Source organism: Amphibalanus amphitrite, unplaced genomic scaffold (genome assembly GCF_019059575.1).
Source record: "Amphibalanus amphitrite isolate SeventyFive unplaced genomic scaffold, NRLGWU_Aamphi_draft 001534F_arrow, whole genome shotgun sequence".
Lineage (NCBI taxonomy): Eukaryota > Metazoa > Arthropoda > Thecostraca > Balanomorpha > Balanidae > Amphibalanus > Amphibalanus amphitrite.
In genome coordinates, this window is record NW_024883027.1 from 85,402 (window position 1) to 151,205 (window position 65,804).

General features: G+C 49.5%; 2 protein-coding genes, 1 long non-coding RNA gene and 1 other non-coding gene across 6 annotated transcripts; 2 read left to right on the plus strand and 2 right to left on the minus strand.

Annotated features, from left to right (window-relative positions):
* Positions 1-2,617: 2,617 nt before the first annotated feature.
* Positions 2,618-10,407, plus strand: LOC122373680. Of its 3 annotated transcripts, none has more exons than XR_006255091.1 (4): positions 2,618-6,330; positions 6,522-7,144; positions 7,635-8,806; positions 9,146-10,407. It is a non-coding gene; the product is annotated as an uncharacterized LOC122373680 (long non-coding RNA). The 3 variants fall into 3 exon arrangements; XR_006255092.1 differs by having other exon boundaries at positions 6,522-7,833; positions 8,138-8,806; positions 9,146-10,400; XR_006255090.1 differs by having other exon boundaries at positions 6,522-8,806; positions 9,146-10,399.
* Positions 10,408-23,721: 13,314 nt separating this feature from the next.
* Positions 23,722-49,983, plus strand: LOC122373682. The gene is made up of 6 exons (XM_043351986.1): positions 23,722-23,793; positions 45,196-45,330; positions 45,770-45,883; positions 46,275-46,415; positions 48,725-48,809; positions 49,928-49,983. Exons 1-6 carry the CDS (start codon positions 23,722-23,724, stop codon positions 49,981-49,983), a joined length of 603 nt encoding a protein of 200 aa, XP_043207921.1.
* On the minus strand, positions 46,088-46,160 carry Trnav-cac. The gene has a single exon. It is a non-coding gene; the product is annotated as a tRNA-Val (tRNA).
* Positions 49,984-52,397: 2,414 nt separating the features above from the next.
* On the minus strand, positions 52,398-55,144 carry LOC122373681 (beta-glucuronidase-like). The gene has a single exon (XM_043351985.1). The coding sequence runs from the start codon at positions 54,706-54,708 to the stop codon at positions 52,639-52,641; it is 2,070 nt and encodes a 689-aa protein (XP_043207920.1). The 5' UTR covers positions 54,709-55,144; the 3' UTR covers positions 52,398-52,638.
* Between the last annotated feature and the right edge of the window lie 10,660 nt (positions 55,145-65,804).

Sequence of the window (65,804 nt, forward strand, 5' to 3'; positions counted from 1 at the left end):
CGCAACATGCTTCACTGGCCGTCAGCAAAGAGAGTCCAGCTCGCTGTGGTAACGGTAAGGCACCAGGCTGCCAACCGTACCGGCAATCTCTCCAATTGGTAGATTGTCCGCCATTAACATCAACGAGACTCTTCGAGACTGGGCGCCGGGACGACGTGGTACGGAATGGGCACCATGCTGTCCGCCGTACCGGCAATCTCTCCAATCGGTAGATTGTCCGCCATCAACATCAACGAGACTCTTCGAGACTAGACCTGGGCCCCCGACGTGGTACGGAATGGGCACCATGCTGTCCGCCGTACCGGCAATCGGTAGATTGTCCGCCATCAACATCAACGAGATTATTCGAGACATGGGCCGTCGACGTGGTACGGAATGGGCACCATGCTGTCCGCCGTACCGGCAATCTCTCCAATCGGTAGATTGTCCGCCATCAACATCAACGAGACTCTTCGAGACCGGACCTGGGCCCCAAGGCGACGTGGTACGGAATGGGCACCATGCTGTCCGCCGTACCGGCAATCGGTAGATTGTCCGCCATCGACATCAGCGAGATTATTCGAGACATGGGCCGTCGACGTGGTACGGAATGGGCACCATGCTGTCCGCCGTACCGGCAATCTCTCCAATTGGTAGATTGTCCGCCATCAACACCAACGAGATTCTTCGAGACTTCGAGACCTTCGAGACCAAGGGCTTGCTAAAAATCCCAGCATATCTACTTTGGTACGGTGTGGGCACCTGGCTGTCCGCCGTACCGGCAATCTCCCCGATTGCCCGCCCTTGCTGCATAGTAAATCCCTGTTGCTGGGGAGTGTGGTGGCGTGCACACACCACACATTGCAAAGAAGATCTGCCCGTGGTTGCTTAGTCTTGCGCCTGTGCTTGTACGGCTCCACAGCTGGGCATCATCGCCGTGGTTGTGGACCGAGCTCCCACGCTAACCACGAAGGCAGGCTGGCTGGGTCGTTCGTGCGGCGACATGCGTCACCTCTTGATTCAAATAACAAATTTAAAGGGACCCTCTCACCTCTAAAAGTTAAAAGTTAAAGTCTCACCTCTAACCTAAAAGTTAACGAATTGGCATGAAAGAGATGTATCTTGGTTCAGAAAGAACAAACATGAATATCCACCAAATTTCACTTAAAATATTGCTCGTTTTTTTTTGGGGGGGGGGCCATAAGCAGACTGGTTATTGATTCATCTTTTTTGGATCGATTCAATCATTGATTCATTTGTTTTTTGTTTGATTCAATCACTGTTCGATTCCTTCCAAAAATTTGGTGAATCGATTCCTTTTGATTGAGAGAATAAAAAAGGAATGATTCACGTTTGATTCAGCCAAAAAGTTATTGAACGATTCTTTTTTGATTCGATTTAAAAATAAAGATAAATATCAGGGATAGTATTGTATTTGTTGTGTTCTTTTTGTTGGTATGCAACTATCAGCACATGGCAGTAGTGTTAACATTTGTTGATGAACTATGTTCGCTTCATTTTTTTTAAGGTTCATGAATCGTTAATTTGTTTGATTCAATCAACCCTGATTCCCAATGCGTTTGATTCAATCATGGCTTGTGAATCAAACCATCCGGACGGTGAATCAAACCTTTTTGATTCAACAAATTTTGTTTGATTCAATCCAATCGATTCAATCACGGTGAATCAAACACCAGTCTGGACATAAGACTTTAACTTTTTTCCCTTTCCGGGGCCTTACCTGTTCCTATGACGTCATTTGGAAGCAATAATGTGGTATCTTGAAAGCGCGGGAAATGTCACGCGCAATTTAGTATCTATAAAACCATGGCAAAAATTGTCTTACCAAAGTTTAAGTAAATCGGTGATGTCAACATTAAGAGGGGGCATCCAAATGCATTAGCCCCTCTGAATCCAAAGTGCTGCAACTTTGAATCTAAATATTTTCGATCTAAGGCATTTCTCGATGTTGCGAGTGTCGAAACCGGTGATTTCCAGCCAAGGACCCCAATTTGGGTATCTCAACTCAAAACTAATGTTAACGTGAGAGGGTCCCTTTAAAGGGACCCTCCCACCTTAACATTAGATTTGAGTTGAGATAGCCAAAATGGGGTCCCTGGCTCACAATTACCAGTTTCGGCACTCACAACATCGAGAAATGCCTCAAATCGGAAATATTGAATTTCAAAATTGCAGCAGTTTGATTCCGAGGGGCTAATGCATAGGAATACCCCTCTGAATGTGTGACGTCATCGCAGATATCTAACGAATTTTAAATGTTTGACTAAAACGTTTTGTAGCACGTGGTGGTATATGTTGCTTTGAGCTGCCGAACTATTGCTTCCAAATAAAGTCGCTAGGAACAGCGGAGATCCCAAAAAGTAAAAACAAAAGTAAAAGTCCAATATCTTGAAAACCGGTGAATATTTTTCGGTGAAATTTGGTAGATATTCGTTTTCGCTCTTTCTGAACCGAGCGACATCACTTTCATGCCAATTCATAAACTTTTTTGAAGGTGGGAGGGTCCCTTTAATCGTATTTGTGTTAATTAACGTATTCTGTCAAATACCGGCGTCCTACTTTGGTGCCGTCCATTCTTAAAATCATCAGTTCACTTGCAGACGATGATTAGAAGCTTTGCTTCCAATGAAATGCACGAAGCAATGACTGCATAATGCATTCTTTGTTTTAAAAACAAAACTGTGCAATAAAAATTGCACAAAACTTGTTCGATATCTAATCTACCTTTGGTGGCTTCAGCTTACCTGACAGTTCATTTATGTATCCACATTGCTAGGAAGCATATCATCCGTCTAATCCAAACATAAACTATTCTCGTTGTTGAAACTGGTGACGCACAAGCTGACGTAACGTTAGTGGAGACTTCATCTCAAAAAACAGCCTGCATGGGCTAAAATCCCGGGGGGCGCGTATGGCTCGTATCATTTGCGAGGCACGCGACGGGAGCCTTGAGGAGCTTTCCATGCTAGAGCGCCTCTAAACCCAGGTCTCACTTGGAGATCGATCTCACTCGGAGATCATGAGTCTGTTGTAGAGTGGCGTCATTTTACGTCCAGTCCACCGAACCAGTGTGCACAATTGCTGGCGGTGGATACCAGACTCCCCCCACGGGTCGTCATGTGCGAGGCAAGGTCGGGGATAAGATATCACGGCAGCAATTGAAGATAAAATTGAGTTTATTCATGTAAATGCTATTAGGCTGCTACATTTGCACAATGAGTGAGTGCAAAGCTTCTCTTTAATTGATATTTATCATTATCCAAGCAGACTATTGCCTGATACGTCTGAGTCTACATTCACTTCATCCAGGAAAATGCTTCAAAATCGCGTTTTTCGTCGGTAAATAGCATTGCAACCTTGCGTCAGTTGACACAAGCTTTCACTGCCGCATCCGGAATCTCAGTGCATAGGTGTCTATGCATCATGAGCTTAGGTATTGTTTCCTTTTTCGTTAGATCATGCTTCAACTTATAGCGCTTAATCGTTCATGCCAAACAAAGTTTGCGGACTTGTGATATATTTCCTTCAACAAATGTCCGTCAAATGAGGCTACAAATGAGCTGCTTTCTTCTGCCAATTATGTTACTATAGCACGTTGCTAATGGAAGGTGGTTATGAATAAGACTATTTGCAGTTGTGCCTCATCATCACTTATTTGCCAAATGCAATTTCAATTGCTGCTGTTATCCCCGGCTATAGTGTCTACGGTGGCGAGCTTTCTCCGCGGACCTTCAACTTCAAGACCTTCTACTTCAAGACCTTCAATTTCTAGACAACTAAAGGGATATTCTCGTCATACTGTACTCTCGATGACCTGCATGTCGGGCGTGCCATGTCCTGAGGAGCGTTGTTTTCAATACCCTCAGTGCACATACTGCACCAGACTATATTTACGGACGTTGACTGTTTGCTTTAGGCACTGTTTCAAGCATTGTACGATGGCCGAAAACAATAGTATTTGGTAACGTTTTCAAGTGCCATTTGGAGTATCCGAAACTACGACGCAATGTTAGTCGGAAATAACGTATCTAGTTAATCATGTTATCGCATGATGTTCTTGTTCATTGGCAAACATTATTTCAGCAGTCGATACGTCCTCCAAACTTCAGTAACCGTTACTATATAGTCCCCGTTCGTCACAAACAACCGTTGACATTTCGTCAACCTCAAATTCGAATATATTAACCGTTTACACGCACGAGAATATCCCTTTATCCAAACTAGCAAGTGTGTCTACTGTTTTCTTACTAGGCAAACAAAAGTTTGTCACAGCATGTGCGCAGTTCACTTTACCTATGTGCATTCATACTAAAAGCCATTCGTCCACAAGCAAGTTATTTGCGCAATTGACGTAAGCTTTCATGAAGGCCAAACCAATGCTGATTCGTCAATGCTGATTGTCAGCTTGAAAGTAAAGATGAGCAAAGTGGTTCAACTGAATCTTATGGTTGCAGTAGGGCATATTAGAAGTAAGTAAGTGACAAGTATGTGTCAGCAATTGCTTATGCTTCTTAACCCTAGATACTTTTGATTCAATCCTTTTGGTGATGACGTAATGTGGCAGAAAACAGTAGACACGCTTCATCTTATCGGAAACCCTGAATGATTGGTATTTGTGAGCATGTGTGCCTGTGAGTGTGTAAGGGTGGATGTGGGTGTGTGGGTATGTATGTGCGTATGTGAGGGTGTGCGTGTCATCTTACAAGTAATTTAGTGAATGAGTGCATAGGTACTAGTTTTCAAGTAAATACGTGCATGAGTGCATGTAGTCAGTGGTGTATGGAACTCGCATTGTGCCTGCCTGCTGCCAACGAAATATGCAAGCCCACACAGAGAAAACAGTTTTGTTGTGCGAAACTTCATGCTGCTGGCAGGGTTTACATGCAAGTCACATATTGCAGGTCTACCATAAGCAGAGCAATGTGACATCTGATAAGTAACTCACAGCAACACATACTCTGCATGTCCAGGGAAAGTGAGTTGTGCTCGGAACACATTGGCCAGACAGTTTTGTCCTATCAAATTCAGAATTGTTTTATCCTCCTCACAGTTGTCATTAACACTTCATGAGCACACATTATTGCTAGATCTGAATGCCAGCTGCCTATTGCACTGCTGGCACGTAGTTGGAGACAAAGGTGCCGCCAGTTTTCCACCTCGCTGCTGATACAATGCAATACTGCTACAAAATGTCCGTGTTCTGTGTTTTTAGTGTTGTATGTTTGTATATGTGTCTTGCGTCGTATGCGCATTACCTACATAAGTTTTAAGTGTTCCCGCGAAAGTAGGTACTGAATTAGCTCAAGCCAGGATTGCGTTGCGGAGATATTTGTAGCCCATACAATGTTTTATGGCGTCATTTACGACACTTTCTGTTTTTTCTTGTCATTGTATGCACGTGAGTTGTGCCGCATGTTGCGCTTGCAAATCATGTTCTCAATGCCATTTTCTTTTGATACAATTGGTCACCACTACACATCACTCGCATACACTCGCCCAAGCAAGTCGGATATCAATCACTGTCCAGAAGTGCATGATGCATTCAACCACGCATAGAACACTGGCACACCAAGAACATGAACTCACGCAAAAACGAGAGGACTATTACACGACTTCGCATTGGACACACCGCTATCACACACAACTACATCATCACAAGAAGCCCGAGACCGAAATGCAACACCTGCAACACTTTCATCACTGTCAAACATCTGCTACTCACATGCCCACAATACCAACACCACAGGACAAACATACAAACATACTGCAGAGACGCCAACATCCCACTAACACTCACAACACTGCTCGGGGACTTACACCCCGAGCTAACAACACTACTCATCCACTAAAGACACAACACTGGGCTGATAAATGACCTGTAAATCTCCTCCCCTAGAGCCAAGGACAAAAAAGCCAAAAAAAAAAGCCAAAAAAGAAGCCAAAAAGAAAAAAACAACATTCAAAACAATAAGAATCAAAATAAAAGACCCCAGAATGGCAAAATGGCAAAAAAAAAAACAAAAAACGAAAAAAAAAAACAATAGAAGGGGCAATCCGGCTAACCGGGAGGAGATAGCTAGGAACCCTGACCCACCTCTCAGCCCACCCTTACGAGCCAAGAAGACGACGGACACTTCAAGACAATGGACGGACCAACAACGAAGACGGACGACAGAACCGGGCCCAAATACAGAACGCTGTGGTGGCCCGTAAGCCACAAATACCATACCATACCATACCAGTGCATCATGCAGCAGAAGAAGCTTCATTGAACACACTCGTCATCATGAACGGCATCTTAGGAGCTTCATGAGTTTGGATCTGTGACCAGTAAGTGGAATGGGAGCATAATGGTACACGCTACCCAACCAGATTTTGTTATAAACAAAAACATTACGTTTATTACCGTTTGGAGGTGATTTGTTTTATTTGGTCATTGTGTCAATGTCATGTTTGATCATATAGGTAACGAAAAGCGTACCTATTCAAAACGTTTATTCCTTGTCATGATGTGCCTGCAGGTTGTTTTCGCAGTATCCAATAGCAACCGTGTATGACCAGGCGCCGCTTGGACGCCTTGTCCAGCCACGTCTTCCGGGACTGTGTGATGACTGCCTCTGCAATCTCAAGTGCCAGTTTCTGCCTCCGGCCTATTTCTTTATCAAAGGATGTTGGTAACTGAACGACCAGCTCTGCTCCAAGATTCCAAATCGTTTTACGGTATTTTATCCCTACAAAACGTTAATATTTGCTGGACGCGTTGATGCCCGAATAGGATGACCTTTATTCCTAGATACAGGCATTCAACGTTGAATCAATTACGCTTCTAGCCTTCTGTTTATTGGCTTTACATACTTTTTATTAATATTTATCATGTGTCTAGCCTGCAATTCATTTTACTCACCACCATCGGACGTCACAACTATAAGCTTATAACTACTATATACAACTATAAGCTATAAGCAGCTATTCGCTGACTTGACATATGATATTTTCGCGACGACTCGTTTCGCCCTTCCGCCATGTTAACTAATCATCCGTTACATCTTTATGTCAACAGGTATAGTACAAGTCATCCTTACCGTCGATACCGTAGAAGAATTTGCCGTCGACCACGGAACACATATTGTGCTTCCCGTTGCTGGTAATTTTTTATTTGTCACTTAGGTGACAGTTACTATAGTTCGTTTTCTTTTTAAAGTTCGGCCCTGACTGTAAACATCTTTTTGAACACAGCACGAGAATTACTGAGAAAATTGGTTAGCGCCCATTGATACCGTTGTGTTAAACGCGGTGCGATTTATTAATTAGTTCAGTTATCACTCCTGACAAATCGTCTATCCCTGTGGGGTTGTAAATATGAGCAAATACGAGCTGAGGGGTCTGGGAAATAGGAGCCAGAAAGAAATAACTTTGATAAAGTTTTTCATCAGTGAAATTCAACGTGCGACAACCATTTTCCTCTTCTTAGTAATTCAGCTAGCAATTCTCGTGCTGTGTTCGAAGAGACGTTTACAGTGAGGGTCGAACTTAGGACGAACTATGGCACCTATCAGCAGATATACGTTCATAATGCAACAAGGGAACGAAAAGCGTGTTCAAAACTTTAACTCATTGTCCTTATGTGCCTGCAGGCTGATTTCGCAGTATCCAATGGCAACCGTGTATGACCAGGCGCCGCTTGGACGCCTTGTCCAGTCACGTCTTCTGGGACTGTGTGATGACTGCCTCTGCACTCTCAAGTGCCAGTTTCTGCCTCCGGCCTATTTCATTATCAAAGGATGCTGTTAGCTGAACGAACAGCTCTGCTCCAAGATTCCAAACGTTTTTACGGTATTGTATGCCTACAAAACGTTAGTATTTTTTGAAGGCGGTAATACTCGGATGAACTGACCTATATGGGTGGGTATTCAACGTTGAATCAAGTAGGCTTGTAGCCCTCTGCCTATTGACTTCTAAGGGTTTTAGTAAAATTTATATAATATCTCATCTGATCAGCATTTTCACTCTCAGTCGTCGAAATTGAAAAATCATAAGCTTAGAAATCCGCGGACTTGACATATTATATTTTCTCGACGATTCGTTTCGACTTGCCGTCATGTCAGCTAATCATCCGCTGCTTCTCCTATTTTCACAGGTGAATTACCAGTCGTCTTTACCGTCGATACCGTTGAAGATTTTACCGTCGATCAGGGAGCACCCATTGCGCTGGCCGTTGCTGGCACTTTTTTATTTGTCACTAGCTATTAGTTATCTGCAGATATACATTAGCCACCTGTGCACCCGCTTACACAAGCTCTCAGCATCTAGTTCTACGTATGTGTGTGTTTGTTTTAATTGAATTGCCAATGAATTCGGTAGACATGCTCCGCCCGCAAACATGTACCACATGATGCAGTCCACTGAATGTAGCAGTTAATCTCTCGTAAAAAGCAGTCATGTTTTCGTATAGTGTAGGTTTGCATCTATGTAAGCATGTGTTCACACTCATGAGCGATCCACACATGATATTGCATTTCCTGTTCAGTTACATTTTTTAACACGATGCTCATACACTGCGTTGTTATCTTTCTTTTTTTTCGCCTGCTCCTTCCTCCAACTTGTGTCTTTGAGTATTTCAGTCACATGCTCAAACGTTCTTAAATGCTCTCGCCATCGGTTTACGCATGCGTTGAAAACGGACACGTGTTGACCAAATTTAACAATATGCGGACAATGGATCGACTTCTTGAAGCCTGTGGACGTGATAAACCTTCTCCATCACCATCAAGAGATCAACATTTTCGAAGACACTTGCGTACGGCTGGTATGTGTTCATATTTGAATGTCCATTGTCAACACGTTGCAGAATGCTTTACATTTTGTGTGATCATTTACTGTCCTCATTCCTACACAATGCCAACCTTGCCTATATTGCCTTGGCAAGTTCTTTGAGCACTTAATACTGGACTTGGGCTGCGAAAGCTAATGACAATTTGGGGAGCTTGATATTGCAATGGCTATGATGTGAATGTCCAATATGGCGAACAGCTCGACTATTCACCATTGTCAACGCTTATGATAGCTAAATATCATTTTGCTTGGTGTACATTCACGTCTCGTTTCCTTGCTCCATTTGTACCTCACCGGTCTTCCGTCCCCACAGGCTTCGGCTGCAGCACAAGCCACATTCATCGGCCCAATCATCAGTTATTCATCCTGCAAGTTTTAAGTCACTTCGTTGTGACCCGGACATCGTCATCTTTCAACGACTTCAAATGACTATTTCATTCATCATCGTCGATCAGACTCATCATGTAAAGACACTTCCATAATGCTATCTGCCATCTACGTTTGTGCAGGAAGCAAATATCAGGTTGTTATTAGCTGCAGGCTACTCAGTACCGACTGAACTACTGGCAGTAGTGTGCGAGCACCTAATACTTGTATTGTGATACCAAAGTAAAACGGATGATAGCTTAGCGCATAGCGCCCTACCGCTTTCCACACACACATAAACAAAACTTGACTTTGGGCATTAGCACGATGGCAAGATTAACAGGCAGTTTCGCTGTTTTTCACTGCTTTCATTGGCAGGTGTTACTGCTCATTCCCGTTTCATGTGATGTTAGAACAGCCTTCACCATAGTCCTGTTTTCTCCTTTGCCGTTTTCCATAGACATCCGATGCGACATGCACTCCAACGATCGGTCAGGCGCATCACCGTCAATCCGGTCGCCTGTTAATCAGTTCGTAATCACCGTCAGTCTTCGACATCTGTCAACACACTTGTTCACATTATCGCCTTACTTTTGATCTTATCAATATGCAAGAATGAGTGCAAAATGCATTGCAATATTGCATCAGTTGATGTTGTATCGCAATGACACCGCGTCCTCACCTCACATCTGTTGTGCATACTTGATCACGAATGCCAGTTATACGCAGATTCACATGGTGAAGTTTTACTCCGTTGACGTTTTCTTTCCATTCTTGTAGTCTATCAAGAGTGGTTACAGTTGCATATGCGGCCTTACACATGCGTCCTTACATGCTAGCTGATTGATATGTTGGACACATTGGTTCCTGTAACTCCAAGTAGTTCTGCATTGGTATTGCTTCACTTTATATGTTCTACCCAAAGATCGTTTCTAGTTTTGTCTTAGCTTGCAGCTGTATGCCATGAACATACAGGGTACTGCGCATCTTTATCGTGACATTCCTGTAGTTTCGTCGCTTTCGCGGATGATTAGGACCATGAGCTCAGTTGCAGATGCGTCCAGCAGCCACCGACATTTCTACACTTTAAATTCCTAGTCTCGGTTCTTATCCACATACCAACATGATTTGAACATTTCACACGATTAGTGATGAAATGAACAGGTATCATCTACTACATTATATTTTCATGTAAAGCACACTCCAGTCTGTGAAAAAAGAAAACCATTAGGAGCAACAATCATGCCTTAGACAGTATAGTTGCCATAGATATTATATTACGTTGTGTAGCGGGCAGGCCGGTGCACGAAATGGCGAGTGTGAATGCAGGAATGCGTGTGAAAAACTGCCTAGGTGTGGAGTGGCTGGTTTGTCTTCCGTTACATCGTAACGGGCTCTTGACGTAGTCTTTTTAGTAACACCAATCATCTTTCGAACTTGAATTAACGTAATTGAAAGTTGGCTATCACATTTGGAGCCAACTTATTTGCTAATTGCGTCAAGGGCGGGCAGCGCGGTGCGTGGATGCCTTTTGGTAAAGCTCACGTCCTAATATACTATCCTGCCCTTACCAAGCGTGCATCCATGTTTCCTCCATCCGGCTCCTCGTGCCGCTGCCTGGAATATTAGCCTACGGCTAATATACCAAGAGATGGAAAACTTTTCGTTGGTATGGAATATGGATGCCTCGTGGTTCAACTGGTGATGTTCAAAACAACTGTCCCGTGTGTCAGGTAGGTCTTACTTACTCACTTCCCGCTTCATTTTTTTTCGGCCGCGTCCAGTGTCGTAGAAATCTATTTACCGTGATTCACAGTACACGTATTTATCGAGAACATTATGAACAGTGGCTTATTACTAGTGTCGGAGCGCCGGGAGACGCGAGCAATGACGTCATCGATGACTGACGTCAGCCAAAGGTGATTAAATACAAAATAATACAATCCATTTTCGACTGCTGTGCTCCGTGACGCCATTTTCAGGCTGGTGGAGTACATAAATCGGAAACCATAGATAGACGCACGAGACACATTACTTACATTACAGGCTTTCCAGGTGTGTAATGTGTATGCACATGGAGACATATGTGGTCACCTTGCATACCTGGGGGGAGTTTTTTTAATGCTTCATGGCTGCTGCTGGACTTGTAATGATGAATACCCCAATATAATTATTCTTAGATTGTATGCCTCCAAATGTATGCATGTAGCTACTACTTACAACTGCATGTGAACGCTAAGGAGTTGTGCCACGTGTTGAAATCAGACACGAACTCAAAATGTCGGCAAAACAACCTCTACCTGGCACACCACTGCTGCGCTACTTTTTATCTGATGCATAATAAATCTATCTTACCTCTTGCTCAAAAGAAAATAATTACCTACAGGACTTGTCAATGTTAAAGCTGCTCGGATGTGAGTATATGACACGCAACCGTGCGGCGAGACTGGCGTAAAAATAGGTACGTCCATTCCGTTCAATAAACGCTCGATCATGACCCTGACCGTGTCCAGTGCAACAACATTTGCGGCTACTAGCACTCCGTTTTCATGGTTACTGATTAGCAGGTTCGGGAGTGTCGACTTGCGAACTGCGCTAGCAGACACACACGCCTTCCATCGAATAGGATCCAGAATATCGTTAAATAGGAAATATGATTTGACGGTAATATGATTTCGTGTAGTTAGTTTGCCACATTGATTTGTGCCGTGCACAAATCAGATGGGACTCATTTTGCACGTGCGCACGTGCAGGACGACGCTTCCAGATCTCGAGAACGGCCGGGCCGATTGCACTCAAATTCGGTACACTTCTAGAGACCGATCAGAAGGGTGCCGTGCACAAGTCAGTTAGTATGTATTTGCATGTGTCACGGTTTGATTGCAACTGCACGTGCGCACGTGCAGGGGTCGCTCCCAGATCTTAATATTGACTGGGCCTATTGAGTTCAAATTTGGTACACCGCTAGAGACCGGCGAATAGGGTCCCAACTCCCATGCACAAGTCAATTGGACACAGCTTGCACGTGCGCACGTGCAGGATGACGCTTCCAGATCTCAAAAACGGCCGGGTCGATTGCACTCAAATTTGGCACACCGCTAGAGACCGGTTAGTAGAGTGCAGTGCACGTCAGTTCGTAGCACACCCACTCCGGTCTGCACGTGCAAGGCTCATCCTCTCGTTTGGCGGCGGGCGTTTTTGCGGCGTTACAGAGGTGCTTGCTCAAACAACCTGCGGTCCCGCGATGCGGAGCCCAGCATCGCAGATGCTGGTTTACAAATGTGATGGGTAACGGCGCAGCGTAACCGCAGGTTGTTTGAAAAGACAAACACTATTCGTTAGAATTGTGTTTTTCTATTGAAAAACAACCGGAGCGGTCCTTCTCCGGGCTATGTTTGGCATGGTTGGCAGCGAATTGGGGCAACTTGATTGGGGCCTAAACGCGTCGCTCAATCTTCGTAAAAATTTCAGGGTACGGGCTCCCGGCGGTGATCTACCTGATGGCACCGGTCGCTACTCGCTCAGAAATCTTTTGCGCGTGGCACGTGCAATTCCATTTTTCCCATAGTAAGTCAATGGGGCTTTGAGACACTTTTTGCGCGATCGCGAATGGCGGAAAAAATAGCCGTAGAAGGGGTGGTTTGGTTCCCACCGTCTCGTAGCCCACACGTTCAGGTGCACGCCCGTGTGCGCGGTGTACCCGTCAGAACTCATTAACTTGAGCTGCACGACTTTGAAGTTGAACTTTTTTCGCTCCCCATGTAAAGTCAATGGGCGTTTTTGCAGAGACATTTTCATTCGCTCATTGTACAAAATTATATGATACGATTTTGTTTAAACTTGCAGGACTTGTTGAGAACAGGTCGCAGAACATGTTGTGATGCTTCTTTAAGCTGTGCAAATTCGTTTCTTCTTTTTAACCTCGTTTAAAAAAGAAAAAATTTAACATGGAAAGTCAATGGGAGCGTCTTTGTTGCTTAATAACTTTTTACAGTTGAGATATATTTAAGTGAAAAGTTGATAGGTTATACAAATTTTGATGCTCTTTCCAGTGATATATAGAACGTCATTGCACGTTGTGCCGTTTTCGAGAAATTTAGTAAAAAAGCACGACATTACCGAGATTTGAGCTCACACCTATTATGGCCTTGGCTCAGACAGTATACGAACAGGTGACAGGGATACCTCCCATAGAAGGATGCGACACGAATTTAATGCTAAATATTAGCGGCCGGCCGCCGTGGGGACGTTTTTGCACGACTTATATCTCCGCAGCCACTGGACCGATACACTTGCGGTTTTTTGTGTGGGGTAGGGTATACCCTTCTTACAAGTATTTTACTATGCACGATGCATGCGGGTGACCCCTACTGCACGTGACACGTGTACAGCGGAGAGGTGTCACTTTTGTTGTAATGACAATACCACGGTAATTCCTGAGGAGATTCTGCTGAAACTACACAAGTGTAGGCGTCTATCCCCGGCCGCTGGCGTCAGAGGCAAACGCCGAACTCGGAGCCAACCAAGCGTGTATCCAGCACAAGCAGACAACAAACAAATTGAAACGCCCTAGAAAGAAAAGACAAACAACTGTCACAATCCCGACACATACAAAGCCGGCACGAAATATCAAAACCCGTTATTAGAGAATGTGAAATAAAATAAACAGTAATTATCACGAAAGTTGAAACCCACCGTTCAAGCAGGCGCAATCCAAGCACATCTCGATCCTCGCCATGTCGCGGCGCACCGAATTCCCGCTCTGGACGCGACGGGGGCTCAACGGAAATTCGGCTGCTCTCTCATTGGTCAGAATAAGCGGTTACCTGATTGGCTCTCGCGTGGCGCGCAGCTACATCATTGGACGAAATCATTACAGGAAGTCTAAAACTCTTCGGATAAGAAATATGACACATAACTAAAGAAACATTGGTACCGATCAATATCAAATAATAAAATAGTCATTACAAATCAGTATCATAACTAAATAGCACTAAACACGCGACAACAAACCAAGGACATTATTGCAGCGCAGGACGAATTTAGAGTTGCCACTTTCACTTCTGGTAGGCCCAGTATCCGCTCGCATAACATGTAAGCGGAAATCCGCTTACACCCTTCCTCCCTAACGCGAAGAAACTTCTCGATTATTTACACATACAAAACGCATCGACCTACGAACAAAGGAACTTTTTTTTTTTTTTTTTACTGGACGGCTAAACATGTTCGGTCTCAACTGAATAACTCCGTATTGCAGCTCAGCTCGTGCGCTTCTCCATTCGCTAGAGAACTACCTAGGTGCCCATTGTACAGAGGTAACACTAAGGCTCGCTTGCAGCTGTTCTTACTACGATAGGAATCTCAAGTCAAGTTATCGCCCAATGTCATTGCCTTTCACCCAGTATTAAACATTAAAAACGACAGCAGCACACAGCAGCTCTGTGTGATAGGTACCCACAACGGAAAATCACGGCGAATACCTGTCGGGAGGAATGACTACTCGTGTTGACCTACGCAATTCGGGACTGCGCATATCTGCGGTAACCTGAGTGTTCGCCACGTCGGGCGGCACCTCTGCTGCTCCAGTCGGAGCTGAACCTGCTATCGGTTCTGCGACTCCCTCTGGCGTCTCACGTGTCTCACGCGCTGTCTCTGTCTGAACTGGGAGTGTCTGCGGGGCGAAAGATATGGCGAACGGATTCAGCAGGGACAGGGCCGGCGGTCCTGAGTCGTCAAGACATAGACCCGGGAACAGGGGGGGCAGCGGGGGCGCTTGCCCCCCCAACTTGAGAGCCGAGGGGGCGGCGCCCCCTCAACATTGAGGCAGCGTGAAAGGATCTTTCCTCCCTTTTCCGGGCTTCTTTCCTTCTTATTTCCTTTATACATCTAAACATCAACACACGGCATTTTCCTAGCCATCTGAATGGTTTCTGCTGATACAGTATCGATTTGACAACATCTACTAATTGCTATTGCCATCCCGCTTAGGTTTGGGCCTGGCCTTGGCCATAAGTTCGGCAGGCCAGATTTTATACTGGACCATTTTGAGTCAACTTTGAGAAATACATAACGTGCAACGGTGGTAAAATCGTTGTTATTATAGGTATAACACAGTTTACCCGCTCCGGGTGTGAGGGAGGGGTGTGGGGCAATGAGTGCACTGACGTGGCGCCCTCGGAAGTCCGGTATGGGATTAAAGCTCAGCGACACTAAGGGCTTGGTGTGGTGCCTTCGGCTATCGGTAGCACCCTCAGAATCACCGGCGTAGGGCCCACAGAGCCGCCGGTAAGGGGCCTTAAGAGGCACTGGTGTGGGGCCGCCATGCAGGTGCCGGTGTGGTCGCTCAGAGGTGCTAGTGTGATTCTCTCAGAGTCGCCGGTGAGGGTCCTTACAGGCGTTGCTGTGGGCCCTTATAGACGCTGGTGTGGAGCCGTTACAGACGGATGGGGTCTTTATAGCTGATGATGCGAAGTTGCGAACCCTCTGGCCTCTACACGCCGGCAGCCGGCAGGGGGTTCTCAGTGACCGGCAAGGGGCCCTTAGGTCGGCATAAGAAGTCTTGTGGGGTCCTTTAGGACCAGCATGGTACTGTTAGACGCCAGTGGGGCCCTCAGGGCTCAGAGTCACCGGTGTGGGGCCCTCAAAATTCACCAGTGGGTGGCCTTTAGATGCGCAGGTGGTTGACTGTTGGGTCCTCAGAGCCACCGATATAGGACTTTAAAAGGCACTGGTGTAGACACTCAGAGTTGGGGGTGTGAAACGGTCAGAGATACCGGTGTGGGCCCTCATAGGCGCCGATGAGGGCCCCCACAATTGCCGTTATGGGACCCTCAGAAAAATAGGTAAGTGTTTGACAATCACAGGCGGGAAATTTCCCTAGAACTGGCCCCTCACTACCGGCCCCTCAGGCCGGTAAGAACTCTCAGAGACCAGTAACGGGCCTTTGGAGACCACCGAGGGGCCCTTAAAATCGGCAAGAGGCCCTCAGAAGCCGGCGTTGGGCCCTTATGGAGATCTAAGTGTGGTTATTTAGGGCCCATGAGGTGCTCTAACGAGCCCCATGGGGCTAGTCGAAATATGGCCATCGTTAACCCTCAGCGGTCAAATGGCGCCGCAGGGCCTCTCGGACCCGAAGGTCCCTTTGAACCCGATGGGGGGGGGGGGTACGTGTCCCCTTAGACCCCTAGCTACGCCACTGCTTCATATGCATCATGTCAGGTATTTTAGTCTCGCCCCCCCAACTTGAAAATCGTTCCCGGGCCCCTGCGTCAAGACTAGCGGCGTCAGCTGGTTGGCAACTAGGCCTACCTTCACACTGCGCACCACTTACCCGCTGATTGTCACTGACACCATCCATCCTCCTTCGGCCTGTCGGAAAGGTCACGCCTGCTGCTGTCCCGACAGCCGGCTGTGGTCTCGCGGCGGGGTCCGCCCGTGAGACGGACGCTGTCGGTGCGGTCACCGGTGACTCACCTTCTCCGGTATCCACTCGAGGCTTCAACCTGTTGTGGTGTACGATGAGCGTAGACCTAGCTCCTTCTAGTCTGATCCTATAGTTCAGAGGACCGACCTGATCTACTACTACTGCTCTCTTCCAAGGACGCAAAAACTTGTAATACTGACCGCGCGGAACGATTCCCTTATGCAGATACACTTTGTCTCCGGGTAGGTAACTATTCTCATTTAGCTTTCTATCATAAATCTCCTTGTTCTTCTGATGACTTCTGTTCGAGTTCTCTAGTGCTACTTTGTGCAGAGCACGCAGATTGGTCTGCAGCCTCTCTAGATACTCCGTGATGGGTCGGGTCCTGCACCGAGTAGGACCGGCGTACTCGGCATCGGCGGGCAGCCTTGGCTCCCTGCCAAAAAGTACGCAGTACGGTGACACGCCGAGGGAGCGGTGCACCTGACTGCGGAGCCCGAGCATCAAAAGGGGCAGGTGGATGTCCCAGTCTGAGTGCTCGTGATCCTCAAGGAATTTAGACAGCATACCAAGCACAGTACGATTGATTCTTTCACAGATTGAATTACCCATCGGATGGAATGCCGTGGTATGTGACTGCTCTATCCCCAGTAACTGGCACGTGAGCTTCATAACTTCCCCGGTGAAGCAGCCACCCAAATCCGAATGGATCGTCTTTGGCACCCCATACCGAGACACAAACTCTCTGACAAACGCCTGAGCTACCTCAGTCGCCTCTTGTGTCTTCAACGGAATACACTCTACAAATCGCGAAAAATGATCGATAACTACGAGCAAGTGTCTGTGCCCCTGCGACGTCACTGGCAGGCCAGACAAAATGTCGAGCGCTACTACCTCCATGGGCGATGAGGCTGGCAGCTGGCCCAGGGACGCTCGCGGGGCGGGAACCGGCTTGTTCCGCTCGCCGCAGCGGTGACACGACTTACAGAACTTTTCTATATCTACAGCCATGCCGGGCCACCAGAACCTTAACCTAGCTTGAGCTAACAACTTATCACTAGCGAAATGACCTCCCGTGGGTCCGGCGTGCAGAGAAGTCAGCGCCCCTGAGATCAGACTCTTGGGCAGCACTACCTGTAGCTGATCAGAATCGCCAGGCCTTCTTCTGTACACGCGGAACAGAACTCCGCCTACCAGTCGCAATCTGGACCACTGCGACAAGTATTTGCGACACGACTGGGGTAGATCCTTAGCTTTAGGCTTGGTTCCCGCGGAGACGCACTTCGATATTTCCGCGATATCCTCATCCTTGTCTTGCTCCGAGCGAATGTAGCTGGTCGACCAATCGTCTGACCTTACCTGAAAGCAGTATTCAGTCTCTGGGTCCGTCTGACATGACTGATCAGTCTGCTCGTCTGGTCTGCGGGAGAGAGCGTCTGGCACTGTGTGGAGGGCGCCTGGGCGATACTCGATGGTGAAGTGGAACTGAGACAAGATCTGGAACCAGCGGGCAAACATGCCAGTCGGGTTGCGGAAATTGAGCAGCCATCGGAGACTCGCGTGATCACTCCGTACTTTAAATTCCTTACCTTCCAGGTACGCAGAAAACTTTTGCACGAAGATCACTACCGCTAGCAGTTCTTTCTGAGTGGTACCGTAATTCATCTGCGATTTTGACAGCTTCTGACTCCCATACGCGATCACTTTCTCCACGCCACCCTGAACCTGTAGCAGCACGGCGCCCGCCTGGGTGTCAGAACTATCACAATCAAGAATAAAAGGACCTGCGTCTCGGCTGAAATCGGGCAGCGTCAGCACTGGGGCTTCACTGAGGGCTTTGCGAAGCTGGTCGAACGAGAACTGCGCCTCCTCTGACCACTGGAACTTCACGTCTTTCTGCAACAGCTTGAAGAGCGGTGCAGAGATGCTCGCAAAATTTTTGACAAATTTGCGCATGTAACCAGCCAGCCCTAGGAATGAGGAGAGCTGCTTGGCTGTCCGCGGAATCGGCCAGTCGCGCACTTTGCTCACACGGTCGGGGTCGAGAGACAAGCCACTCTCATCCACCACATGTCCCAAGAATTTGACACTCGAACGGAACAGGGAGCACTTTTCCAGATTGATCGTGAGACCGGCTCGGTGGAGCCTGTCTAGAACTAGCTCGAGCTTCTCAAGTGTCTCCTCGAACGTCTTACCACCCAAACAAACATCATCAAAGTAGGAATGACACGTGCCCTTGGGAAGATCGCGCAAAACAATATCGAGCATGCGGGCGCAGCTAGCCGCGGCACCATTGAGTCCCATCGGGAGCCGAAGGTGCTGCCAAGCGCCGAACGGGGTGACGATAGTCGTTTTAGGACGATCCTCTTCTCTCACACCGATTTGAAAATAACACATGCGAAGATCAAGCACACAGAACATTGAATTTCCACCCAGGGAATCTAGAATCGTATCTATTCTGGGGACAGGATAAGCAGGCATCTTAGTCACAGCGTTAACCTTTCGGAGGTCAGCACAGATCCGGACTCGTCCATCTTTCTTTGCGACAAAGCATGCAGGACTACTCCAATATCCATTCGACTCTTCCAGAACCCCTAGATCCACCAAGCGTTGTATCTCGGCCCTTACCTTATCCTCCAGGAATGGTGGGACGCGATGGGGTGCTGAACGTATCGGCGGACTGTCACCTGTGTCGATGTGATGCTCCACCGCGGATGTGAAGCCCAACCGACCATCAAACATGTCACTATATTTGGTCAGCAGCTCGGTCACCTTCTCCTTCTGCTCCTTACTGAGGTCTGTGTCTGACAGGTCTATCTTTTCACGCCAATTGGGATCTGCGTCACCTGAAGGGACTGGAAACTCAGCCACGCCCACTTCCAGTCTACCGATCTCCGCACGCTTTGGGATCGTGACCGGCTCAGTTGTAATGTTTCTCACAAGGCACGGAACACTCTGACCGTTTACCTGCACCATGGAAGGAACCAACTCGAGTCCCGGGACTTCAAGCAATGGCTCGCACAGTGCTGGCCCTCTGAAGTCGACGTTTGGAACAAAACCTGGAAAGAAAACCTCGTGTCCGGCCGGAACCGCGATGTCTCTCTGACAAATCACCTTACCCACCGAGAAGACTGAAGCGGAGATGGTTCTGACCATTTTCGCAGAGCTGAGGATCAGCTGACTCTTGGTGAGATCCAGAACACACGGGCACACGCCAAAGAACTCCAATCCCAACAAAACAGTGCAGTCAATCTGATCCGAAACATAGAATGGAACCACCACTACTTCTCCAGCAATTTTAACGGCAATCTGTGTACGACCGATCAGTGGTAGGGGGTCCCTGCTAACCGTGTGTGCCACTGTGGCCGTAGTGAAAAGGGGAGGGGCCTTGGGGAGCACATCAAAAACGGATTTGTGAATGATATTAATGCTGCTGCCGGTGTCCAGCGTCACTGAACACGTCACGCCTCCCACATCAGCGTCAAATGTCATGTCAGCATTCAAGTGGACTGTCCTCTCATCTGCTCGGGCTGCAACGACTGGGCCATCCGGGGCGGCTGCAACGGCTGCGGCCGCTGGTCCTGTGGTCTGGCATCCCACTGATGTGGACCTGGTCCCCGCTGGAACCCTGAGACTGGGGTCCGCTGCTGCTCGGGTCTGGGGTCGGGGCCGGGCCCAGCCCGCTGGGGGTTTACCTGCTGCGTGCACATCCGGGCCAAGTGTCCTTTGGTCCCACACACATGACACGGCAGGTGCCTTTGCCGACACCGCGCCTGGTTGTGACCGGGCCTCCCACAACAGAAGCAAGTACGGCCGCTGCTGGACACTGGGGAGAACGAGCGCTTACCTGCGGACGCTCCAGTCGCGAGAGTTTCAACTCCAGCTCCTGAACTTTCCGACGAAGTAGGTCTGTCTCGTCTGTGGCCGCTACCTGCCGAACCGTCTGGCTCGCTGCCACCTTCGCGGCGCACGAGAGGTTTCTCACCTTTGCCACCGCACTGTCGAACGTCTGGATGCCCTCGCCTATTAGCGCTTGTTGATATGTCGGTGGCAGTGATTGGAGGAAGTAATTGTACAGCAAGGGGTCATGATCGGTATGTCGGGTGTCGGGAAATGCGCGACTGACTAGCCCTCGAAGCTTCACCACAAAAGCATCAAGGCTGTCATCTGTTGTGAGTCTCAAAGACCGGAGCTGGACCTGTGCCTCGACTTTGTCGCCGGAGGGGAAAGCCAGTTCCAATCTCTTGCACGCGTCGCCTACCTTCTTCTTGCACTCGGTCGGGAAGGCATCGTAGGCGTCCCTCGCAATTCCGGACAAGCACAGAGGCAGCAGAGCTACTTTTTTATCGTCATCCCATCCTTGTAGGACTGCAAACGTGTCAAAGTCCGCGATGAAACGAGAGACACTGCCCTTACCGGCGAAAGACGGCAGACCGACCGATAGTGACTGCGTCGCCATGCTGAATGTCAAATTTGGCACACTTCCAACGGAAAAAAAAAATCGGTGATGTAAGGGGAACCGCAGAGTCGTTAATACGGAGAGTAATTCAACAAGTTACGCTAAAATTAAATGCTCAAATTACTGCGAGAAAGGCGATGGAAAGGACGTTTTACAATGGAAAAAGAAATCGTAGAGCCAGCATTACCTCGTTACAGTGAGACCGCAACACTTTACCAGCAACCAACATCACACCTTCCCAAACCAAGCACATACATGACACACAGTATCAATGAAACACCCTTGTCACCACTCATATCCCCAACCACCAAATGTTTATGTCCACGTCAGCCCAGTTTGGCACACCTCAGCTTCAAATGTCCACGTGCGTCTTCATAAGGGGGGGGGGGGGAAGGGTAGTGCGCGCATTGTCACCGGAGAATACCACGCACGGCGTCCTCGGCAGGGGGGGGGGAGCACCTGAGTCTCCGGGGGGTCAGAAGGTGCTCGTGTCCGCAACAGGGGGGAGTGCACTCGTCCCAGTCTCCATCGGGAGTGGCCGGTAGTCCTCGGACCGCGAGGCAGGATTACCCGCTCCAACAATGGTCAAAGGGCGATCGCTTAGATCGGGTGACACAAACGTTCAGGCACATCCCGCTATCGGATTCAGGCACATCCCGCTATCGGATAAGTCCGAACTGGATAGGTCTCACCGGCGTGTAGACGCTGAGCAGTCAGCTGTCGCGCTCGGAGAATCTTATACTGACGCCAGATCAGTAGGCGGAACTATGGTCATGAGTACCCAAATATAGGAACGTTCCCATTTTTGGGAACGGAGTTCCCAAATATGGGAACGGGCGTTCCCATTTATGAGAACGGAAGGCAATTTTTCGGCCGTTCGCCCACTAAAACTCAAAAGTGCATCACGTCTCAAAAAAGTGCACGCTGATTTAAGTATCTACTAAATCTCCATAAAGTTATCTTTAATCTGACCGTGGAACAAGGAAATTGACCGTGGAATGATATTTTTAATGATTTTTTAAAGATGACAGAATGGTGGAAATATGGGTTATACGACATTTAACATGCAATTTTAAGGAAAATGAAGCATTTTTTAGTTTGAGGTAAAGTATAATAATTTTCGCCTGGTTATGAACTTTCATACTATCGACACCAGATGCTGACATATGCAAGCGAACACGCGGACAGTCCCGAGGTAATATTGTTGACATTTGGTGTCGAGGCGGACGACCGCGTAGAACGTGCGTGATTTTACCGAACTACTGTTGTAAACTCAGTTTAAGTGGTCGAAAATTATTCAGCTGTATTTTATCAGCCCGGAAAGACATATTTTATTTGGATGCTAGCTGTTTAGCATTATTTTATAAGGAGCGTCATGAGCGTGGTTTTTGTCTTCCGTGTTTCTAAGCATGATCGTTTTGGGGGAATTTCTCTTATATAGGTCGCTCTGGGTGGCTTATTTATAATTTCTATGCTGATTTCGATCATTCCTCGTGCCCATCCTACCAGGCCTTTTGTCACTTACACTCATTAAGAAATGAAAAACTAGACTTTCATTGGGACTAGGTGTTTTGAGGGTGTAACATATTCAGCGTTCCCATTTTTGGATACTTTCTTGTACTCGTCAACTATCGGTGATAAACAGACAGGTGCTTGACATGTCTCCACCCTCGGCACGGACGGTGGATATAGGTATGGAAGACCTTGTTGAACATCGCTGAGCGTTGTGAATTACGTAAACCTGCAGAGGGGGGCGTGCCCGCTGCGAGATCGACGGGAATAAAAGCGCAGAAGACCGGGCGAAACATGCGACGGTCTTGCCGGAAAGGTCATCTGATGATTGTTGCGTTAACAATAATTTGCGGCGTTGGACGTGATGCTTGTTAATGAAAAGAGCCCCTGAAAGGCGTCGGTGAAATCGTTCCCAATTATGGGTACGCCGTTCCCATAATAAGGAACGCTTGCAGCGCCAGTGTACGAGAGCGTTCCCAAATTTGGGCTGGCGGCCCGGATGATGGACTGCTTTAGAAATAGGGGAACGATTTGAAACTACGATGGGCCTTACAATATCAAACTCTTTCCCAACAATATTGCGACAAATATCAGGCGGTTCACGATCGTTTTCTATTTTTTGGACGTCATTTAACGGTTCTTTTTCTTGTTTTAAATAATGCCTACATGGCGTTCCCATATTTGGGTTTATCGTTCCCAAACATGGGAACGAAAATGCGTTCCCGAAAATGGGTACGCTTGACCATAGTTCCGCCTACTGAGATGTAGGCCGTCGCGCTCGGAGAATCCTACTGACGCCAGATGCAGGCCGTCAAGCTTAGGCCGTCGAGCTCAGAGCATCCCACCGCTGCCACCAGATGTAGGCGTCTATCCCCGGCCGCTGGCGTCAGAGGCAAACGCCGAACTCGGAGCCAACCAAGCGTGTATCCAGCACAAGCAGACAACAAACAAATTGAAACGCCCTAGAAAGAAAAGACAAACAACTGTCACAATCCCGACACATACAAAGCCGGCACGAAATATCAAAACCCGTTATTAGAGAATGTGAAATAAAATAAACAGTAATTATCACGAAAGTTGAAACCCACCGTTCAAGCAGGCGCAATCCAAGCACATCTCGATCCTCGCCATGTCGCGGCGCACCGAATTCCCGCTCTGGACGCGACGGGGGCTCAACGGAAATTCGGCTGCTCTCTCATTGGTCAGAATAAGCGGTTACCTGATTGGCTCTCGCGTGGCGCGCAGCTACATCATTGGACGAAATCATTACAGGAAGTCTAAAACTCTTCGGATAAGAAATATGACACATAACTAAAGAAACATTGGTACCGATCAATATCAAATAATAAAATAGTCATTACAAATCAGTATCATAACTAAATAGCACTAAACACGCGACAACAAACCAAGGACATTATTGCAGCGCAGGACGAATTTAGAGTTGCCACTTTCACTTCTGGTAGGCCCAGTATCCGCTCGCATAACATGTAAGCGGAAATCCGCTTACACAAGGATGTAGGCACACACTGGGCCATGCCTTTCCATGTGCTACGGCTGGGGTGCAACTGCACGTGCGCGCGTGCAGGGCGACGCTTCCAGATCTCGAGAACGGCCTGGCCGATTGAGTTCAAATTTGGTACACCGCTAGAGACCGGTTAGTAGGGTGCCGTGCACAAGTCAGATGGATCCATTTTGCACGTGCGCACGTGCAGGCTGACGCTTCCATAGCTAAAGACTGGCTGGACCGACTGTGCTCAAATTTGGCATACCACTAGAGACTGGGTAGTAGGGTGCTGTGAACAAGTCAGTTAGTATGTATTTTCATGTGCCACGGATGGGGTGCAGCTGCACGTGCGCACGTGTAGGGGTCGCTTCCATATCTTGAAAACGGCTTGGCCGATTGAGCTCAAATTTGGTACACCGCTAGAGACCGGCGGATAGGGTGCCGTGCACAACTCAATAGGGACCCAGCTTGCACGTGCGCACGTGCAGAGTGGAGCTTCCAGATCTCGAAAACGGCTGCCGATTGCACTCAAATTTGGCACACCGCTATAGACCGGCAAATAGGGTGCCGTGCACGTCAGTTTGTAGCACACCCACTCCGGTCTGCACGTGCAATGCTCGTCCTCTCGTTTGGCGGCGGGCGTTTTTGCTGCGCTTACAAAGGTGCTTGCTCAAACAACCTGCGGTCCCGCGATGCGGAGCCCAGCATCGCAGATGCTGGTAGCACACCGACTCCCGTCTGCACGTGCAAGGCTCATCCTCTCGTTTGGCGGCGGGCGTTTTTGCGGCGTTGCACAGGTGCTTGCTCAAACAACCTGCGGTCCCGCGATGCGGAGCCCAGCATCGCAGATGCTGGTAACCGCAGGTTGTTTGAAAAGACAAACACTATTCGTTAGAATTGTGTTTTTCTATTGAAAAACAACCGGAGCGGTCCGTCTCCGGGCTATGTTTAGCAAGTCTGGCCGCGAATTGGGGCAAGTTGAGCCTCTCCTAAACGAATCCCTCAATCTTCGTAAAAATTTCAGGGTATGGGCTCCCGCAGGCGATCTACCTTATGGCACCGGTCGCTACTCGCTTAAAACCTCGTGGCACGTGGCACGTGCGATTCCATTTTGCCCATGTTAAGTCAACGGGGTTTTGGACACTTTTTGCGCGATCGCCAATAGCGGAAAAACGAGCCAAGAAGGAGGTGGTTTTCTTCCCAGCATTTTATGGCAAACACGTTCAGGTACACGCTAGTGTGCGCCGTATACCCCTCAGAACTTCGTAACGTGTCTTTGCACGAGGTCAAAGTTGAACTTTTTTCGCTCCCCATGTTAAGTCAATGGGCGTTTTTGCAGAGGCATTTTCATTCGCTCATTGTACAAAATTATATGATACGATTTTGTTTAAACTTTCAGGACTTGTTGAGAAAAGACCATAGAACATGTTGTTATGCTTCGTTAAGCTGTGCAAATTCGTTTGTTCTTTTTAGGCTCGTTTAAATATGAAAAATTTTAACATGGAAAGTGAATGGGAGCGTCTTTGCTGCTTAATAACTTTTTACAGTTGAGATATATTTAAGTGAAAAGTTGATAGGTTATACAACTTTTGATGCTCTTTCCAATGATATATAGAACGTTATTGCACGTTGTGCCGTTTTCCAGGTGTTGTCCATCTGAACTTGTCAGTCACGTGACCTATTTGACCTTCGGATCCAATTCTGGTAGTCAATTCTGGCGCTTTTGTTACCATAGCGAAATATGTAACGCCGTGTTCACAGTTTCACTGACGACGAAGGTCCTGCTTAATCTGGCCAATGGCGTTCGAGAACTGCGGCCAAGCCCCGCTGATCTTGAACGTGATTGGTCGGTGGGCGTAAAGAATCTCCGTCGTCAGGGAGACTGCGAACACGGGGTAAACCAAGGGGTAAACAATCTGTGCGTGGAATGGGGAGTGGTGAATGTGGAACGGCGATGATAGGTGCTGATGTCGTCGATTTTTATTTATACTGTTATCCTTATTATACATTCTGATCATTTTTTATGTTCAGGAGTTTTCTCTGTTGATTTAAGATAAAAACGGTGTGTTTTACTGTTATTGCCAAGTGCCATATTGATATTGAAATTGGGGTACAATTCAACATTCACTGGTTTTCTATGGCCTGTTGTGCATCATATTATTGGTAATGTGAACGTAGGTGCTCCATACACTGCTATTTTTGGGTATATATTAATGTTTGACCTGATTTTACTTCACTTCACCTTATATTTTTTGCAGGAACAGTTATCACAGCATTATTGTGCAAAAATAAGGGTGGTGTATCACGGCACTCTGCCAGCCGCTTATGGCTTCCATAGAGACATCAACAAGCCTATACCTCCAACACTACCGGAGGTTGACGCTAGCTCACGCGGAATGAGCTGGCAGCGGCTGGCAGCGCGCCCATGAAACACAGCCAGGGGTTTCCTCTGTAAAGTCATTGTTGTCTAGGTACATGGGCCTTTACCAATTGTTAACAGCTATAAAAATTGGAATTAAAAATGTTCAGGTATTATGAGCATCAGCTTAACAGGGAAGAGGATTCGGCTTCAGCCCATCTTGCAACACCTCAATGAAATTTAACGAGAAACTTAAATTGAGGGAGCAGCTACTTAACTGAGGTAAAGCCCATAAATCCTTGTGGATTTACCTACATACCTGAGGTAAATCCACAAGGCACCTTGAGTTCAAAATATTCACCTTATATTTTTTGCAGGAAAAGTTATCACAACATTATTGTGCAAAAATAAGGGTGGTGTATCACAGCACTCTGCCAGCCGCTTTTGGCTTCCATAGAGACATCAACAAGCCTATGCCTACAACACTACCGGAGGTTGACGCTAGCTCACGCGGAATGCGCTGGCAGCGGCTGGCAGTGCGCCCATGAAACACAGCCTGGGGTTTCCTCTGTAAAGTCATTGTTGTCTAGGTACATACTACATGGGCCTTTACCAATTGTTAACAGCTACAAAAATTGGAATAAAAAATGTTCAGGTATTATGAGCATCAGCTTAACAGGGAAGAGAATTCGGCTACAGCCCATCTTGCAACGCCTCAATGAAATTTAACGAGAAACTTAAATTGAGGGAGCAGCTACATAACTGAGATAAAGCCCATAAATCCTTGTGGATTTACCTACATACCTGAGGTAAATCCACAAGGCACCTTGAGTTCAAACTATGAAGTGACTCCAAGCGAAATATAGCAGAAATTGGGACTTAAAGGAGCTTAGAAATAATCTGCTTAGTGCTGGATGAATGCTTTCACTTTAAATGAACACCATCATATTTGAGTCATGAAAAAAGTGTTGAGTAAGCATAAGCTTGTAGCATAAAAAATGTTTGTGATAAGTCACTAGATTTTAAAGTGTTAGTCTCTGCACATTGATTCTCTGATTGTTTGAATGATGAAGTCTCTGCACAGTCTCTGATTGACTGAATGAGCTCACTGACAATAATGAATTTCATGGGAAGATTTTATTTTGAATAAAAGAAGGTAATATTTTGAGTTGATTTTACCTATTCTGTGAAGATCATAGCATGTTTAACAGCATTCCAAACAGGGCATGTCAAATGTTGGATGGATCTTGGGATTTCCTTGAAGTGTTTACCATATGTTTTTTTTTTATTCAAAGTTATTGTATTGTTCATTATTGTAAAAGCCAATCAACTTTTGCAACATTGAGGATCATACTTTAGCTTTGGATACAAGACATATGTAGTTATGCTGATCTTTTTTTCCAGAGTTTATCACTTAACTTCATTCACTTTTGATGTAGTGAAATTCATGATCATTTTTTTGACAAGCTACATTTGAAGTGAATTGTTGCCCCCTTTTTTACCATGCATATTTTTGTGTCTTGTGAGGTCTCATATAGCAATAACAAGAGCAGTGACATGCATAGTTTGCTTGTGTTGTCACAACTTTGTACAATATTTCCAGCTTTATAATATGCACTATGCAGTTATCAGTCACATTGGGCATCACACATATATTTTTTTCCTGCAGGAGGGAAGACACAGGAGGGAACTAGTGACTCATGTTTTTGCTTCTATCGCTTCGCCCCTGGGGTAACCGCAGGTTGTTTGAAAAGACAAACACTATTCGTTAGAATTGTGTTTTTCTATTGAAAAACAACCGGAGCGGTCCGTCTCCGGGCTATGTTTTGCAAGTCTGGCCGCGAATCGAGACATCTTGGTCGCAGCCTAGACGAATCGCTCAATCTTCGTAAAAATTTCAGGATATGGGCTCCCGGGGGCGATCTACCTGATGGCACCGGTCGCTACTCGCTTAAAACCTCGTGGCACGTGGCACGTGCGATTCCATTTTCCCCATGTTAAGTCAACGGGGTTTTGGACACTTTTTGCGCGATCGCCAATGGCGGGAAAACGAGCCAAGGAAGAGGTGGTTTTCTTCCCAGCATTTTATGGCAAACACGTTTGGGTACACGCTAGTGTGCGCCGTATACCCCTCAAAACTTCGTAACGTGTCTTTGCACGAGGTCAAAGTTGAACTTTTTTCGCTCCCCATGTTAAGTCAATGGGCGTTTTTGCAGAGACTTTTTCATTCGCTCATTGTACAAAATTATATGATACGATTTTGCTTAAACTTTCAGGACTTGTTGAGAAAAGACCATAGAACATGTTGTTATGCTTCTTTAAGCTGTGCAAATTCGTTTGTTGTCTTTAGGCTTCTTTAAAAATGAAAAATTTTAACATGGAAAGTCAATGGGAGCGTCTTTGGTGCTTAATAACTTTGTACCTTGAAGACATATTCAAGTGAAAAGTTTATAGGTTATACAACTTTTGATGCTCTTTCCAATGATATACAGAGCGTTATTGCACGTTGTGCCGTTTTTGAGAAATTTAGTAACCGCAGGTTGTTTGAAAAGACAAACACTATTCGTTAGAATTGTGTTTTTCTATTGAAAAACAACCGGAGCGGTCCGTCTCCGGGCTATGTTTTGCAAGTCTGGCCGCGAATTGGGGCAACTTGGGTCAGGCCTAAACTTGTGGCTCGATTTTCTTAAAAATTTCAGTGTATGGGCTCCCGCAGGCGATCTACCTGTTGGCACCGGTCGCTACTCGCTTAAAACCTCGTGGCACGTGGCACGTGCGATTCCATTTTCCCCATGTTAAGTCAACGGGGTTTTGGACACTTTTTGCGCAATCGCGAATAGCGGGAAAACGAGCCAAGGAAGAGGTGGTTTTCTTCCCAGCATTTTATGGCAAACACGTTCAGGTACACGCTAGTGTGCGCCGTATACCCCTCAGAACTTCGTAACGTGTCTTTGCACGAGGTCAAAGTTGAACTTTTTTCGCTCCCCATGTTAAGTCAATGGGCGTTTTTGCAGAGACTTTTTCATTCGCTCATTGTACAAAATTATATGATACGATTTTGTTTAAACTTTCAGGACTTGTTGAGAAAAGACCATAGAACATGTTGTTATGCTTCTTTAAGCTGTGCAAATTCGTTTGTTGTCTTTAGGCTTCTTTAAAAATGAAAAATTTTAACATGGAAAGTCAATGGGAGCGTCTTTGGTGCTTAATAACTTTGTACCTTGAAGACATATTCAAGTGAAAAGTTGATATTTTATACAACTTTTGATGCTCTTTCCAATGATATATACAACTTTATTGCACGTGGTGCCGTTTTTGAGAAATATAGTAAAAAAGCACGACATTACCGAGATTTGAGCTCAGACCTATATCGTTACGGTGTCAGGCGGACACGAGGACAGGTGGCGCCGCCGCCGCCCGCATAGCGGCGGGAATGTGAACTAACCTGTTTACCATCTATGGTATGGTACCATCGGGGGACCGGCCGCCGTCGGCACCATTTCGGGACTTTGCATCGCAATAAAAGGCTTATTTACAATTGAAAATGGACTAGCGAGAGTCGTTATGGAATCAGAATTTGATGCTGTACAAAACTAGGCGCCTATTTTCATTGTGATGGCATCACAGACTACACCGCTAACCCCAATAAAGCAGATTTATGTCGCGTCATCGATGATTACATATAATGTTTCTTTGATATATATGTAGTCGGGTCTTTCAGCTGCGTTCCTCCCCTCCCTCGCCGCGCCGGCGGGTCGGCCATCCGCGCCCTGCCGCCCGCCGGCTGCTGGCCGGTCAGCTGGCCGGTCAGCTGGTCGCCCGCGGCTGTCGGTGCAGTGCGGGATGCCTACTTGCGGGGGGCCGTCGTGGCGGCGGCCCGGGTGGACTGGGCGAGCAGTGAGTTGGGGAGCGCTGCGCTGTCGGTGCTCTAGTTTGCATTGCGTTCGCATGATACGGCTTGAGCCAATACAGAGTGAACTGATTGAGCTGAGCAAGTCTTTATATACATTGAAAAGTAAAGCACTTTTTACTGCATCTACGGTGAGATGCTAGATAAAATTTATGGTCTACCTAATGGTACCCATTACTTAACAATTAAGTGAATCATTTCGTCGCTAAACTCTCGTAAATTCGTATGTCCGCCTCACTATGGAGTTTGGACCGTAACGTATGGTCTTTGCTCAGACAGTATACGAACAGGTGACGGGGATACCTCCCATAGAAGGATGCGACACGATTTTACTGCTAAATAGCGGCCGGCCGCCGTGGGGACGTTTTTGTACGACTTATATCTCGGCAACCACTGGGCTGATACACGTGCGGTTTTTTGTGTTGGGTAGCTTTTTTCCTTCTTTCACATAGTGTGCTACTCTCGATGCATATGGGTGACCCCTAACGCACGTTCCACGTGCAAAGCCAAGAGGTGCCTGTTTTGTAATAAGTGCAATAGCTCGCGGTAATTACTGGGCCGATTGCGCTAAAACTTGGCATGGAGGTAGACACATTCCAGGCGATGCATTTCCACGTGTCTTGGTAGGGGTGCAACTGCACGTGCGCACGGGCAGGGTGACGCTTCCAGATGTCGAGAACGGCTGGGCCGATTGTGATCAAACTTGGCACACCGCTAGAGGCTGGTAAGTAGGGTGCCGTGCACAAGTCAGATGGGACCCGCTATGCACGTGCGCACGTGCAGGCTGACGCTTCCAGATCTCAAGAACGGCTGGGCCGACTCTGCTGAAATTTGGCATACCGCTAGAGACTGGTTAGTAGGGTGCCGTGCACAAGTCAGTTAGTATGTATTTTCATGTGCCACGGTTGGGGTGCAGTTGCACCAGCGCACGTGTAGGGGTCGCTTCCAGATCTTGAAATTGACGGGGCTGATTGAGCTCCAATTTGGTACACCGCTAGAAACCGGCGAATAGAGTGCCGTGCACAAGTCAATTGGGGCCTAGGCTGCACGTGCGCACGTGCAGGGTGTCGCTTCCAGATCTCGAAAACGACCGGGTCGATTGCACTCAAATTTGGCACACCGCTATAGACCGGCGAATAGGGTGCAGTGCACGTCAGTCCGTAGCACACCGACTCCGGTCTGCACGTGCAAGGCTCATTCTCTCGTTTGGTGGCGGGCGTTTTTGCTGCGTTTACAAAGGTGCTTGCTCAAACAACCTGCGGTCCCGCGATGCGGAGCCCGGCATCGCAGATGCCGGTAACCGCAGGTTGTTTGAAAAGACAAACACTATTCGTTAGAATTGTGTTTTTCTATTGAAAAACAACCGGAGCGGTCCTTCTCCGGGCTATGTTTTGCATGTCTGGCCGCGAATTGGGGCAACTTGGGTCAGGCCTAAACTTGTGGCTCGATTTTCTTAAAAATTTCAGTGTATGGGCTCCCGGAGGCGATCTACCTGATGGCACCGGTCGCTACTCGCTTAAAACCTCGTGGCACGTGGCACGTGCGATTCCATTTTTCCCATAGTAAGTCAATGGGGGTTTGGGACACTTTTTGCGCAATCGCGAATAGCGGGAAAACGAGCCAAGGAAGGGGTGGTTTTCATCCCAGCATTTTATGGCAAACACGTTTGGGTACACGCTAGTGTGCGCCGTATACCCCTCAGAACTTCGTAACGTGTCTTTGCACGAGGTCAAAGTTGAACTTTTTTCGCTCCCCATGTTAAGTCAATGGGCGTTTTTGCAGAGACTTTTTCATTCGCTCATTGTACAAAATTATATGATACGATTTTGTTTAAACTTTCAGGACTTGTTGAGAAAAGACCATAGAACATGTTGTTATGCTTCTTTAAGCTGTGCAAATTCGTTTGTTCTTTTTAGGCTCGTTTAAAAATGAAAAATTTTAACATGGAAAGTGAATGGGAGCGTCTTTGCTGCTTAATAACTTTTTACAGTTGAGATATATTTAAGTGAAAAGTTGATAGGTTATACAACTTTTGATGCTCTTTCCAATGATATATACAACTTTATTGCACGTGGTGCCGTTTTTGAGAAATATAGTAAAAAAGCACGACATTACCGAGATTTGAGCTCAGACCTATATCGTTACGGTGTCAGGCGGACACGAGGACAGGTGGCGCCGCCGCCGCCCGCATAGCGGCGGGAATGTGAACTAACCTGTTTACCAGAGGGGTGTTCACGGGCACCGCACACTGCTGCGTGCGCTGTGTGCGGTGCGTCCAGCAGGCGTGGGGGTAGGGGATGGGTAGGCGGTTCTGACGTCACGGCTGCGTGCGGTGGACGGTCCGCTGTGGCCAGTCCCGACCGGCCACAGCGATCGCTGTGTGCGGTGACGGAAGGCTGACGTAGGGACGCAGTGGGCGGAGCTTGGAGGCTATGTGCGGTCCGACCGCACACAGGGCCCGTGAACAGCCCTCTGATCTATGGTATGGTACCATCGGGGGACCGGCCGCCGTCGGCACCATTTCGGGACTTTGCATCGCAATAAAAGGCTTATTTACAATTGAAAATGGACTAGCGAGAGTCGTTATGGAATCAGAATGTGATGCTCTACAAAACTAGGCTATTTTCATTGTGATGGCATCACAGACTACACCGCTAAACCCAATAAAGCAGATTTATGTCGCGTCATCGATGATTACATATAATGTATCATTCTTTGATATATATGTAGTCGGGTCTTTCAGCTGCGTCCCTCCCCTCCCTCGCCGCGCCGGCGGGTCGGCCATCCGTGGCTTGCCGCCCGCCGGCTGCTGGCCGGTCAGCTGGCCGGTCAGCTGGTCGCCCGCGGCTGTCGGTGCAGTGCGGGATGCCTACTTGCGGGGGGGGGGGGGCCGTCGTGGCGGCGCACACTGGTCGGAAACGCTCCAGCGAGAGGCCAGCGGCCTTTCCGCAAACGTTTTTTGCTTGTTATTCCACAACTAGTGAAGCAAACTTCATAAAACTTTGCATACCTTCTCTGTCATATGTAAGCTATCATTTGGATGTCAAGCACTAAATATATGACGTGAATCTGTTAAGTTATGACGTCATAATTGAGTATAATACAGGATCTAGCACCACTTTAAGTCAACAAGGGAAATTGGGAGCTGCTATTCGGGCACCGGGAATGGTTTCATGCACTCCTTGCAAGGTCCAGTGCTTCACTTTAGCATTGTTGACTTTGCGTGACGTCATTTATGACGTCACTAAGGCCATATAAGTTTTTCGTCAATAACTCCTGATCAAATGGAGCTAGAGAGTCGGGAAAGCCACCATTGGACTCAGGAAGACCTGCCGAATCGAATGATATGCGATATGACCTCCTTCAACCATTTTCATGACCTGAGGGGCTCCGACCTGACCTTGACCCGAGGTTAACACCTAAGTTGACTTCACCCGAACACCAAGTATAGCATTCAACGCGCCTGAGCTAGAAAAACACGATGATGCCAAAATCGCGGCAGTGCGACCATTTTTGGCAAAGTAATTAACCTAAAACTGAGCCCGTCCCTTGTGGCACTTACCTGACCTAAGAGGCCACTGGCTGACCTAAGACCTTAAAATCGGGTAGTACCTAATTGTTGCGTCTTATAACGGCACACAAGCTCGTTTTTTCCGCGAGGCTCTAGCTCAATTATAAGAGGCGAAACGGCGAGGAAGTTGTACCAACCCTCCCCGGTCAATATAGAAAACCAATCGGTCCGGCCAGGGTTAAATACCGGAATTGTGATCTAATGTAAAAAGACGGCCCAAGGTAACCCGACGTCAGTGACAGGTGTCCTATATTTGCAGCGTCTTATATTCACGAAGGTTTCAATTTCCAATTTCTTCAGCCGAGTGATGGCTGTCAATAGCAAGGCTCTTTAAATGCAAGCCGAAATCGCCACGCAACATGTGGAAGGCTTTTGATGTCAATGCATACATAAATGCATACATAAAACGCGCTTTTCACAAAATTCATAAACTCAAGCGCATCTGTTTTTAATGACCAGTCAACTACGCATGGATGCGTGCAGGCCACACAGGTCAGCGTAAGCCGGGCGCGGCGGCCGAGCCGAAACTGGGGCGGGGCGGGCGGTACTTGGGTAGGAAGAGCGGCTCCTGCAAATTTTGCGCAAATATGCGCAGTTAGCTTTTATGTTGCCCTGGTGTAAATTTAAATCCTGCTTCATCTCACAAAAAATCAGAGTGGAACTAGATGGGACTACCTGTTGTTTCCTTACCTAAACTTTGCAGTTATATTCCAAAATCACTGTAGGAGAGCCGTCATAAAAAAGCTACAGTAAATCTTAGTTAGGGGAAAAGTATACCAAAAATTTTGCACTGACCAGTCGGCAACTTCATAACGAACATTTTGATGCATAATATGTGGGATTTCAATTTGGTGTCTATCAGCAATAAGACTCTGAATATCCGGCTCAAGAAACCTCTTGCTCCGCGTCAGTTTCCGAGTTCTGGGATACCCCATCTTCGGGGGCTGATTACAGTTATTTTTGGTCACCCGGATTAGTTTTTTTGGCCTAAGTATAATAATTTGATCAATTTCAAATCGATCTATATAAAAAATAATCCGAAACTCCGGAATCGCCCGTGGCCTCTCGTGAGGGCGTTTCCGACCAGTGTGCGGCGGCCCGGGTGGACTGGGCGAGCAGTGAGTTGGGGAGCGCTGCGCTGTCGGTGCTCTAGTTTGTATTGCGTTCGCATGATACGGCTTGAGCCAATACAGAGTGAACTGATTGAGCTGAGCAAGTCTTTACATACATTGAAAAGTAAAGCACTTTTTACTGCATCTACGGTGAGATGCTAGATAAAATTTATGGTCTACCTAATGGTACCCATTACTTAACAATTAAGTGAATCATTTCGTCGCTAAACTCTCGTAAATTCGTATGTCCGCCTCACTATGGAGTTTGGACCGTAACGTATGGCCTTTGCTCAGACAGTATACGAACAGGTGACGGGGATACCTCTAATAGAAGGATGCGACACGATTTTACTGCTAAATAGCGGCCGGCCGCCGTGGGGACGTTTTTGTACGACTTATATCTCGGCAACCACTGGGCTGATACACGTGCGGTTTTTTTTGTGTGGGGTAGCTTTTTCCCTTCTTTCACATAGTGTGCTACTCTCGATGCATATGGGTGACCCCTAACGCACGTTCCACGTGCAAAGCCAAGAGGTGCCTGTTTTGTAATAAGCGCAATAGCTCGCGGTAATTACTGGGCCGATTGCGCTAAAACTTGGCATGGAGGTAGACACTTTCCAGGCGATGCATTTCCATGTGTCTTGGTAGGGGTGCAACTGCACGTGCGCACGTGCAGGGTGACGCTTCCAGATCTCGAGAACGGCTGGACCGATTGTGTTCAAATTTGGCATAACGCTTGATACCGATCAGTAGGTTGCAGTCATTTAGTATGTATTTCCATGTGCCACGATTGGGGTGCAACTGCACGTGCGCACGTGCAGGGTGACGCTTCCAGATCTCGAGAACGGCCGGGCCGATTGAGTTCAAATTTGGTACACCGCTAGAGACCGATTAGTAGGGTGCCGTGCGCAAGTCAGTTTGGACCCATCTTGCACGTGCGCACGTGCAGGGTGACGCTTCCAGATCTCAAGAACGGCTGGACCGATTGCACTCAAATTCGGCAAACAGCTAGAGATCGATCAGTAGGGTGCCGTGCACAAGTCAGTTAGTATGTATTTCCATGTGTCACGGTTGAGATGCAACTGCACGTGCGCACGTGGAGGGGTCGTTTCAAGATCTTGAAAACGGCTGGGCCGATTGAGCTCGAATTTGGTACACCGCTAGGGACCGGCGAATAGGGTCCCATGCACAATGCAATTGGACACAGCTTGCACGTGCGCACGTGCAGGGTGTCGCTTCCAGATATCGAAAACGGTCGGGTCGATTGCACTCAAATTTGGCACACCGCTATAGACCGGCGAATAGGGTGCCGTGCACGTCAGTCCGTAGCACACCGACTCCGGTCTGCACGTGCAAGGCTCATCCTCTCGTTTGGCGGCGGGCGTTTTTGCTGCGTTTACAAAGGTGCTTGCTCAAACAACCTGCGGTCCCGCGATGCGCAGCCCAGCATCGCAGATGCTGGTAACCGCAGGTTGTTTGAAAAGACAAACACTATTCGTTAGAATTGTGTTTTTCTATTGAAAAACAACCGGAGCGGTCGTTCTCCGGGCTATGTTTTGCAAGTCTGGCAGCGAATCGAGACATCTTGATTGGGGCCTAGACGAAATGTACAATCTTCGTAAAAAGTTCAGTGTATAGGCTCCCGGAGGCGATCTACCTTATGGCATCGGTCGCTACTCGCTTAAAACCTCGTGGCACGTGGCACGTGCGATTCCATTTTCCCCGTGTTAAGTGAACGGGGTTTTGGACACTTTTTGCGCGATCGCCAATAGCGGGAAAACGAGCCAAGGAAGAGGTGGTTTTCTTCCCAGCATTTTATGGCAAACACGTTTGGGTACACGCTAGTGTGCGCTGTATACCCCTCAGAATCTCGGAATAACCGCAGGTTGTTTGAAAAGACAAACACTATTCGTTAGAATTGTGTTTTTCTATTGAAAAACAACCGGAGCGGTCCTTCTCCGGGCTATGTTTTGCAAGTCTGGCCGCGAATTGGGGCAACTTGGGTCAGGCCTAAACGAATCGCTCAATCTTCGTAAAAATTTCAGGGTATGGGCTCCCGGAGGCGATCTACCTGATGGCACCGGTCGCTACTCGCTTAAAACCTCGTGGCACGTGGCACGTGCGATTCCATTTTCCCCATGTTAAGTCAACGGGGTTTTGGACACTTTTTGCGCGATCGCCAATAGCGGGAAAACGAGCCAAGAAAGAGGTGGTTTTCTTCCACGCATGTTATGGCAAACACGTTTGGGTACACGCTAGTGTGCGCCGTATAGCCCTCAGAACTTCGTAACGTGTCTTTGCACGAGGTCAAAGTTGAACTTTTTTCGCTCCCCATGTTAAGTCAATGGGCGTTTTTGCAGAGAGTTTTTCATTCGCTCATTGTACAAAATTATATGATACGATTTTGTTTAAACTTTCAGGACTTGTTGAGAAAAGACCATAGAACATGTTGTTATGCTTCGTTAAGCTGTCAGAATTCGTTTGTTCTTTTTGAGCTCGTTTAAAGAAGATTTTTTTTAACATGCAAAGTCAATGGGAGCGTCTTTGCTGCTTTATAACTTTTTACGTTATAGATATATTTCAGTGAAAAGTTGATAGGTTATACAACTTTTGATGCTCTTTCCAATGATACATACAACTTTATTGCACGTGGTGCCGTTTTTGAGAAATATAGTAAAAAAGCACGACATTACCGAGATTTGAGCTCAGACCTATATCGTTACGGTGTCAGGCGGACACGAGGACAGGTGGCGCCGCCGCCGCCCGCATAGCGGCGGGAATGTGAACTAACCTGTTTACCATCTATGGTATGGTATGGTACCATCGGGGGACCGGCCGCCGTCGGCACCATTTCGGGACTTTGCATCGCAATAAAAGGCTTATTTACAATTGAAAATGGACTAGCGAGAGTCGTTATGGAATCAGAATTTGATGCTCTACAAAACTTGGCTATTTTCATTGTGATGGCATCACAGACTACACCGCTAACCCCAATAAAGCAGATTTATGTCGCGTCATCGATGATTACATATAATGTTTCTTTGATATATATGTAGTCGGGTCTTTCAGCTGCGTCCCTCCCCTCCCTCGCCGCGCCGGCGGGTCGGCCATCCGCGGCTTGCCGCCCGCCGGCTGCTGGCCGGTCAAGTGGCCGGTCAGCTGGTCGCCCGCGGCTGTCGGTGCAGTGCGGGATGCCTACTTGCGGGGGGCCGTCGTGGCGGCGGCCCGGGTGGACTGGGCGAGCAGTGAGTTGGGGAGCGCTGCGCTGTCGGTGCTCTAGTTTGTATTGCGTTCGCATGATACGGCTTGAGCCAATACAGAGTGAACTGATTGAGCTGAGCAAGTCTTTATATATGTTACAGGCCGTATGAAAACTCAGTCCGTTTGCAAAAGGCCTGGCCCGATTCAGGCCGTTTGCAAACGGCCTGGACAGCCCAGTCAGTATGCAAACGGTCTGAAAAGTCAGGCCGTTTGAATACGGGCTGAAATTCCAGGCTGTATGCAAACCACCTGAAATTTCAGGCCGTTTGGAAACCGTCTAGACCGTATGACAACTTTCCAGACACCAGGCCGTTTGCAAACGGTCTAGGCATTTTGAAAACAATCTGGTCTGCATGAAGCTATAGCTGGACAATGTTGAGTTTGTTGAAGCACGACCGTTAATGATATTACATGGCACCATGAAATCCTGAGGTGCATTCGGCATCCCGAAAAATATTGTCACTAGGATATTATCCGTCGGAAAATTATTGGTGAGCGCCTATCTTCAGCATGTCTCGTTATCGCGATACCGTTCGTGATCCCCGATAATTCTCGCTAGTCCCGGATAATTCTCCGTGATTTTTCCGGATGCCGAATGCAGGCCTGGTCAGTAAGAGATAAGCAGAACTGAGGCCCGGCCCGTACAGCGCCCGGGCCCTGTTTCACCGTCACGACGCTGCGCGCGCTGGAAGCTACGGTATACCAGCGGCGTGTTAGGTTTCCGTGGAAATATAACAATCTCGGACGCCTCGCAATGCTGAAGCGTCGAGCCGAATTCGTCTCGAACGCCCACGAACGCCGCACCAGCGCGCGCGCCGTCCGGGTGGTGAAACAGGGCCCCGGTCGACCCGGGCTTCCCCCGGACTTAAAGTTTCGCCTTCCACCGCAATGGTCAAGTATTGCCGGCGTACGCCACCGGCCAGCCGCCGGCGGTCGACCGGGCGCGGTGAGGACTCTAATGTGAACTCTGATGTCCATTGTGCGTTCCTGCGTTTTATGCCGCAAAATAATCGGTGAGTCTTGTAGTGATACGTTTCACCAGACTTCACCAGTAGCGGCTTCACCAGGCTCCATGAACTGGATGGCCGTAAGCAGGCGGACCGTGAACTTGTATAATTAGTAATATTGTCGGAAAACGGCCGGGTCGAGCATCTGCACAGTAAGAAAATGTTCGACGTAGACGAGTCATTCGGCATGGAATGCGCAAGCATTGACATGGATGCAACCTGATCATCGACCAACCTGGATCCATTAAGTTATCTTCAGAGGCTGTTGTACTTCGCCAGACCGTTTGAAAACTGACTAGGCCGTTTTCAAACTGTCTAGGCCGTTTCAAACTGCCTAGGCCGTTTTCATACGGCCTGATATTTCAGGCGGTTTGCAAACGGCCGGCTTTTTCAGGCCGTTTTCAAACGGCCTAACTGGGCCAGGCCGTTTGCAAACGGACTGGGTTTTCATACGGTCTGTAACATATACATTGAAAAGTAAAGCACTTTTTACTGCATCTACGGTGAGATGCTAGATAAAATTTATGGTCTACCTAATGGTACCCATTACTTAACAATTAAGTGAATCATTTCGTCGCTAAACTCTAGTAAATTCGTTTGTCCGCCTCACTATGGAGTTTGGACCGTAACGTATGGCCTTTGCTCAGACAGTATACGAACAGGTGACGGGGATACCTCCCATAGAAGGATGCGACACGATTTTACTGCCAAATAGCGGCCGGCCGCCGTGGGGACGTTTTTGTACGACTTATATCTCGGCAACCACTGGGCTGATACACGTGCGGTTTTTTGTGTGGGGTAGCTTTTTCCCTTCTTTCACATAGTGTGCTACTCTCGATGCATATGGGTGACCCCTAACGCACGTTCCACGTGCAAAGCCAAGAGGTGCCTGTTTTGTAATAAGCGCAATAGCTCGCGGTAATTACTGGGCCGATTGCGCTAAAACTTGGCATGGAGGTAGACACTTTCCAGGCGATGCATTTCCATGTGTCTTGGTAGGGGTGCAACTGCACGTGCGCACGTGCAGGGTGACGCTTCCAGATCTCGAGAACGGCTGGACCGATCGTGTTCAAATTTGGCATAACGCTTGATACCGATCAGTAGGTTGCAGTCATTTAGTATGTATTTCCATGTGCCACGATTGGGGTGCAACTGCACGTGCGCACGTGCAGGGTGACGCTTCCAGATCTCGAGAACGGCCGGGCCAATTGTGCTCAGATTTGGCACACCGCTAGAGATCGCGTAGTAGGGTGTGTTGCACAGGTCTGCTGGGCCCCAGGTTGCACGTGCGCACGTGCAGGGTGACGCTTCCAGATCTCAGGAACGGCTGGGCCGATTGCATTCAAATTCGGCACACCTTTAGAGTAACCGCAGGTTGTTTGAAAAGACAAACACTATTCGTTAGAATTGTGTTTTTCTATTGAAAAACAACCGGAGCGGTCGTTCTCCGGGCTATGTTTTGCAAGTCTGGCAGCGAATTGGGGCAACTTGGTAGGGGCCTAGACGAAATGTACAATCTTCGTAAAAAGTTCAGTGTATGGGCTCCCGGAGGCGATCTACCTTATGGCACCGGTCGCTACTCGCTTAAAACCTCGTGGCACGTGGCACGTGCGATTCCATTTTCCCCGTGTTAAGTCAACGGGGTTTTGGACACTTTTTGCGCCATCGGGAATGGCGGAAAAACGAGTCAAGAAAGGGGTGGTTTTCATCCCAGCATTTTATGGCAAACACGTTTGGGTACACGCTAGTGTGCGCTGTATACCCCTCAGAATCTCGGAACGTGTCTTTGCACGAGGTCAAAGTTGGAATTTTGCTGTGTCCCATGTTAAGTCAATGGACGGCGATGTCGAGACTTTGCAGAGACATTTTCATTCGATCTTTGTACAAAATTTTAGAGATAGATTTCGCCCAAACTCTTATATCTTGTAGAGGAAAGAGCATAGTACTTGCTGGTATGCTTCGTTAAGGTGGCAAAACTCATTTTTTCTTTTAAAGTTAATTTGAAATTTAAAATTTTTAACATGGAAAGTCAATGGGAGCGTCTTTATTTCTCTATAACTTTTATCTTTAGTAAGATGTATAGGTGAAAAGTTAATATAATATACAACTTTTGATGCTCTTTCCACTGATGCATTGGACGTCACTGCACGATGTGCCGTTTTTAAGAAAAGCTGTAAAAATTCAGGGCTCGACTGTGACTTGAACCCAACCACATTAGAGTATACGAACAGGTGACGGGGATACCTCCCGTGTGCGGATGCGACACTGATTATTGCTAAATATTAGCATTCGGCCGCCTTGGGGGCGCCTTGCAAAGCTTCTATCTCCACAACTACTTGACCAATTCACTCGCGGTCTTTTGTGTGGGATAGCTTCTTCCTTTCTTACACGTAGTGCGCTATTCTCGATGCGTATGGGTGACCCCTAATGCACGTGCCACGTGCAAAACGATGAGAAGTCAGTTCAGTAACAAGTCTAATAACTCTGTAGTTAGTTTGCCGATTGCGCTGGTACTTTGCATGGATGTTGGCACGCACCCGGCAATGCATTTCCATGTGTCACGTTTGGGGTGCAGCTGCACGTGCGCACGGGCAGGGTGACGCTTCCAGATCTCGAGAACGGCCGGGCCGATTGTGATCAAAGTTGGCACACCGCTAGGGATCGGCTAGTAGGGTGCCGTGCACAAGTCAGATGGGACCCAGTTTGCACGTGCGCACGTGCAGGCTGACGCTTCCAGATCTCAAGAACGGCTGGGCCGACTGTGCTCAAAATTGGCATACCGCTAGAGACTGGTTAGTAGTGTGCCGTGCACAAGTCAGTTAGTATGTATTTTCATGTGCCACGGTTGGGGTGCAGCTGCACGTGCGCACGGGTAGGGGTCGTTTCCCGATCTTGGAAACGGCTGGGCCGATTCAGATTAAATTTGGTACATCGCTAGAAACCGGCGAATAGAGTGCCGTGCACAAGTCAATTGGGACCCAGGTTGCACGTGCGCACGTGCAGGGTGTCACTTCCAGATCTCGAAAACGGCCGGGTCGATTGCACTCAAATTTGGCAAACCGCTAGAGACCGGTTAGTAGAGTGCAGTGCACGTCAGTTCGTGACACACCAGCTCCGGGCTGCACGTGCAAGGCTCATCCTCTCGTTTGGCGGCGGGCGTTTTTGCGGCGTTACAGAGGTGCTTGCTCAAACAACCTGCGGTCCCGCGATGCGGAGCCCAGCATCGCAGATGCTGGTAACCGCAGGTTGTTTGAAAAGACAAACACTATTCGTTAGAATTGTGTTTTTCTATTGAAAAACAACCGGAGCGGTCGTTCTCCGGGCTATGTTTTGCAAGTCTGGCAGCGAATCGAGACATCTTGATTGGGGCCTAGACGAAATGTACAATCTTCGTAAAAAGTTCAGTGTATAGGCTCCCGGAGGCGATCTACCTTATGGCATCGGTCGCTACTCGCTTAAAACCTCGTGGCACGTGGCACGTGCGATTCCATTTTCCCCGTGTTAAGTGAACGGGGTTTTGGACACTTTTTGCGCGATCGCCAATAGCGGGAAAACGAGCCAAGGAAGAGGTGGTTTTCTTCCCAGCATTTTATGGCAAACACGTTTGGGTACACGCTAGTGTGCGCTGTATACCCCTCAGAATCTCGGAACGTGTCTTTGCACGAGGTCAAAGTTGGAATTTTGCTGTGTCCCATGTTAAGTCAATGGACGGCGATGTCGAGACTTTGCAGAGACATTTTCATTCGATCTTTGTACAAAATTTTAGAGATAGATTTCGCCCAAACTCTTATATCTTGTAAAGGAAAGAGCATAGTACATGCCGTTATGCTTCGTTAAGCTGGCAGAAATCGTTTTTTCTAATAAAGTTCGTTTGAAAATGAAAATTTTTAACATGGAAAGTCAATGGGAGCGTCTTTGTTGCTTAATAACTTTTTACGTTACAGATATATCAAAGTGAAAAGTTAATAAAACATACAACTTTCGATGCTCTTTCCAATAATGTATAGAACGTCACTGCACGATGTGCCGTTTTTAAGAAAAGTTGTAAAAAAGCAGGGCTCGACTGTGACTTGAACCCAACCACATTAGAGTATACGAATAGGTGACGGCGATACCTCCCGTGTGCGGATGCGACACTGATTATTGCTAAATATTAGCAGTAGGCCGCCTGTGGGGTGCCTGTACAAACCTTATATCTCTGCAACCACTGGACCGATTCACTCGCGGTCTTTTGTGTGGGATAGCTCCTTCCTTTCTTACACGTAGTGTGCTACTCTCGATGCGTATGGGTGACCCCTAATGCACGTGCCACGTGCAAAACGAAAAGAAGTCAGTTCAGTAACAAGTCTAATAACTCTGTAGTTAGTTTGCCGATTGCGCTGATACTTGGCATGGTTGTAGGCACCCGCCGCGCAATGCATTTCCATGTGTCACGGTTGGGGTGCCGCTGCACGTGCGCACGGGCAGGGTGACGCTTCCAGATCTCGAGAACGACTGGGCCGATTGTGATCAAAGTTGGCACACCGTTAGGGCTCGGCGAGTAGGGTGCCGTGCACAAGTCAGATGGGACCCAGTTTGCACGTGCGCACGTGCAGGCTGACGCTTCCATATCTCAAGAACGGTTGGACCGACTGTGCTCAAATTTGGCATACCACTAGAGACTAGTTAGTAGGGTGCCGTGCACAAGTCAGTAAGTATGTATTTTCATGTGCCGCGGTTGGGGTGCAGCTGCACGTGCGCACGTGTAGGGGTCGTTTCCCGATCTTGGAAACGGCTGGGCCGATTCAGATTAAATTTGGTACATCGCTAGAAACCGGCGAATAGAGTGCCGTGCACAAGTCAATTAGGGCCCAGGCTGCACGTGCGCACGTGCAGGGTCACGCTTCCAGATCTCGAAAACGGCCGGGTCGATTGCACTCAAATTTGGCACACCGCTATAGACCGGCGAATAGGGTGCCGTGCACGTCAGTCCGTAGCACACCGACTCCGGTCTGCACGTGCAAGGCTCATCCTCTCGTTTGGCGGCGGGCGTTTTTGCTGCGTTTCCAAAGGTGCTTGCTCAAACAACCTGCGGTCCTACTCGCTGTGGTCCTCAGTGGATTCCGAGTTCTGGGATGGAATACATTTGCTTGTTGCGGTGACTCTTTTCACTTGAATTTACGTAAGCTCACCAATCTAAGAAAGCAAACCTGTATATTGCATGGCTTTGTATAAGAAATATCAACTCTCGGACAATGTTGCGTGTTTTCGGCATCCAGACAATCAGGGATAATTTTCCATGATCACCGGGATGAATCGGTGTTTTAGGCTGACACCGTGAACGACGGACATAACAACGAGTAATAGAGCCATTGGCGAAACAATAGAAATGTGAAAAACATGACTAATTGCATTGACGACCCCTGCTTGTTTGTTTGTTTGTTTTGTTGGGTTAGGCCCTTTCGGTCGACAAGACCATTGCAGAGCCGGAAGGATGATAGGAATTAGGGGGAGACATTGGTCTGGGCAGGCACCCTAGTGAGTCGCCGGGGCTGAGCCCGTCCAGAGGACAGGCCACCCAGCCCCAAGGCACTCACTGCACCCGGCTACGGGGTGCGCTCCCTCGGGAGCAGCGGTGCCGCTCCAAGGGAGCAGCCCGCATGAGATAAAGTTGCCTGTCCAGCCCGGAGGAGGGTTGTGGCGTGGAGGAGAAGGATTTCAGTATCTTGAGGATAGAAGCACGGACGGATGACGACCCCTGCAATACCAAACAATTGACTGTGCTCCCGGAAATATCCCTCATTTTCCAGATGCCGAACGCACTCGTGTACTCGGCTTTCGGACTGCCGCTGCCCTCTCGTGTTCGGCTGGTAACTACAGTTTCTCTATTCTGCCGCCAGGTGGTGTCTGTGCCCGGGGATAACGATATTGGCGGCGAGGGCTCGGAGCCGGTCAAACAGGACAAGGTGGCCGCCTTCCGGGCAGAGTTTGGGGGAAAGGACACTGCCCTGGTGGACTTTGTCCAGTTCTACAAGGTAGGGGTCGGGCTCGGACGACTCGGAGCCCAGGCCTGGGCGGTTGTGCTGGAATGTAAGGTGCCGGCAGGTCAGTTGATTTGACTATGTAAAACACTTCTTAGAAGGGACTGGGTGTCGTTTTTGGGCCCTATTCGTGAAAAATAAATAGTATTTATTTTTCAGAATCATGATGGGATGAAGCATTAGGTTAATGTACTAGGTTAACGTTGAATAATGAATAAAGTAAGATACTGAAAGCAAAGCGATAATGCACCTGATTAAACCTGCCCAGCTTTGTTTCTTTTGATCTGCATGTCTTTTTATTCAATGGCAAATGTAGCCTGTTATAGGAACATTATCATTATTCGTAATGACGCCATTGAAGCCTTCTGCAGGTTGTGTATGTCGCTGTCGCCCCGCTGTGACGCTACCCCCCCCCCCCCCCCCCCCCCCTCAGATCGGCACCATCCCGCCGCGGTCGAACCACACGCGGCCACCGCTGTCGGACGGCATTAACGTCATGCTGAGCCACTTCCCGCTGACGGCTTCCGTGTCAGCGGTCAACCACGAGGTCAGAGGGGTCAGCCAAAAGGGTCAAATACTGGGTCAGAGGGATCAGAAATCTGGCCAGTGAGAAGGAAAATGCATTAGGCTGCTGGTGGTGTCATGGGACGATTACTACTGATTTGGGGGTTGGTTCGGTGGTGGCACGCGGCTCGAAAATTCCACGTGCTCTGAAGTTGCCAGAGAAGCTGACCTGATCTGTCAAAAGTAATGTTCCCGCCCGGGATCGAACCGGGGACCTTCCGCGTGTGAAGCGGACGTGATAACCACTACACTACGGAAACAACGAATACTTGCCGACCCTGATGCTGGAAAAATACATGTGTGGTAGAAACTTAATACCATGACGTCACTGATTCACGCAGAGTATATTCGCTAACCATTCTCCCGTTCCGCAGGCCCTAAGGCGCCTCCGGATCAACCTGATTTTCTCGGCACACTCGCACACTTCCTTTGTGGGTATAAGAAGGAAGGAGACGGGTCACAGTCTGAGGATGGAGGGCCTCAACTCGCCGGCACTCGAGAGCATCAACCTCGAGGTGAGAGCCGGGATTGTTTACCAACTCTGATATACTATTGTTTTGTGTTTCGATCTATCTATTTATGATCGTTATTACGGCTTGGGTTTATTTTGTTAGCGTGGCGTGTCTAATATACTGTAGCGTTCGTTTGAGCGCCCGAGTCGTAGTTTTTTTTTTCTACGTGTTCCGAGTTCTTTGCCGTCTTATTCGCCGATCCTTCTCGCCCCCTCAATTCAGACCCAAAACGGGCTTAGCCAGCTTCGAAAGCAATTACTTACACACAATATTTACACTCGCCATCGGCTATTCACAATAAGGGCCCGTTGGGCCTCACCTTCGTACATACATTCTGTTGCTGTGTCGCGCTCGATGGTCGGCGCACGCAACCACAAGTCTCTGGCACAGTATTGCCGAGGCCTGCCCCAGTAGAGAGCAGAGAGTAGGGGTCCTACCTCGACGGCACTGAGGCGATATACCGCGCCTGCGGCTGATGGCCTTGCCTGGGTCGCGGCTCGCTAAATCTAGTCCCGCAGGACAGGTCAGGTCATACAGCTGAACGGATGAGAACAGAACAGCGCAGGACTCAGCCCGGGAAAGTGGACGGTGCTGCCGACTCGGCCTAGCCAGCAGTCCCTCTGGCCGCTCTGGCCTCATTATATTCAGAGATGCCCTAACGTCAAAATTCCCAACGTTTATTGGGCGTTTTCCAAGTAAGGTATATGTTCATCAACATCGTGCAATCATCACTTTCACTACCTCTATCTACCGATTTCTTCTTTGTTTTTTAATTTCTTTCCTCGAAGAAGTTTCCAGGAGCGAAACAGGGCACGGCTTAGCTCCAATAGTTTTCACATTGGATGTCAATGACCTTCCAGCAACTCATTTTTCTGATGTTCCTTCAAAGAAAAATGTTGTTTCGATCGATCACGAGCGTTAAATTGTCTGAAAAGGGAACTTAAAAAACGCACAATAAACCGCAATAAACCGATTAAAATTAAGTGTTTTAACAATGGGATGGGTATCTATCTCTATAGATTATATCTCTATGGCGGCCTGCCTCGAGTGCTGCCTGGAGGTCGGGTTGCTGCTGTTGTTGTTGTTGTTGTTCCCCTCCAGTGGCAGGCGGCGCCGACCGATGGGAGTCGGCCGGCCAGTAACCTCCGAGTATTACAGAAAACATTGAGCTGGCAGGGGCGGTGTCAGGTGGCCCACCTGGCCCACCCGCGCCGGCGGAGGCCGTGGGGTCTCCCGGACCCTCCGCTGGTCGCGCTGCTGCGCCGGCCCGCGGGTCTCGCCGTGCCCGTCCTCCCCTGCGGATGTTTACGTGCCGCCGCCGCCGCCGCATTCCGCCCCCGGCCGACTCGGCGATGCGGGGCGGAAGGGATGACCCTGCGCCCATCAGCCGGTGGGGGGGGGGGGGGGGCGGTCCGGCGTAGCGGTCCCGTCGGCTCCTGCGCCTAGCCGTTACCGCGGTGTGGATGAGTCAGAGGGACGAAGTTTCTCATACTACATATAGAGGGAAAAGTTGAGGCATTCCACCTCATCCTCATTCTTCATGCACAACCCATCATCATCCCTGACGATAATATACCCACTCATTCCGCTCAGAGATTATCCCTGGGGGGACGCACCCCCCCCCCCCCCTCATGAGTGACCGTTGAGGTCTGGGCGGCTACTGACCTGCCTCTCCGGGCTCGTCTTATTCCCAACGGGACGGTCCAGAAGGTGTATACGCTGCATATCCGACGCTCAGCTATTACCAGCACACCAGTCGTGGTCGAACCAACCCAATGTCTCACATCAGCCCGTCATTCACATTACCGTCCTAAGATGGACTAATAGGACAGAAATTACGGTTTAACCCGATCAAAACGAATGTGTAAAGGTTCAGATTTATATGACTGATTTGGGTACCCCTGTTTTAACTCGTAACTCTTTCTGATGAGTTCTGAGCAGCTGTGTTGGTTTTCCACAAAACATGCCCGGTATTTTGTCGATATAAACCGCTGCCCGAGCTGTGTTGCCTCAGTGGTATCCTCGGGTGTCCTATCACCGGTCCACGTTCGTAAACCGCTGCTGGGCTCAATCTTATAAATGCCCTGGAATGGATATGGCAGCACTGGCTGAAGTTCATATGCAGAAAACGGCCATCAAATGCAAAATGGTTTTCACGTATTTCAATCTATCGTTTGTCGACAGTCCAAAAAATTATTTCATTGACTCGGATACCTAACCGTTTGTCGACACTGGTATCACTATGTTACCAATTGGCGTGAATAGAATAGTACGACATGTTTTAAGATTGTACCCTGGGTGGTGTGTTTCAGGACGATAACACGGTGGAGATTGTCGTACCGACCTGTTCATACCGGATGGGCGTCAGAACAATGGGCTACGGAGCCGCCGTCATCGGTACGTAACCATGGCAACCGCCGCGTCACCGCGCGTCCGTGACCCCAGAGCCATACGGAGAATGACGCGTGGCGTGCGTTCGACATCCGGAAAATGAGGGATAATTATCCGGTATCACCGGTAATAATTTGATATTGCAGGGACTATCGATGTAATTGGTCACATTATTAGATTGCCTTTGCTTCACTAATGGCTATTTTACTCGTTGTCATGTCCGTTGTGCACGGTGTCAGCTTAAAACACCGAATGATCCCGGTTATCCCGGAAAATTATCCCTGATTGTCCGGATGTAGAACGCATGCGTGGTTTGACTCGTTTTGGTCATATTTGTAAAAGGCTGGTCAGAGGGGCGGGGGCTCAGAATTGCATGCTTCGTCGGTTAAATTTGTATGATTTTACTGGATTTTACGGAACCCCATAATAGTTATGAGGCGTTTGTTGCATGTAAGCTGTGTGGTATTTGGATCTCTGTTGGTTGTATCATAACGACACTATCATAAGCTGGCCAAAGTTATGTTACCATCGAGTTCGTCTTTGTGAACATTTGTCCAAGTGTATCTCCCATATCTCGTAACATCAACAGTGTGTGCCTTTAGAGGCTCTGCAGCTAATCTCTCTTGCGCCCCACTTATGAACTCAAACAGTGCTATCTCACAGTGAAGAGGCGGGTGAGGGTACGCCGGCCCCGCTGATTGTTTGGGTACTGAGACATACCGAGACAACAGGTCCGGCGCTATTCCACAGAGCGCCGCGGGCATTGTTTGTGGAGATAGCCGGCTTTGTGGCCGTTTTTTGATGAGATCGGCTCAGGTCATCGACCCGAGCTCCTCCATCGCCGCTGTTCTGTTCTCTGTGGCTTAATATCTGCTTTGTGTATTGATACACGAAGAGTTGACATCACGACCGATATAACGTTGAGTTTTTAGTGTGTCGTTCTACAATACGACATTTAAACCAAGTAATCCTTAACTGACCCTGGCTGTAACTCGGTCCCTTGTCTCTGAGCTGCTCTCACTTCCGTCACTGACCCCCCCCCCCCCCCCCGCCCCCGCCCTCCTCAGACCGTGCGGGCCGGGTGAGTTACGCGGTGCTCTGGCTGACCTCCCCCCCCTCCTCAGACCGTGCGGGCCGGGTGAGTTACGCGGTGCTGTGGCTGACCCCCCCCCCTCACTGACCCCCCCCCCCTCCGCTCCCCCCCCCCCTCCTCAGACCGTGCGGGCCGGGTGAGTTACGCGGTGCTCTGGCTGACCCCCCCCCCCCCGTCCTCCCTCCTCAGACCGTGCAGGCCGGGTGAGTTACGCGGTGCTCTGGCTGACCCCCCCCCCGTCCCCCCTCCTCAGACCGTGCGGGCCGGGTGAGTTACGCGGTGCTGTGGCTGCCGTCTCGGTTCAAACACCTGCACATCTACCTGGCTGTGGCTCTTTGCGCCGGTGTGGTGCTGCTGGCCTGTCGGTGCTGCCGAACGGACCGACAGCGCGCCAGGAGCCGGGCCCGGCTCCCCGGCGTCTGACTCCCCGGCGACTCTGACTCTGGCGACTCTGACTCTGACTCCCGACTCTGGCGACTCTGACACTAACTCGACTCTAACTCCCGACTCCCCGGCGTCTGACTCTCCGGCGACTCTGACTCTGGCGACTCTGACTCCCCGCCGTCTGACTCCCCGGCGACTCTGACTCTGACTCGACTCTGACTCCGACTCTGACTCTAACTCTGACTAACTCCCGACTCCCCGGCGTCTGAGTCTCCGGCGACTCTGACTATGGCGACTCTGACTCTGACTCTGACTCTGACTCCCGACTCTGACTCTGACTCTCCGCCGTCTGACGCTGCCGCCAGCCGGGGTCTGAAGTCGTCCAGAGATTCTTCAGTGGTCGGTAGGACCGTTATCAATATCGTTATCGGTAGGATTGTTATCAGTTAACCAGCGGTGTAACGCTGGATAGGCTGTTAGGCATTGTTAGGGCCTCGGGGTTAGGTACACCAAATGCCGGTGTTTTAATCGGTGTTAACTCGTATATGAGGCGTTATTTAACACATTGATGTGTGTTGGGTGTCAACGTTTTTCGTACAAGGGGGTAACTTCTATCCGACCTTTGGCAATAGGAAGCTGTTGGCGTTTTATGGAGTCATGTTCATGTGTGCCTCTTGCTGTTGAGCGCAAGTGTGAAGAGGTTTAATTCACCTCCTATCGTGAGTCACAGGGATCTACACTCTACACGGTTATCTAGCGGTGGCATTAGGGGAATATGTCTTGGTGTGCTTTCCTCGTGTTGTTAGATGGCGTTAAATAAGTCGATACCAACACTTTTAAACGAGCGTCGTCCCGGCAAGACACGAGAGTTAGATAACTCCCTTCGCTGGGCCGGCGAGTTCTCTCAGGGTAACTCTATGGTAACTCTATGGTTACTATGGTAACTCTCCGACAATCCGTAAAATGTGTGCCAAATTCGTGGACATGCCTGTAATGGCCATCCTATTTTTCACGTTTGTGAAAATGTTCACAGACGAACCGTTGGATCACACAGGGTCATTGGGCTAGATAAGGCATAAAGTGCGAAGGAATCCAGCAATACTTCCAGCAATCACAGTTGCCAAGCTCTCTCAGCTAGGTCTATATCTGGACGGGATGAATGTGTGGATACGGTGCAATAACCTGACGAGTTTCGGTAACTAAAGGGAAGTGTGTCATTCAGTGGATTTGGTGACTTACATTCGATTATACGTTAGTTGTTTATCCCTCGGATAACTTAAGAACGATTTTAAGTTAAAACGGCTTGCTACTGCCATGTATGTTTCCATTGTTCTTGAGGAAATTCAGTATAGTTCCCAACAACCGTGCAGTTCATTTCAGAGGGTCAGCCCAGATTTAGGTGCGTGCGCGTATGGCACTAGTTCTCGCCGTTCTGACGTAATTTTGTGTAAAATGCAGTCAGATGTTTTAGTGTTTTGTGGTACGATGTGCCCCATTGCTGCTGGTGTGGAAGGGGCATTTCGGTTCTAAGCCGGCATGTCATTTCTTAAAGTCGAGCTAGAGTCCCTCTAAGTTCGTTTGGTAGCCGGAACGCCGTATGTTCATGAAGTTCACATTGCGTACTTGGTCGTCCAGAGATGTTGCAACTGTTGCTAACCAAGTGTGTTTCGAGTGGCCTGCGGCAGTGCGTTGTCAGCACGTGCCATACAGGCCACAGATCTCCTGGTTTTTAATGTGACTTGTGTAGGGGTGCTGTACGTTTTGGCCCGTCCTACAGTGCGCACTGTTGTACGGAGTTGTGGTGTGTTTTCGAGGTAGATGATCTTAATATGACCGTTTGTTCGTGCGCTACCATTGTTTGAGCCGTTCTCCAGTGAAAAGACTAAGATCATGTGGACGATACAGTTTTTCCTCTTCAGACTGACTCGGCTCTCGAAGCCGGCGATGGAGCTGTTTGTTTTGTTGGCGATAAGATACAGGCGATCGCTGAAAACTCCTCAGCCGTCACAGTGCCGCCCTGTCGGCGCTATCTAGCGGTGGTCACGCAGATCTCCCATCGCTGACCGATAGGGCACAGACCGCTGACAGGTCATTGACCCGCTCTGAACTCCCCTGTCGACCGCTATCAGTAGTGTATATTTTAAAACACAGCGAACAAATCACATAAGATGAAAGCGGCTCAGCTCTGACCAAATCGTAATGCCGAAGAGAGTCGGCAAAGAAGTACATAACAAAATTAACAACCGTCCCATTGTAACTATGGCAATCAGTCAATCAAACACACGGCATACAAACACTGTACAAACACCACAAACAGCACTAAAACATCACAAGCAGCGTCTGACCGTCACGACCCGGTCAGGGTTTGGTGCTGGTCTTGTGCTCCCACCTGCCCTTCACGGCGCTCGTTTGCCAGCCGGCGGCCGGCCGGGCGGGGCACTGCTTCTTCTGCACCCCGGTGAAGTCGCCGGAGAACATGAGGTCGTCGGGCAGCAGCAGCTCCGGCATGTCAGTGCGCTGCGCCAGCGCCCAGTAGCGCGAGCGCAGTAGGTGCGCCGACATCTTGGGCTGTCGCTGACGGGTCAGCACCCCCTTCCGGTTCCCCACCACCCGAGTCGTATCCTGCTTGGTCATGAAGTCGGCGAAGTTCCAGATCATCTCCCCGACAAACCAGCCCTGCGCGCGCACCGCCTCAAAGGCGCGGAAGTTGGCGGCCATCAGCTGGGTCTGGTACTCCTCCGTGAAGACGAAGGTGGGCTGCTGGTGGAGACCGGCCACCGTGTCAGCTCCATACTCCGACTGAACCACCGGCTTGCCGAACGTGTCGCGCCAGAAGGTGAGGAAGTGCCGGGCCTGCAGGTCGATCAGCTCGGAGTGTCCGGTGTCCGAGTACCAGCCGAAGTAGCGGTTCACAAGGATCACGTCCAGCAGCGGCGCCACCAGTTCCGTGTCAGGGTAGGTGTTGAGCACGGCCGTCACGGGCCGTGTGCCGTCCTGGGCGCGCGCCAGCGCCACCAGCGTCTGGTAGTAAGGCACCGCCTCCGGCTGGCCCGTCTTGGCCTCGTTACTCAGCGACCACATCAGCACCGAGGGGCGGTTCTTGTCGCGCGCGATCAGGCCGGAGAGCGCCTCCGTGTGCGCCGTCAGGAGCCGGTCGTCGCCGCCCGTCTGCGAGTAGTCTAGCGACACGGCCGGTGTCTCGTCGATGACCATGATGCCGCGCGCGTCGGCCGCGTCCATGATCTCCTCGGCGTACGGGTAGTGGGACGTGCGGAAGCAGTTGGCGCCCAGCCACTCGATCAGGTTGAAGTCTTTGACGAGCAGCGGCAGGTCGAGGCCCTTGCCGCGGATGTCGCTGTCCTCGTGTTTGCCGAATCCTCGGATGTACACGGGACGGCCGTTGATGGAGACCGAGTCGGCATCCCACGTGATCTCCCTGATGCCGAACCTCTGCCGGAAGATGTCCCGCGCGCCGGAGGCGGCCAGCAGCTCGACGATCAGTGTGTACTGGCGGCCGGGCGAGGCGTCCATCAGGTAGGGCCACCACAGCTCCGGCTGAGTCACCGTCAACACGCCCTGGGCGCCGTCGGCCGCGCCCACCGGCTCTCCGCCGGGAGACACGAGCGTGACGTTCATCGTGACGTCGTCCTGCGTCAGCACGGTGGCCGCCGTGACGGCGTACGTGACGGCGGCCGAGCCGTCGGCGGCCAGTGTCGACGTCACGGTGACGTCCTCGACGAAGGTGTCAGCGGTGGTGTAGAGCAGCACGGGCCGGTGCAGGCCAGCGTAGTTGAAGAAATCGAAGTTGTACTCGAGCGTCTCGTAGCCCTCGGGGTAGACGTAGCTGGAGCTGTTGGCTTTGCGCACGGTGCGGCCCTGCGGCACAGTGATGTCGGTCAGAGTGTTGTTGACGCCGATGGAGACTAGGTTGGCCTGACCGGGCAGTAGTAGGTCGGTGACGTCGGCCGCGAACGGCAGGTGACCCCCGCTGTGCTCGGCTGCCCGTGCGCCGTTTACGTAGACCACGGCTGAGTAGTGGGCGCTGCCGACCCGCAGCACTGTCCGCCGCCCAGCCCAGGAGCGCGGAACCCACGCCTGCTGCCAGTACCAGGCCCAGCCGAGGTGGTCGCGCACGTCCGCCCGCTGCGTGATGTCGTTGTAGCTGGCCGGCACGGGCATGTCGAGCACCTCCGGGTCTTCGGCGCTCGGCATCGCGGCGAACCACTGCTCGCGGAAGCCGCGCTCTGGGTCGTCGGTGGGGCACAGTTTGAACTGCCACAGGCCGTCCAGGGAGCGCACCTCTCGCCACTCGGAGTCCTGCGGCGGCAGGCCGGCGAACGGCGCCGCTCCGTCCGGCCGGCGCACCGCGGGGTCGGCGCACAGCGGCCCGGCGGCGCCCAGCACCAGCAACAGCGTTAGGGAACGCATCGCTGCTGCGGGTCAGGGACCGGAAACACCGCTCCCGAGAGCCGGAAAACGCTGCTCCTGAGAGCCGGCAAACGCTGTTCCTGAGAGCCGGCAAACGGTGTCTCAGAGCGCCGGCAAACGCTGTCTCCGAGTGCCGGCAAACACTGTCTCCGAGCGGCAGCAAACGCTTCCTCCGAGCGCCGGCAAACACTTACTCCGAGCGGCGGCAAACACCGCTCCCGAGCGCCGGCAAACGCTTCCTCCGAGCGCCGGCAAACGCTGCTTCCGAGCGCCGGCAAACGCTTCCTCCGAGCGGCGGCAAACGGTCTGAGAGCTGGCCCAGCGCCGGTGAGACGGGAGGTAGTTCAGCGCTGCGCCGCGGCCCCGGCGGAGGAGAGCCTCCCGTACCGTCCGCCGCGGGGTCTAGCCGCGTACTGGGACGGTAGCGGCACGGAACGGTGTGCAGACCCACCGACGGACGGCGCGGTGGGTGGGCCCGAGTAATGTGATACCTCCGGCCGGGGGCAGTGGCCTGCCGACGGGGACGGGAGGGGGGGGGGCTCATGGAGGACAGAAGGCAGAACAGTGAGGGTACGACAGAGTGTAGAGGGAAATATGAGAGTGCACTCTGCAGGGAATACAATGATAATACAGGGTGTCCCAGAAGTCTTGAAGCTTTTTTATTTTTGTCGTGTGACCTTGCTATGCCACTGATTAAGGCAAATGACGCCTCAAACGAAAGAGAATGAACTGAAGTTTTGTATTTTCATGCCTAGAGCACCACTTAAGTCAGGTGGCCCCCGTTGTGAGTCGCACAAGATTGAACACGAGAGATCACGTTCTTCCCTGCCGCCAAGATCTCCCGGTTTGCGAAACACCGGTGTCGCCATGCCCGTTTCTGGTCAGCTTCAGAGCCTTATTTCATGAAGCGAGCCAGGAAACAGAGTATTGGATCTCCGAGAAAACATTAGCAACATAATGATTTACTGATCAGAAAGTCTCCTGACGTGTTTGCCTGCATCCATTACGAAAATAAGGCTCAGCTACTTGAGCGCGCTAAGCAACAGCCCGTTGAAATCCTTTGATTCGTCGCATTATTATGGTGCTAAAACAAATATCAACCCGTCGCAAATATATGTCGCTAATATTATGTCGCTCGCTTCAGGGAATAAGACTCTGAAGCTGACAAGAAACGGGCATGGCGACACCGGTGTTTCGCAAACCGGGAGATCTTGGCGGCAGCGATAGATGTGATCTCTCGCGCTCGTTCTTGTGCGACTCACAACGGGGGCCACCTGACTAAAGTGGTGCTCTACGCATGAAAATACAAAATTTCAGTTCATTCTCTTTCGTTTGAGGCATGATTCGCCTTAATCGGTGGCATAGCAAGGTCACACGACAAAAATAACAAAGCTTCAAGACTTCTGGGACACCCTGTATAATTAGAATGTGTTAGAGAATTGGGGCTGCGACTTTGCTTACGTTGAGTTTGATGTTGTCATGTTGAAAGAAAACTTGCCGTCACGGATTCGTCGGTGGCAGGTATCCAGCAACGCGTGACTAGCGGTGCCTTTGGTTCGGTTCGCGTCTTGGAAGAAGTGCCCGCCGCTGCACTGTTCCGCCGGGGCACGTGTCTTGCGGCACAGGGTGAGTTCAGGCGCTGTACTACTAGAGCCATCTAGGGGCAAGAGCGGCTACTTGTAGTTGTGGCCCCTTCTCGAGGTGGGGCAGCCGGCAGCTGGGCGCCAAAATCATGGGCTCCGCCACCGGGGGGGGGGGGGGGGGGGATTTTACATTGTTAACATTATGCCTATGGGTGCTGCATGGGAAGAATCGACTTCAAACGTCCGTCGTCCCCCCCCCCCAACCATCGGGTCGTGACGGACCTTTCCCAAATTGATATTTGACCGTCGCATTTTGTCTCAAGCGCGTCGATCAAGACACCACACCACTGCATATACATTCTTTGTCAGGTCCGACGCATGGTTTCAGAAATGGTTTGTTGACTTTCTGAAATGCAACGGCGGTTGGAGGTTACCTATCGGAGTTTTTCGTCGATAAATCCGATCAAAGTCAACCACCGAATCCGGTGGGATCCTGCTTATATAGACCTACCTGCCGAGTGCCGACCCCCCCCTCCCCACCCCTTAACGTTCTATGGTTTTGGCCATTTACCCTAAATGCGCGCATAACTTACGCTGAATCACCATTCTGGACATGGTTCTGGAGGTCACAGGTCGAGGGTCGTTTGAACAGGAATAATAATAGTAATAATAATAATAATAATAATAATAATAATAATAATAATAATAATAATAATAATAATAATAATAATAATAACGGTTTATTTCGTACCAAAATCGGTGCATATACACACAAAGTAGGTACACATTAGGCACCACAACACTTCAACAAACAAAAAAAACACAGGAAGCGAGTGTAAAATGCGTGTTTCCCTAAATCCGGTACACAAACCGATCTGGAGCTTCAGCATTCTCCCTTCCACGCACAATTTCTTCGATCCAGGCACCAAAGACATTATGAAGCTCAGAAGGCGAGATAGCGGACAAATCCAAGTCATTGAGTTCATACTGCTGACGCAGTCGCAAATGCTGCTGCGCTGCCAGACCCCCCTGGCCAGCTGGACTATCTAACACGGCAGCAATCAGAGCATTGGGAGCATAGAAATAGATTTTCCATTTGATTTTAGATTTTATATTCCTAGATTTTGCTATACGTTAAAAAAACTAGCCGATCACCCCTCCCCCTAGTGATAAATAAATGTGATGTACCGCGCGTCGAGTCGCACTCGCGAGTGCGACTTTGCCCTCCCCCCCCTAGTTGCTAGCGGCTGCGACCGCCAGTGCTAGATCTGCGCTGACGTTACAAATTCAGAGGGGGCATTCAAATGCATTATCCCCTCTGAACTGAATCCAAAGTGCTGCAACTTTGAAACTAAATATCTGCGAACCAAAGCCTTCCTCAATGCGGTGAGTTTCCAAACCGGTAAGTGCGAGCCAAATACCCCAATTTAGCTATCTCAATTCTAAGCTAATGTTAAGGTGGGATGATCACTTTAACCCCCGCTCGTATATGGGGGGGGGGGGGGGGAGATCGAACGAACCCACTCCCCTCGATTTTTCGCGAATATCTCGCGTAAAAAGCGGCCGATCGCGACGACACTTTCAGTACCTACCCACGAGTTTATAAATTTTACATCTACCCTGAAAATTTCATAACCCTGACCCAAATGACCTTTGACCTGTGACCTACTTTTCGACACCATGTTTGGCCGGAATCGCGATTCGTAGTATGTCGGCTCGCATTAGCCACGCGTTTGTAGTCTTTTCGCTGTTTCAAGCGTTCAAACATGTGAAATGATGTTGGTCCCATGCATTAGGGTGGGTGTCAAGGTCACCTGAGGGTCAGCTCAGGCCACTGACCTTTGATGACCCCGGTTCACTTTTTCGAGTTTTACATATTTCTAGGCCAGTTTTTGGAGCTGAATTCGAATTTAGCAACCATATGAACATTTACGAAGTAGTTTTGGTGCCTTCGTAACATGTTACACGAAACTGTCAGAGGCGGTTGACACCTTTTTATACAATTACCCGGCAGGACCTCTACTGGTTGACCTGACCCGACCTGACCCGACCTGGCCTAAATGCATGAAGACATCATCTGTGATAAAAACTAACATGATATTCGTGATCAACATCCCGACAAATTCCATAGCAGCCATACTTTACGACGTTCTAACAGGTCCCGATTTTCCCGACTTTTGGGTCACTGACCTATTCTAAAAGGTCAACCAATGACCTAGGACCTTAAAATCGGGTATCATCGGCTTTCTCTCGTCACGGGCAACACGCTCGTTTTTTCCGCGAAGCTCTAGCTCGATCAGGGGCGCAACGGCAAGGGGGGAGTCCAACGGACCCCCTCTTATACGTTCGCGGCTGGAAAAACACCAAAACGGGCGAGGGTTAAGCTGGTTCTATGCTGCATCGTAACTCGTAAGCTAATTCTCATCTAAAAAAAACAATTTGCAGGAATAACATTTGTTTGTAGTAATATCAATGTTTGTAGTAATAACAGAAAATTTAAAATAAATACCAACTTTAACCCTCCCGGACCTATTGGTTTTTTACATACGCGCCGGCCGAGGGGGGAGGGGAGGAGTTAGGCGGGTACGACCCCTCTCGCCGTTTCGCCCCCTAATAAAGCTATAGCGTCGCGGAAAAAACGAGCGTGTGCGCCGTTACGTGATGCAGCGATTGGTACCCGATTTTAGGGTCTCAGGTCAACCGGTGACCTCTGAGGTCACGTCAAGTGACCCAGTGTGCGGGTTCCGTTTTTGGTGAATAACTTCGCAAAAAGTGATCGCAAAGCCGCGATTTTGACAGCATCGTGTTCGCCTTGCTCAACCGCGTCGAAAAGTATACTTTTGGTTTGGGTGAGGTCAATTTTAGGTATTGACCTCGGGACATGGTCAGGTCAAAACCCCCAGGTCAAGAGCTTGGTCGAAGGAGATCATGTTAACCCGGCGGCCGCTGGGCCTCCGCGCCACCCGCCGGCCGCTGGGGGGGGGGGGGGCATATAGTTGCCCCCCCCCCCTTTACTTCTGCGACGATATCGTCGCAACGCGAAGAGATAGAGAAGCGAAACTTTGCACACATCTTCCTGAATACCTAGCCGAGGTTGTGTCCAAATTTGGTGTTGATCCCATTTGAAATGACGTCACAGTGACGTCATATGTGAAATTATAGATTTGCGACTCTCATATTCCTCACGATACATCAGATATATGGGACCGAATATAAAGGACCGATTATTGGTCAGAAGCTAGATGGAAGTGTAGTTAGGTGTTTTAGGATGACAGCAGGTGCTGTCTAGTTCATTTACAGTTGAGTTTCATGCTCAGCGTCGTCAGAAACGGTCCATATCGGAAAACGGCAAAACTTTATGACGTCACTGTGACGTCATCTTAGGTGCTACAACCACCAAACTTTCCTCAAACATTGCCTAGGTATTCATTTGAAGCTATGCCAAGTTTCACGTTCGTAGCTCATCAGCTTTCGGAGATATTTCACAAAACGTAAAGGGGGGGGGCAACTTTATGCCCCCCCCCCCCCAGCGGCTCGTGGGTTAATACAAAAGTGAAGCATCAAAACTTGCAAGGATTGCATGAACTCACGATTCCGTGGGGTTGAGATAGTTTGAGATCGCTCCCGGCGCCAGAATAGCAGTTTTCATTTTTCCCCGTTGACTTATACCTAATGGTGAGGTCGCGAAAATGACCTCACCTCATAGGTATGACCTTTAGGGAGAATCTGAGATACCCAATTTGTGAGAATCCTAATGGATACTAGGTCATGCAAGTTTCATTTCCCTGTGAAAGCTCCTCTGGCAGTGAGGGAGATGCGAAGTTGCGACATCTGAAGTCCGTGCAGGGGTTCACTTATGACGTCATAGGTCAGTGACCTTACCTGACCCGAAAATGCGGTTGGTGTCAGAAGAGCTGGCTTGAAGCAAAGGTCATGGTATGCCAAGTTTCAGCTCTCCATCGCCAGCGTGTTCGGAGCTATTGCAAAAAACCTATGGGGGGCGGCACCCCCCCTTCGGCCGGCGAGGGTTAAAACATACCTACGTCCTACATAAGCATAATAACACATATGCAAAAATGACCTAAGCGTCCAAAAGGGGGTGCAACAAAGCAATCGTAAAAAAAAAACAGTTCAAAGAATTAGTACAACCACCAGCGTCGATCAGACCAGATCAATTTCATGGCCAGCAGGTTCTGGCACTCGTCCTTCAGCTCCTGGGTCGGCGACAGTGACGCCGGCGTCAGACCGACATCCTCTCCGTTCCCAGAGAGAGAGACGGCGTCCTCCAGCGTCTCCAGCTCCGGCCGGTGTTCGCAGCTCTGCGAGACGAGCGTCAGGCCCGCCGCGCGGGGTCACAAAGGTCCATCAGCATACACGAGCGGGCCAGAAGCTATCGAACGCCGTTTGGATTTTGAAAATCGGTCGGTAACTTTCCGAGATCTTAGGGTGGTGTGGGATGGGAAGGGGGGAGGGGGACGAAACGACCCCTACCCTACGGATGTAGGATCCTTATTCCTTCGATGGCCCTACGAGCGCGGGTTAACAAATGCCATTTAGGTCAGGGTCATGAAATTTCCAGTGTGGGTGTTAACTCAATCAAGACGGGAGTAGGTACTGATAGCTTCGTTGCGATCGGGCCGCTCTTTACGCGAGTCATTTGTGAAAAACCGCGAGGGTCCGTTCCACTCGCCCCCTATAAATGCGAGGGTTAGGAAATCGGACTACTCAATCCGTTTCTCTCTCTCTCTCTCTCTCTCTCTCTCTCTCTCTCTCTCTCTCTCTCTCTCTCTCTCTCTCTCTCTCTCTCTCTCTCTCTCTCTCTCTCTCTCTCTCTCTCTCTCTCTCTCTCTCTCTCTCTCTCTCTCTCTCTCTCTCTCTCTCTCTCCCCCTCCATCTCTCCCCTCTCTCTTCTACTTCAAAAGACGCCTTATATGGTGAAAAACATGAGACATCGACAGGATACCCGCCAGGCTCCATTTTTAGCGATGATCTATTCTGCACCGCCACGTCCGGCACAGGAAGGGTGACCTAAACTGCAGCTGGCTGGCCAGGAAGGACGTCAGATGGGCGGGCTGGCACCGCCGTCTCCACTAGCCGCAGGCAGGATGGTGCGGTTGGCGTGGCGTTGGTTAGGGAAGGGGATGGAGGGGTAACAATCTGATAAACACGCTACACAAAATGGAGGTGGCTCGATTTTCTCTGGTATGGTCACAAGGGAATAATGACCTACATGGGTTGGGGTATGCTGAGTCTACGGGTCTGCAGGTATGGTCACAAGGGAATAATGACCAATGGGTGCGGGTATGTTGAGTCTATGGGTCCACTGGTATGGTCACAAGGGAATAATGACCTATGGGTTAGGGCCAGGTCATGAAGCCTTAGGAAGCTGCAACAGGTCTAAGGCAAACTTGATAACTTTCCTGCTGATTAAAAGATAAATTTGACAATATCATTAGTTTTTTTTTGTGCTTGGGAAACGCTGCGACCAGCAGCGCCGCAAAACTCTACAGAGCGTACGACATAACGGACATAACATCTCAAAATTGGACCTTTGTTGACCTTAAGTGACCTGAGGACCACCAGTGACGTCACCCCCCCCCTTCGGCGACCAGCTGACCGTGGCTGCAGCGGTCCTCTCCTCTCTGACCATCACCTCAGACCACCAGAGGATTGATAGAGAACAGAACAGAGTGTATGTACCAACAGACACTGACTCTAGTTCAGTTTGTGAGATCGGTCAGACCCGTCACCAAACAGCCAATCTCGATATATGACCTTTCATCCCAGACAAGCGGGTCTCAATGCACATCACGAGACATGTCAGTGACTCCTCCTTACCATTTACTAATTATACAATAATGTACGGGTCTCACCGTCCGACACTCTGAAGAGCGGCGAGTAATGCGGCTTCTTGAAACCGGCTGTCCAGCTATCGTCCGTCAGGTCACAGCTAGTGAATGACACTCGTCTGGAATTCTACTCTCGGCCACAACCGGCCGCTACAAGTATCCAATGCAGAATAAAGGCTACCTCTGTGACTTACGGAGGGTGGGAATTCGCATAAAGCAGACGTTTTTAGGAAGATTAAATTAAAAATCAGGAACAAACTCCGTGAATGTGAGTTTAGTCCGCTCATTGGTATCAAACATGGTTTGCTTCATTTGAGTTATTCACCATTTTTCATGGTGCACACCCTAACCCTCGCCGGCCGAGGGGGGGGGGGGCGGGTGCCGCCCCCCCATAGGGTTTTTTTCGCGATAGCTCCGAACACGCTGGCGATAGAGAGCTGAAACTTGGCATACCTGACCTTTGATCCAAGCCGGATCTTTTGACACCAACCGCATTTTTGGGTCAGGTCAGGTCACTGACCTATGACGTCATAAGTGAACCTCTGCACGGTCTTCAGATGTCGCAACTTCGCAACGCCCTCACTGCCAGAGGAGATGTCACAGGGAAATGAAACTTGCAGGATCTAGTATCCATTATGAGTCCCACAACTTGTATATCTCGGATTTTTCCTAAAGGTCATATGAGGTCAGGTCATTTTCGTGACCTCACCATTATAAGTCAATGGGGAAAAATGAAAACTGCTATTCTGGCGCCGGGAACGATCTCCAACTATCTCAAGCACACAGAATCAGGATTTGATGCACTCCTTGCAAGGTTAGATGCGTCACTTTTGCAATGTTGACCTTGCGTGACGTCATTTATGACATCATCAAGGTCATATTAGTTTTTCGTCAATAACTCTTGATCAAATTGAGCTAGCGAGTCGGGAAAGCCACCACTGGACTCAGGAAGATCTGCCGAATCGAATGATATGCGACATGACCTCTTTCGACCAACTTCGTGACCTGGGGGTGCTGACCTGACCTTGACCTGAGGTCAACACCCCAAGTTGACCTGACCCGGACAAAAAGTATATCATTCGACGCGCCTGAGCGAGACGAACACGATGCTGCCAAAATCGGCGCTCTGCGGCCGTTTTTTGCGAAGTTATTCACCAAAAACTGAACCGTACCTTGGGGCACTTGACCTGACCTCAGAGGTCACCGGTTGACCTAGGACCTTAAAATCGGGTACCAATCTCTGCGTCTCGTAACGGCGCACACGCTCGTTTTTTCAGCGACGCGCTAGCTCCACCAGGGGCGAAACGGCGAGGGGGGGTCGTACCCGCCCCCCCCCCTCGGCCGGCGCGTATGTAGAAAACCAATAGGTCCGGCGAGGGCTAATTTAGGACTTGCAGACTGGAGGTGTTCCCGGCAACAATCGGTGACGTCACGCACCATTGCCGCCCGACACGAGGTGCGGCTGCAGCCACGCGCTGCCGAGAACACCCACAGAGCCCGGTCTGCGGCGCCTTTGTTACAGCGCTGTACGGGAATGGGACGGACTGCCATTGGACGTTTGACGGCACCAGCTCAAAATACATCTCATTGGAGGTCAATCAGTGTAACAATTGTCTGAAGAGTCAAATCGCGTCATTACTGCCGCGTCCCGTAAGGGGGCCGAAACGGCCCCGCTATCTCCCTAAGCATTGCAGATATCGTCACCAAACTTCAAGGACCCGTTCGGGAATCGGGCATTATTTTCAAACATTGTGGCCAATTTGTTCATGCAGATTTCCAGTTTGTTTGCCACAGTATACTGTACGGTCTACATGCATTCCAATTTCCAAGTTTAATTTTTATGTCTAGGCTCGTTGAAAGATTGCCCTAATTCCTATTAATGTATACGTTATTAAATCCTGCTTGAGCCGAATTTCCCAGTGCAGGGTCAACACAGCAGCATGCTAATTTATACCGCACTACATATAACTACCATAGTGCTACTCCTGATTTCGCTGCCCTGCAGCGCGCCAGTCGCTGCCACTGGACGGACACGGCCACAGAGCGTTCCGTCTTATCTGTGTTCCTGTCGGGGTCGGTATATATCTACAGCGGCGTCGGCCGACCTCAGTCAGTCCGGGAGAGTCGGAGCAGCCAGCAGCCATGTCACGACCACAGACATATTGTGTGAGAAGAGCCGAGTGGATAAGGAATATGTATAGAGGTATTAATTGGAAAGTGAGAACTATTGTGGAGAAGTACGGATCGTGTGCACATTTGATACCGGACACTCTGCTGTTGACAGCCGACATTAGGGACAACCACTGCACCACATGGCAGGCCTACTGTGCCGCGTCTGAGGTAAGATACGCTGTCGACAGACTGGTAGATGAACCGCTCATGGCGGCCCTGCAGGATATCAATGACGCCGCCGCCGCCCGGTGTGGGCACTGCCAGCCCGACCAGCCTCTCAGGGTAACCTCCATCAATGGATCGGGCAGCAGTGTCGAGGGGCTGACGGACACGAGAGTCGGCCGTGGGGGGACGTCTGATTTTGATCTGATGTTCGAGTTCGACGCACCATTCCAATGGGCGGCGCACGGAAAGAGAGAGGAGCCGGCCGTTATTACTCCACAGTCTGCACCACAGCTGTGGGCCCGGCCGACCCAAAACCCAGGCTTCGTGACGCTGCACTGGGTCAAGACGACAAAGTGCTGCCACGGAAAGGCACTGGAGGCACTGCCGGCACACACCATGCGCAAGGTCATGCTGGACTTTTCTCGGGTTATTAGAGACGGTCTACTCACCACCGCCGGACCGGCGGTCAATGTCAGGTCATCACATGATATTTCAGACGGCGGCACTGACTACGTGCCCTGTATCCTTGTGCGTGGCTGGTGGCCGGCAGTAGACCAGCTCGACGGATGTCACCTGGAGCACGATTTTCCACCAGCGGCGGCACGGGATGACATCCGTCGATACGGAGTACACCTGGTGCCGACCGGCCGGCCTGGCAGTGACACCGAGTTTTTCGAGTTTCGGATTTCCTACTCACGGGCGGAGCTGGTCACCGTTCGCCACCTCGCTTCAGTCATACGAGCGGCTATCATGGCGTTAAAAGCGATTAAAAATATGTTGAAAAAGAACGAGGTGATGAGCGATGAGGTGAAATTGAAGTCTTATTTTATAAAGACAGCTGGCCTCTGGTTGGCCCAAACTACGCCCCCTCGAATGTGGAAAGGCATCGCTGATTGTGTCTACAAAATACTTGATTGGCTAGAGGAATACCTTACCAATGGAAGACTACCCTGCTTTTTCGATCACGACATTGATGTGGCGGCTGAACTCGGCACAAAGGAGCGACAGGATATCATCGACACTATACGTCTGATAAGGGAGCATTCCACGTCCTTCTGACGGCAGTCTGTGAGGATCGGTGGGACATGAATCCGCTGCTGGAGGGCGGGACGGAGCGCTCTCAGAGCGTGAGTGCGGCTCCGTCTCGGACGAACTCTCGTCCGGGAGGCTGTGCTTGACGGTGTCCGTCGCCGCCCCACGGCTCCGTGGTGGGGTATGGTGGGAAGAAGACCTTCCCTGGCTGGTCCGCACGGCACACTACTACTACAGTGGTGGCACACTAACTACTCAGGAAACATACCGCCAGCAGTGTAACTGTTCATGGCGT

Coding starts and splice junctions, on each gene's coding strand:
- LOC122373682 (XM_043351986.1), top strand. CDS start 23,722: ATGTCGCGGCGCACCGAATTCCCGCTCTGGACGCGACGGGGGCTCAAC. Junction 23,794..45,195: donor ATTCGGCTGCTCTCTCATTG/GTCAGAATAAGC, acceptor TTCTGCCGCCAG/GTGGTGTCTGTGCCCGGGGA. Junction 46,416..48,724: donor TCGAGAGCATCAACCTCGAG/GTGAGAGCCGGG, acceptor GGTGTGTTTCAG/GACGATAACACGGTGGAGAT.
- LOC122373681 (XM_043351985.1), bottom strand. CDS start 54,708: ATGCGTTCCCTAACGCTGTTGCTGGTGCTGGGCGCCGCCGGGCCGCTG.